Below are 71,391 nucleotides of genomic sequence, written 5' to 3' on the forward strand. Positions count from 1 at the left end.
AGCTGCCATGCATTGAGTTGACATTCCCATGGAACTATCAACTAAGATGCCCAAATCCCCAGGTATTTCCTGCTGGATCAGACCAGTGGTCCATCTAATCCCAGGATCTGTCTCACACAGCTGCCAACCAGTTACTCTGGAGGGACAACAGTAGGGCATAGAGGCCAAGGCCTATGAAATGGTGTCGGGACAAGTGTTATGTGAATGGCACCCATCCTTGGCCTTTCTTTTGCATTCTGAGTCAACTACATTTCCAAGGCAGCCTGACAAAATACCGCAAGGCTGCCAATCAATACTAAGGTTACCAAGGCAAGTATTATTACGGCCATCGCCTTCAACACAGAAGTTGAGGATCAGTGATTTGAGCTCTGTGTTTGGATCCAACCAGGTTCTGCGTTGGCGGAAAAGAGGGGTTCTCTTCGACCGTCCCCAAAGCACACACTGAGAATTCTAGCACCTGCATGGTCAAAAGCCATGTGGAATGGGGGTTGTAGCATGGAGGGAATTGAGAGAGATTAAGTGAAGGTAGCAGGATCCAACCCCTGCTGCCCACAGCAGTCTCTCCTACCGCTCAAACGTCAGGCACGTTCAAAAAGGAACGCGTAGTACCGTTAAGTCGTACGGGCTTGCTCCACTTGCTCCACAGCTTTTATGAAATAATTTGTGCCAGGGTGCAGCCTCAAACCTGTTTACAGCGCCAGAGCTCAAATGCAACATACACAACATAAGAACAGCAGAGAATTTCCTGGTAGAGGTGCTGAGTGCATTTTCCCTCACCGCAAAGCACCACAAAGATGAGTTCCCAGAGAGACTCAAGGCCGAGCATCTGATGGTTTTCAGGTGGGCAAAGACAGTGGAAATTTATTCCATCCTCTTGCGGGGGTTTGATTTCCATGACTCTTCACAGCTCCGTTCTAGGTTCTTTCCCGCCTGACAATCTTGAGGTCAGAAAGTTCCAAAGAGTCTATTTTCCCCTCAGTGTATGTCGTAATGTGATCCTGCCGAAAAATGCCCATCATGCCTGTTTCTTTTTGTCTTTTTTGCTGCCTTCATAGCATCAGCATCCCTCCATAACAAAACAAAATGGTGGGGAGAAATCGCCCCTTGGATTAGGAGGCGCCAGCTCAGCAGCTCATGTGTTAGCAGAGAGGCAGCATCAATCTGTGGGCATGATCAAGTATGTCCATGGGATCATATTATTAATAGTATTGGTATCAGGGACATAGGTATAGATTTTTTTTATGGGGGGGTTCAGGGGACAGGGCGAGCCCCACCCCACCCCTGGGGGTGTGGCCACACCTCCCCAAGCCCCGCCCCGACCTCAATGCTTATAAAAGCAGCTCTCTGAGGCCAGGGTTGGCAGACTCCCCTGCCCCACCCTCCCCCACCAGCTGGGCTCCTAGGGAAAGCTTACCTAGGGAAAATGGAGCCTGGTGCAAAATCTGAGTCCCCCCCCCCCCCATGGGTGGCCACTGTAATACTGGAATCCACCTCCAAGCATCATCACTTTCAATGGTGTTTAAATTAGGGAGCCCAGATTCTCCTTTTAAATCCACCTTAAAGGGAGAATCTGGGGTCCCCAGTTAAAACAACATTGAAAGTGATGCTGTTTTGGGGTGGATTCTTCCCCACCCTGAAACAGTATCACTTTCAATGTTTAAACTGGGGACTTCACATTCTCCCTTTAAATCCATGCCGAAGGGGGTGGATTTAAAAGGAGAATCTGGGGGAATGCCTGCTGTTAGGGGTGCAATTGTTAAGCTAGCAGCACCAAACTTTCAGGGTATCTTTAGGAGACTCTCCTGATGACACCACTCAGGTTTGGTGAAGTTTGGTTCAGGGGGTCCAAAGTTATGGACCCTCAAAGGTGTGGCCCCATTTTCTATTATCTCCCATTGGAACTGAACATCAATTTGAAATATAAGCTGCTTTGAAGAAGAAGAAGAGTTTGGATTTATATCCCCCCTTTCTCTCCTGCAGGAGACTCAAAGGGGCTTACAATCTCCTTGCCCTTCCCCCCTCACAACAAACACCCTGTGAGGTGGGTGGGGCGGAGAGAGCTCCAAAAAGCTGTGACTAGCCCAAGGTCACCCAGCTGGCGTGTGTGGGAGTGTGGGAGTGTACAGGCTAATCTGAATTCCCCAGATAAGCCTCCACAGGTCAGGTGGCAGAGCTGAGAATCAAACCCGGTTCCTCCAGATTAGATACATGAGCTCTTAACCTCCTACGCCACTGCTGCTCCTTTGGGAGTTAATCGTTGAAACGTGGGGTATAAATCAAATATGTAAATAAAACAAAATATACAGCTTTAATAGCTGTTTTATGGATAGTTTTATGTTACTGCTGTCTAATGGCTTGTGTTTTAAACTGTAATTTTAAAAAATTGTGCACTGCCTCAAGCAGGGCTTTGAAGAGGTGGCATCGGAATTTTCTAGATATATAAATTAATAAATCTAAATATGCAGGTCACCTTTATAAAAAGAGGGTGAGTGTCACTTTTTAAAAAGTTGTTCGAATTAAACATATAATTTGGGATAATTTGTTTCCTTTAAAGTAGATGACAGCTATGCTCAAATAACAAGGATTTCATACCATATGAAATACTTCACAAATTATGCCACTTGTCAGTGTTAGCCAAGACACTTTGCGGGACACTGAACGGGCATTGTAATGGGGAGGTTTTTAAGGACATCAGGCTCCATCCATCAAGAGGACACGGATCTCACCATACCTCCAGAGTCATCAGAAAATGGCAGCTTGGGGAGGGCTCTATGGCATTACACCCCACTTGAGGTCCCCTCCCCCGAAGTCCTGTCTTCCATAGCTCATTCCCCAGGTCTTCAAGAATTCCCCACCCCAGAGTTGGAACCGTACCCTGTTTTGGTTTTCTGAAACAGTCTGCTGTGTATCCAGCCCCACCCTCTCCAACAAGTACAGAATCTCCCTACTTGTCCTGGCTGTATCTAGGGCAGTGATGGCGAACCTTTTCGAGACCGAGTGCCCAAATTGCAACCCAAAATCCACTTATTTATCGCAAAGTGCCAACATGGCCATTTAACCTGAATGACCTTTTAGTTTAGAACAAACGGTTTGCTCCGAGGCGCGCGTTACTCAGGAGTAAGCTTGGTGAAGAAACCATGCAACGCTTCGAACGGGTGAATCACGACCCTAGGAGGTCATGGGGGGGGCGATTTCCCCCTAGACGTGGGGGGCCAATTTTGTGCTCCCCCACATGATGAACTCTCTGCACGCGTGCCCACAGAGAGAGCTCTGAGTGCCACCTCTGGCACGCATGCCATAGGTTCGCCACCACTGATCTAGGGAATAAAAAAAGTTGTTCGGAGCATACAAAGACTATTCACCTGCTGAATAATAGCGACAGTGGGATAACGGGAAAAAAAACGCTGCATTTTTATTAGAAGCGCTCAGGTCAAAGACATAATGGAAGCTTGATCACCTCTTCTGCACCAACCTTACGTGCCTTGTCCAGTTTTATGTCCTGTTTTAACACCTGCTCTGTCCTGTATTTTGTTTTATTTTTACTGATATGCCTAATAAAGGTCAGTTGAAGTGCAGAATCAAGTCTTGTTCCTGCCCTTTAGCAGTCAGACCTGTCCCAAGTTTCCCCCCTCAACGTGATGATCCGGGGCAAACAGTCTGAACGAGTGTCGCTGTCTGTGCGGTCCTACCACGCCAAAGCTGTTTCATTTAAAATATTTCCTCATGCCTTTCCACCCAGTGGTCCTCAAGGCAGCTCACAGCAGGCCTGCAACTGTGGCTAAATGAAAATCACACAAAATTCCAAGTCGGGGCAGATTACAAGTGCCAGCTGGAAGTCATTCATTCCACAGAAGAAAAATAAAAGTCTTTACCACAGCTTGGGATGCCCAGAAGGAAGCTAGCAACCTGGTTTGCCTAGCCAAGTGACGGAGAACCCATGATACACGTGTCAAAGGTGACACACCAAAATGCTTCGGTGACATCTTTTTTTATCTTTATCTTTATTAACCTTTAATAGGCACAGATAGATCAAGATTTACACAGACACAATCTGCAGTCTCAAATATAGTTCAATAGCAAGAAAATAGTCCACATAACTTGATGGTTGACTTCAAGGGATTCAGATCACTTCAGATTTTTTTTAAAAGAAATAGCCAGAGCAAATGACAGTAAATACCCCTACACAGCAATGTAAAAATACAATCTAATGTAAAATTGCAATATAAATAGATCTGTTTAGCAAGTTAAAAGCAAAATAATACAGCAATAGGTATCCTACCATGCCTAAATATTAGACAGTGTGTATCGGTTAAATTGGAGAAGATACCTATATTTTATAAGAAGGTCTACATTTGTTTTATGTATCATATTTGATATTTAAAGATTTGATTTTGTGCCAAATAATAATGAACCAATTTGGTTTAGTGTACTGGTATATTATATTTTTAAAAACACAGTTAAAAGTAATAAAATAGGAATAAGTTGACATGCCAGGGTTCACCAATAGGCAACAACTATTCTCCCTGCTTCAGTTTGAGTCATTTGTGTCATTCTTTGATTTTTTTAAAAAACACACAATCCATTAGCACCACCCATGGCTGGGCTGTATTTCTTAAAATAAATTAACCTGTATTGAGTTGTTTTTCTTCTGTTGGTGGAGGGGGAAGGGTGTCCCACCACCAAAGTCAAGTTAGGTGTTTTCCAAACAACAATACAACAACCTTTATTAGGCATATTAAAATAGGCTCCAGAGCGTTACAGACGTTTCTGAAGTACAAATTAAAAGTACATTCAAAGCACAGATAAACTGTATCTAGCATTGGACATTACTTAGAAAGTTCTGTCACTTGTAAAAGAAATTTTGCTACTTTTCCCAAGAGCACGGCCTCTGTATTATTCAACAAAAGCTCCACAACAGAGTTGTCAGAGTCTCCTTCAGGTTTGTCTAAGACCTGCCCAGGAGAGAAATTCCTAATACCCACATATCTCGGCCAGTCAAGTATAATGTGAGCAAGAGTCTCCACTTGGTTTTTACAGTGTGGACAGACCCGGTCCTGGAGAGGGATAGATAGGTAGCGACCCTTTGTAATGGCCAATGGGAAGGTATTGCATCTAGCCCTTGTAATAATCCATCTCTGTTGGGGTTCAGTTAATAGTTCAAGATATTTGGCTATGAGCCCTTCCTGGGTAGGGCGGTTTATCAAATTGAATGAATGAATGAATGAATGAATGAATGAATGAATGAATGAATGAATGAATGAATGAATGAATATGTGCCCCTATTCTGGTACATGTTTTCCAAATTTTTGTCATGCCAAGGCTCCCAAAGGTTCTCCATCACTGGCCTAGCCTCATCTTCCACTTTGGGAGGGCAGGGGGAAGAGCTGGAAATCCAGGGGAAAGGGGGGGGGGAGGGGTCTCTGCCCACGTCCAGGGGTCTTTCCCTGCAGACTGATTTCTGGGCAACTTTGGCCGTTAACACCAAGCAGTTTCCTACTGGAATCAGACCTCAGGATTTTGGGTGGGAGTGTGAATTGCCTTATCAGGGTCTGGGGCGGCCGTGGGGATCTTTTCAAGGTGGAATAACGTGCACCGGGGGAGTCCCGGGTTGTCGTCGAAGGTGCACTCCCGGGCCAAGACGCTCCCGCAGGGCCAGTCCCTTTCGCCACTCGGAGCTAGACCGGAGCCGCTCTGCGCCCCGCCGAATCCACTGTGGCGCGCAGGTGCGGTGGATCGCGCGCGCCTTCGACCGATCGCAAGCGAGGCGCCGCTTGCCCAGCGCGCCTCGACGGCTCCTTCCTGCGCGGCCGAGCCGGCTCGGGACCGTGGCGCCGGCAGCAGCAGAGTGCAGGGCCGTGCGTGCGCGAGAGGCCAGCGGCCCCCACCGGGCAATCCGGGCTGCTGCTGCGGCCGCCGCCCAATCCCCGCCCCGCCAGGGGGATCCCCGCCCGCCCCCGGCTGCTCTCCGTTGCGTCAAGGCCGGCCCGGGGCAGCCCCGACCAGCCCCACCCTGCCCGGGGAATCCCCGCCGCCCAACTTGGAATCCAGCGCTCTAAGTTAAATGCCTGGACTTGCTTGGGAGGGGGGGGGGTTCCAAACAAATCTTTGCAAACCCCCCCTCCCCCCATTGCAAGAGCCCCCCCCCCCCTGCAGCCCCAGCGTCGGAGGCGCGGCGCTATAAATAGTTTCCGCTCGAGCTATATTTGGCTCGTCCGGCCAGAAATAGGCGGCGCGCGCTCCTGTTTGGGATCCTTTTTTCCCCCCCTCGAATGGTCTCCCCGTCGGGCCCCGCCCCTCGCGCGCCTCCGTCACCCGCCGCAGCCGCCGCCGCCAAGGAAGAAAGGAGGGGAAAAAAGGGCCGGCGAAGAAGTTCCTCCGCGGGGTCTAAATTTAGCCGCCCGTCTTGCGTCAGCCGCGCGCCCGCCCTGCGTCAAGCCTCCCGGCCCCGCCCCTCCCGGCCCGCAGCCCGCCGGGGTCCCGCGCGCGGATTGGCCGCGGGGTCACGGGGGGCGGAGTCGGGCGGTGACGCGCCCGCGCCCATTGGTTCCGCCCGGGGGCTGCCCCGCGGCCGGGCCAGGGGCGGCGCTGCAAAGGGAGCGGCCCAGCCGGGCAGTCAGTGGCAACGCGGCGCTCGCGGACGCGGCTGGCCCCGGGATGGTCCGTGCCCAGGTCCACGCACGTGTGGACGCCGCACAAGGGTTGTTGTTCCGGGGCAAAGTCTGCCCTGCGGAAAAGTGGCACCGCGGAAGTGCAAGGGTACACTCACCCCTGGTGACCCCGGGGGCAGCCGGGCACTTGGGCCGCGGGTGGCCTTAGCAGGTCTTACCCGGTCCTGAGGAACTCTCCGCCACAACATGCAAGACCCCTTTCTTGGCCACGCGTGCAGCCCGGGGGAGGGAGGGGGGCGGAGGCGGGATCCCCAGTCCCGTTTCTGCCTCTTTCTCGCCAGTCTCCCGGTGCCGTCCTCTGCTCGGCTGCGCCCCCGTCGTCCTCCAGCCGGTTGCAAAAAACGTCTCCCCTCTTTCCGACAGCGCGAGCGAGCGGCTGCTCCAGCTGTCCGGCCGCCTCGTCCCGTGTTCCTCAGGTCCCTTCACCCATTGGCAGCAACAAGTCTCCAGGAGTTCTGCCGGCTCCGGCAACAAGTCCCCCGGAGTTCCGCTGGCTCGGAGTTGAGAGCGCCGGGCAGCTAGATGGCCCCGCCTCCACCACACAGGGGCCGGGTCCCTCGCCACGCGCAAAGCCCACCGCCGTGCAAGCATGGCGTGTCCTCTAGTGTGCCAGTCCCGGGCCACCGGCTCCGGGGGCTGCGAGTCTCCCCCTCCCACTGCCCCAACCTCATCGCCCCAACCCCGCGCGACGTCCCGCTTTGCAAGGCTGGCCCCGCCCCGCCTCCTTGGCTTCCTCGTGGCCGGGGTCCCTTCCTCGGCGCCCGCGGGGTTGCAAACGGGGGGGGGGGGGCCGGCGGCAGGTCATCCCCCCCCCCCCGGCTGAGGCGTGCAAAGCGGCGTGCGAGGGCAGCCCCGGCGTGCCTGGTGTGTGTGCCGGCGCGCGCTTGCACGGGGCGGGTGGGGGGGGGCGGGGGTGTCCCTCCCGGCGGGCGGGGCGGGGCGGGGGCGGGGGGTCAGCGGCGGCGGCGGCGGCGTCAGGCTCCCCGGTGGCGTCACGATTGACGTCTCGCATTCCAGGCGCCGCATGAAGAGGCCGCGCGGGCTCCTCTCGCATAAATGACGTGCGGCCGCCGGCGAGCCGGAGAGGCAGCCCCGCGCGCTCCGCCCTCCGACTCCAGGCACGGGCGCAGGCACCGGCCGCAGACCCGCACCCCGGACCCCGAGCCGCGGAGGCCCCGCACCGGCTGCTGCTGCTGCTCCCGCTGCCGCCGCCGCCTGAGCCCCCCATGCCTCGCGACGGCGCGCCTCCCAGCCGCCGCTGCACGCCGGAGCCGGCCGCTCTCTGCTGCTGCTGGGCTGCTGCGCCTCCCGGGGACCGCGCCCGCCGGCCGCCCTCGGGCGGGGAATGAAGCGCGGCAGCCGCGGTGCCTCAAGACGGAACCGACACCGCAGCCCGGTAGGTCCGGCGGGCGGGCGGAGTTGGGGGGCGCGCGGGGGGGGGGGGACGAGGCGGGCGGAGGAGCCTGCTGGGGGTCGGGGGGGGGGGCGCGGAGACAGGCGCGCCCGGCAGTTTGTGCGCCCCGCGAAAGTCCCACGCGCGGAAGCGGCGGAGGCGAGGAAGCGGCGGCGGCGGCGCCTTGTGCGCGCCCGGCAGAACTTCTTGCGCCCGCGCTGGATGCGCGCAGACGACCGCCGCTTCCCCTCCTATCGCCGAGCGGCAGCCTGGCTCAGCGGTTAGTGTCACGCCGGGATCCCCTCGTGGAGCGACCCGGGGACTGGTCTCGCGCGCTCGGCCCCGCCTACCCCGCGGGGTTGTTGTGGCGCTCCTCCGGAGAGGGGAGCTTCGAAGAAACCGCCCCGGCTGCCGGCGCTGGACCGGCCCGGGTGGGTCTCTCTCCCTCCTCGCGCGATCCGGATTCAGGGGCGAAGCGAGAGGGAGAGCATGGGCAAAGGGCCTCCGGCGTCGCTGCGCCCATCCGCAAGCGGAGCGGCGCCGGTGCCGGGGCTCTGCCGACCGAGCGCGCAGCAGGTGCCGGGGACGCCGCGGAGACTTTGGGGGGGGGGGGGCGGAAGGCTTGCAGGACGGAGCCGCGGGGCGTCCGGGGCTTGTTGAGTCGCCCGGGTGGCTTCGGAACCGCAGGACACTCCCCCCCCCCGTCCCTAAATCGCGTCCCGCCGTGCGGGGAAGGGGGAGGGGGCGGTCTGGAAGCGCGATTCGCGGCGCGGGCACCGGTTGCCGAGCCCTGGGGGCGCCTGCTTCTCCCCCCCCCCCCGGTTTCCCCCCACGACAAGAAGTGTGTGCGGGAAGGGGTGGCTGCAGTGCCGAAGCCGGGGGAGGGGGCGCTCAGAGGGAGCTCGGTCTTCCGGGAGGGGGGGTGCTGACCCCCTGCCTCTGCCCCGAGGGGGACGCCTGAGATGAGACCCGGGCGCCCCCGCGGGATCATCCGAGGCTTCCTCCGGGCCAGCGCTGGGGAAAAGCGGGCCCGCCGGGAGGAGGCGTAGAGGGGGGCTAGGGGGCAGGGGGGGGCTCAGATCTGGGGGCAGCAAAAACTTAGTGGGGGGGCAGGCGACGCTCCTGTTTTCCACCTGACCACTATTAGCTGGGGGGGGGGACATCAGATCTGGAATTCGCTTGGCTGGGGGTGGGGTGGGCTGGGGGGTCGGGGGTCGGGGACCCACAGGCAGGCCCCGGTGAAGAAAACGCGGCGTCAGCCCACCGGCGATGCGCCTCCGGGCCCCGTTTCCGCCAAGGCGGCGCGCGGCTCCGAGGGGGTGGGACGCCGAAGCCCAGCCGGTTGCCGGAGCCATGCGGACGGGGCCGGCCTTCCGGATCCCCGAGGAGCCCCCCCCCCCCCCCCGCCCTGACTTGCCTCTCTCTGCGCCAGGACCCAGGTCGGAAGAGCCCTTGCTGGTGGTGAGCCCCGGCGCCCCGCCCGACCCCGCCGAGGACCCCTCGCCGCCGCTCGCCCCGCCGCCCCCGGCCGCCGCCCCCACCATTCAGCGAGCAAGCCACCCTCCAGGTAACCGCGCGCGCCGAAGCCGGAGCCACTCCGAATCCAGCCAGCCCAGCCCACCCCGGCGCCCTTTCCTGGGGGTTCCGGCTTCAGCAGGGAAAGGGGTGGGCGGCAGCGGGGGACTCCCGAAGGTTTAGGTTCCCTTTTCCAGTCTAATGAGAAAGTCCTGCTCTTGGGTCACTTTCTGTGTCCAAATGTCAAACGTTGACATTTCAAAATTCCTGGGGAAATCCCTCCCCCTTTTCTGACCCACTGGGGGTGAGGGGCCAGTTGGAGGCCCAGGCGGCCCCTCTCCCCTCCTTATGGGGCTGGGAAACTTTTCCTCCCTGCAGAAGACAGTTTCTTCCTTAGGTTCCCAGTGTTATTCTGGCTACTACTAGTATTTCGAGGTTAAAAACTCCCCAAGGGAAGGTTTGGCGGAGAGTTGCCGCGAACCTGGTCTTGCATCTTCAGAAAAAGTACAAGATCCCCCATCAGAAAGCTGGCATTTTTTATTTATTTATTATATTTATATACGGCCCTCCCCAAAGGCTCATTTTCTCTCGGGTAGCTGGCCAGAGAGCGCTCCTCCTTGGAACTATCCCTGTTAAACAACAGTGCGGATATGAAACATATATTTTGACACAGCTCCAAATCCTAAAGGAGATTAAAATGTTACTTGTGAGAAACCAGCTTTGTACGTTGACTTATAGGGGTTTTTTTTCACGTTTAAAAAGTAGATGGAGGCATAGCATTCCCCCCCCCCCCCCCCAGGAGAAACATAGGAATTTGGCCTTCCAACTAACGTTTTGAACACCCGTGACACTCCCTCTGTGGGAATGCACCTCCCACCTTAATGAAAGGTGCAGCGCTTGGAAATTATTCCCGTTAGCTTATTAATACGAGGATAGGTAGCTTATTAATGCAAGGCTATCATCTTCTACGTCTGGGCAGTCTCATTGGAGCAGCCAACAGTGGAAGAGAAAATAGAAAAAGAGAATATATATATATAGCGGAAGAGAAAACTTTTTAAATCTTGTTTTATTGTTACTTATTCATTTGACAGTCAGCATCTTTACTGCTTTTGCAGCGCTGCCGCATCAGTTCATTAGGATTATCTCCTGGGGTTAAAGTTTGCTGCTCGGTTTTCTGTAATAAGAAGGAAAGGTAATCTGATCAGAAGCCGGGAATGTAGATCCAGCGGGCGTAGGAAGGTGCAGGCAGTTCAGTTCCTTCTTTGAGGAACTCCTTCGCAGACAACCAACTTTTTAGTTTCCTTTTTTGTAAGATCTGCCGGCGCCTGAATCTCCCCCGCCCATGCACAAATTCTTCTTTTACTTCTCCTTCGAGTTTCAATGACTTTTTTGTCGGTTTGAGCAGGTTTGAGCAGCAGATCTACTTGATGTAACTGCGGAGGGGGGGGGGGGCTGCCTCTTGTCAGCTCAAAAATCCAAGTCCCTCGCTCTCTCTCTCGAGGAGCCTCATTCAGAATCCCTCGAGCTGCCGGCTGTTCCGGATTGGCCCGGCGTTTAATGTAATTCCCCGTGTCCTTTGCAAAAAGCCGCCTACTCGGATGTGAGCGCCTCCCTGCCGAGAAAACCCTTCAGTGTCCTAAAGAGCATGCCGATCACATGGAGAACATCATGTGTCAAAATATGTGCGCACGTCTTTCCTGCCGCATGGGCGCATGGTGTTGCCCAAACTGGGACACAGATGTGTGAGAGCACGGGGGCGGGGGCAGGGGGATCTCCACATATTAAGATCTTGTACTTGGGTCACTTGCTTTGACCAGCATGGGATTGCTTTCTTGTGAAGAAGTCTGTCCTGTTTGGAAGCCGAGAGGGAGAGAAAGAGAGAAGACCATTTCTCAGGAGCAGCAGTGGCGTAGGAGGTTAAGAGCTCGTGTATCTAATCTGGAGGAACCGGGTTTGATTCCCAGCTCTGCCACCTGAACTGTGGAGGCTTATCTGGGGAATTCAGATTAGCCTATGCACTCCCACACACGCCAGCTGGGTGACCTTGGGCTAGTCACAGCTTCTCAGAGCTCTCTCAGCCCCACCTACCTCACAGGGTGTTTGTTGTGAGGGGGGAAGGGCAAGGAGATTGTCAGCCCCTTTGAGTCTCCTGCAGGAGAGAAAGGGGGGATATAAATCCAAACTCTTCTTCTTCTTCTTCTTGCTCTCTTTCTCCACCGCTTCCTTGAAATGAAGTTGGGTTATTGACTGACTGACTGACTGACTGACTGACTGACTGACTGACTGACTGACTGACTGACTGACTGACTGACTGACTGACTGACTGACTGACTGACTGACGCTGACGGACGGTCGGACGGACTGACTGACTGACTGACTGACTGAGCCACGCGGGAGCACGGCCCTTGCTAACAGACCCTTTTGCCCTTCCAGATATGCCCTGTGTGCAAGCCCAGTACAGCCCTCCGCCCCCTGGCACCAGTTATGCGGCTCAGACCTTTGCCTATGGCTCCGAGTATGGCCCCGAGATCATGAACCCTGACTACGCCAAGCTGACCATGGAGCTGAGCGGCGGGGAGATCAGCGCCACGGCTACCACCTCCCTGCCCAGCTTCAGCACTTTCATGGAGGGCTACTCCGGGAGCTACGAGCTCAAACCCTCCTGCCTATACCAAATGCCCTCGGCCTCCTCCTCGCCGTCGTCTTCAGCCACCCAGCGGCCCCTTGTCAAGATGGAAGACAGCCGGCTGCATGGCTACCACCCGTCTCTGCCTCCCCCTGCGGACGAAGGCCTGCCCAACCCGTCCATGTACTTCAAGCAGTCTCCGCCCTCCACTCCCACCACCCCGGGGTTCCCCCCACACCAGGCTCCCTGGGACGAGCCGCCACACCCGCTGCCGCCGCCGCAGACCTGCATGGCCCCCAGCCACCTGATGGACGCCGCCCCCATGAAAACTGCCCCCGGCCGCTTCCCCCTCTTCCATTTCAAGCACTCGCCCCCCCACACGCCCACAACCGGCGCCCACTTGTGCTACGACACCACTGCCTTGAACTTGCCGATGGCTCCAGAAAGGTCCGCCGCCAGCCAGGCTGCCATGGAGAGCCACCCCTACGGGCTGCCCTTGGTCAAGAGGGCGGCCGCTTTGGCCTTCTCGCCGCTGGGCCTCAGCGCGCCCCCCTCCAGCCTTCTGGGCGAGAGCAGCGGTGGGAGCAGCGGCCTTCCCTCTCCCCCCAGCCGGAGCTCCTCCTCGGGAGAGGGCACCTGTGCCGTGTGCGGAGACAACGCGGCCTGCCAGCACTACGGGGTGCGCACCTGCGAGGGCTGCAAGGGATTCTTCAAGGTAAGAACTTCTGACTTGCTCTCTGCCGCACCTGCCCCTCCGTTTTCCCACTGCCTCTCCCGGATTACAGTGCCCCGGTTTGGTTAAATGGCAGTGGTGGCGAACCTTTGGCACTCCAGTTGTTATGGACTACAATCCCCATCAGCCAATTGGCCATGCTGGCAGGGGCTGATGGGAATTGTAGTCCACAACATCTGGAGTGCCAAAGGTTCGCCACCACGGTCCTATGGAAACACACGTGCAGGGCTGGCGTCAGCATTCCCAGAGGTAGGACAGCTGCCAGGACCCAGGATTCAAATAAGGCCTGCTGCCATCACCGCCCCACACCTGTGTCCAGGCTCCTCACTTGTAAGTTCTCTGCCCTGATGCCCTGGGGAGCGTGGGCGATGCACGGTGCCCAGTGCAGCATGAGGAATGGCACGCAGGTAGGCGTGGGCAGTGGGAGAGCTTATAGGCAGCTGGGGATGGATGCGCAGGCAGGAGAGTTGTGTGGATGGGTTGGGAAGGCAGACGTAAGCAAGGGGGCTAGCTGTAGGCAGAGGCGGGGAGGGGTCCCCGGGTGCTGCCGGGCCTGGGCCAGTGGTGGGATTCAAATAATTTAACAACCGGTTCCGGTGGTGGGACTCAAATAATTTAACAACTACCCTGTTTCCCTGAATATAAGACATCCCCAGAAAATAAGACGTAGTAGAGGTTTTGCTGAAGTGTGAAATATAAGGCATCCCCCGAAAGTAAGACGTAGCAAAGTTTTTGTTTGGAAGCCTGCCCGACGAGCAGAACACAGAAAAATAAGACATCCCCTGAAAATAAGACATAGCGCATCTTGGGGAGCAAAAATTAATATAAGACACTGTCTTATTTTTGGGGAAACACGGTAATTGTATGCAAGCACCATTTTAACAACCGGTTCTGCCGAAGTGGTGCGAACCTGCTGAATCCCGCCACTGGCCAGGGCCCCTGAAATTTGGAACCGGCCCTGCAGCGTGTCATTGCCTGTCGTGCCCATCAACCTCACCAGACTCACATTTACCAAAGTCAGTTTATTGCATGAGAGTAAACAAACAGGTGTGCTCCGGAAGGCTTTGCTGGATCTAAAATTCCCACACGAAGCAGCAGTGGCGTAGGAGGTTAAGAGCTCGTGTATCTAGTCTGGAGGAACTGGGTTTGATTCCCAGCTCTGCCGCCTGAGCTGTGGAGGCTTATCTGGGGAATTCAGATTAGCCTGTACACTCCCACACACGCCAGCTGGGTGACCTTGGGCTAGTCACAGCTTCTCGGAGCTCTCTCAGCCCCACCCACCTCACAGGGTGTTTGTTGTGAGGGGGGAAGGGCAAGGAGATTGTAAGCCCCTTTGAGTCTCCTGCAGGAGAGAAAGGGGGGATATAAATCCAAACTCTTCTTCTTCAACCTGTATTCTCCCCACTACACACACCCGCTCCCCCTAACTGTTTTCCCGGAAGCAAAAGCATTCACAAGGCTCCACAGTTCCTCCAAGGTCAAACCCTCCATTGGAGCCAGGTGGTGTTTGGCAAGGGAGTGGAAACTCACTACAGGCCTCCGAAAAGCCAAGCTTTTCTCAAGCAGGTATTCTGTGGTGCTGCTATCTTCCAGCGAGACCCTAGGGATGAGGTCTTGACACTACCCAAGTCCCCTTGCTTTGAGGCCGAGTCCAGAGCCCTGTTTTGCGCCTACACGACACCACTCCCAAATTCCCCATCGTTACCCTGCGTATGTTGCCAGCATTGTACAACTTTTCAGTGCAGCTGAGGTAACCAAGCTAGAGTTGCCACGGTGTTCCAACGTGAGAGGCCATGTTCCGCCTTTCTAGATTTACAGACAATCTCTGTTTTATTCTGGGGAGTGTCTGCAGCTCAGTGGTCTCCACTCCTTGGCGTGCAGAAGTTCCTAGGTTCAGTCCCTACCATTTCCACTTAAAAAGATCAAATAGAGATGGTGAGATAGATGGAGAGATAGATAGCGGCTGCCAGTCTGAGGGTCTGCAACCTGCGGCTCTCCAGATGTTCATGGACTACACCCCCCCCCCCCCCACCCCCCCCCACCCCCCCCCCCCCCCACCCACCCACCCCCACACCCCCACACCCCCCCACCCACCCCGCCCCACCCCCCCCCCCCCGCCCCCCCCGACCCCCCACCACCCCCCACCCCCCCCCACCCCCCCCCCCCACCCCCCCCCCCCCCACCCCCCCCCCCCCCCACCCCCCCCCACCCCCCCCCCCCCCCAACCCCCCCCCCCCCCCCCCCCCACCCCCCCCCCCCCCCACCCCCCCCCCCCCCCACCCCCCCCCCCCCCCACCCCCCCCCCCCCCCACCCCCCCCCCCCCCCACCCCCCCCCCCCCCCACCCCCCCCCCCCCCCACCCCCCCCCCCCCCCACCCCCCCCCCCCCCCACCCCCCCCCCCCCCCACCCCCCCCCCCCCCCACCCCCCCCCCCCCCCACCCCCCCCCCCCCCCACCCCCCCCCCCCCCCACCCCCCCCCCCCCCCACCCCCCCCCCCCCCCACCCCCCCCCCCCCCCACCCCCCCCCCCCCCCACCCCCCCCCCCCCCCACCCCCCCCCCCCCCCACCCCCCCCCCCCCCCACCCCCCCCCCCCCCCACCCCCCCCCCCCCCCACCCCCCCCCCCCCCCACCCCCCCCCCCCCCCACCCCCCCCCCCCCCCACCCCCCCCCCCCCCCACCCCCCCCCCCCCCCACCCCCCCCCCCCCCCACCCCCCCCCCCCCCCACCCCCCCCCCCCCCCACCCCCCCCCCCCCCCACCCCCCCCCCCCCCCACCCCCCCCCCCCCCCACCCCCCCCCCCCCCCACCCCCCCCCCCCCCCACCCCCCCCCCCCCCCACCCCCCCCCCCCCCCACCCCCCCCCCCCCCCACCCCCCCCCCCCCCCACCCCCCCCCCCCCCCACCCCCCCCCCCCCCCACCCCCCCCCCCCCCCACCCCCCCCCCCCCCCACCCCCCCCCCCCCCCACCCCCCCCCCCCCCCACCCCCCCCCCCCCCCACCCCCCCCCCCCCCCACCCCCCCCCCCCCCCACCCCCCCCCCCCCCCACCCCCCCCCCCCCCCACCCCCCCCCCCCCCCACCCCCCCCCCCCCCCACCCCCCCCCCCCCCCACCCCCCCCCCCCCCCACCCCCCCCCCCCCCCACCCCCCCCCCCCCCCACCCCCCCCCCCCCCCACCCCCCCCCCCCCCCACCCCCCCCCCCCCCCACCCCCCCCCCCCCCCACCCCCCCCCCCCCCCACCCCCCCCCCCCCCCACCCCCCCCCCCCCCCACCCCCCCCCCCCCCCACCCCCCCCCCCCCCCACCCCCCCCCCCCCCCACCCCCCCCCCCCCCCACCCCCCCCCCCCCCCACCCCCCCCCCCCCCCACCCCCCCCCCCCCCCACCCCCCCCCCCCCCCACCCCCCCCCCCCCCCACCCCCCCCCCCCCCCACCCCCCCCCCCCCCCACCCCCCCCCCCCCCCACCCCCCCCCCCCCCCACCCCCCCCCCCCCCCACCCCCCCCCCCCCCCACCCCCCCCCCCCCCCACCCCCCCCCCCCCCCACCCCCCCCCCCCCCCACCCCCCCCCCCCCCCACCCCCCCCCCCCCCCACCCCCCCCCCCCCCCACCCCCCCCCCCCCCCACCCCCCCCCCCCCCCACCCCCCCCCCCCCCCACCCCCCCCCCCCCCCACCCCCCCCCCCCCCCACCCCCCCCCCCCCCCACCCCCCCCCCCCCCCACCCCCCCCCCCCCCCACCCCCCCCCCCCCCCACCCCCCCCCCCCCCCACCCCCCCCCCCCCCCACCCCCCCCCCCCCCCACCCCCCCCCCCCCCCACCCCCCCCCCCCCCCACCCCCCCCCCCCCCCACCCCCCCCCCCCCCCACCCCCCCCCCCCCCCACCCCCCCCCCCCCCCACCCCCCCCCCCCCCCACCCCCCCCCCCCCCCACCCCCCCCCCCCCCCACCCCCCCCCCCCCCCACCCCCCCCCCCCCCCACCCCCCCCCCCCCCCACCCCCCCCCCCCCCCACCCCCCCCCCCCCCCACCCCCCCCCCCCCCCACCCCCCCCCCCCCCCACCCCCCCCCCCCCCCACCCCCCCCCCCCCCCACCCCCCCCCCCCCCCACCCCCCCCCCCCCCCACCCCCCCCCCCCCCCACCCCCCCCCCCCCCCACCCCCCCCCCCCCCCACCCCCCCCCCCCCCCACCCCCCCCCCCCCCCACCCCCCCCCCCCCCCACCCCCCCCCCCCCCCACCCCCCCCCCCCCCCACCCCCCCCCCCCCCCACCCCCCCCCCCCCCCACCCCCCCCCCCCCCCACCCCCCCCCCCCCCCACCCCCCCCCCCCCCCACCCCCCCCCCCCCCCACCCCCCCCCCCCCCCACCCCCCCCCCCCCCCACCCCCCCCCCCCCCCACCCCCCCCCCCCCCCACCCCCCCCCCCCCCCACCCCCCCCCCCCCCCACCCCCCCCCCCCCCCACCCCCCCCCCCCCCCACCCCCCCCCCCCCCCACCCCCCCCCCCCCCCACCCCCCCCCCCCCCCACCCCCCCCCCCCCCCACCCCCCCCCCCCCCCACCCCCCCCCCCCCCCACCCCCCCCCCCCCCCACCCCCCCCCCCCCCCACCCCCCCCCCCCCCCACCCCCCCCCCCCCCCACCCCCCCCCCCCCCCACCCCCCCCCCCCCCCACCCCCCCCCCCCCCCACCCCCCCCCCCCCCCACCCCCCCCCCCCCCCACCCCCCCCCCCCCCCACCCCCCCCCCCCCCCACCCCCCCCCCCCCCCACCCCCCCCCCCCCCCACCCCCCCCCCCCCCCACCCCCCCCCCCCCCCACCCCCCCCCCCCCCCACCCCCCCCCCCCCCCACCCCCCCCCCCCCCCACCCCCCCCCCCCCCCACCCCCCCCCCCCCCCACCCCCCCCCCCCCCCACCCCCCCCCCCCCCCACCCCCCCCCCCCCCCACCCCCCCCCCCCCCCACCCCCCCCCCCCCCCACCCCCCCCCCCCCCCACCCCCCCCCCCCCCCACCCCCCCCCCCCCCCACCCCCCCCCCCCCCCACCCCCCCCCCCCCCCACCCCCCCCCCCCCCCACCCCCCCCCCCCCCCACCCCCCCCCCCCCCCACCCCCCCCCCCCCCCACCCCCCCCCCCCCCCACCCCCCCCCCCCCCCACCCCCCCCCCCCCCCACCCCCCCCCCCCCCCACCCCCCCCCCCCCCCACCCCCCCCCCCCCCCACCCCCCCCCCCCCCCACCCCCCCCCCCCCCCACCCCCCCCCCCCCCCACCCCCCCCCCCCCCCACCCCCCCCCCCCCCCACCCCCCCCCCCCCCCACCCCCCCCCCCCCCCACCCCCCCCCCCCCCCACCCCCCCCCCCCCCCACCCCCCCCCCCCCCCACCCCCCCCCCCCCCCACCCCCCCCCCCCCCCACCCCCCCCCCCCCCCACCCCCCCCCCCCCCCACCCCCCCCCCCCCCCACCCCCCCCCCCCCCCACCCCCCCCCCCCCCCACCCCCCCCCCCCCCCACCCCCCCCCCCCCCCACCCCCCCCCCCCCCCACCCCCCCCCCCCCCCACCCCCCCCCCCCCCCACCCCCCCCCCCCCCCACCCCCCCCCCCCCCCACCCCCCCCCCCCCCCACCCCCCCCCCCCCCCACCCCCCCCCCCCCCCACCCCCCCCCCCCCCCACCCCCCCCCCCCCCCACCCCCCCCCCCCCCCACCCCCCCCCCCCCCCACCCCCCCCCCCCCCCACCCCCCCCCCCCCCCACCCCCCCCCCCCCCCACCCCCCCCCCCCCCCACCCCCCCCCCCCCCCACCCCCCCCCCCCCCCACCCCCCCCCCCCCCCACCCCCCCCCCCCCCCACCCCCCCCCCCCCCCACCCCCCCCCCCCCCCACCCCCCCCCCCCCCCACCCCCCCCCCCCCCCACCCCCCCCCCCCCCCACCCCCCCCCCCCCCCACCCCCCCCCCCCCCCACCCCCCCCCCCCCCCACCCCCCCCCCCCCCCACCCCCCCCCCCCCCCACCCCCCCCCCCCCCCACCCCCCCCCCCCCCCACCCCCCCCCCCCCCCACCCCCCCCCCCCCCCACCCCCCCCCCCCCCCACCCCCCCCCCCCCCCACCCCCCCCCCCCCCCACCCCCCCCCCCCCCCACCCCCCCCCCCCCCCACCCCCCCCCCCCCCCACCCCCCCCCCCCCCCACCCCCCCCCCCCCCCACCCCCCCCCCCCCCCACCCCCCCCCCCCCCCACCCCCCCCCCCCCCCACCCCCCCCCCCCCCCACCCCCCCCCCCCCCCACCCCCCCCCCCCCCCACCCCCCCCCCCCCCCACCCCCCCCCCCCCCCACCCCCCCCCCCCCCCACCCCCCCCCCCCCCCACCCCCCCCCCCCCCCACCCCCCCCCCCCCCCACCCCCCCCCCCCCCCACCCCCCCCCCCCCCCACCCCCCCCCCCCCCCACCCCCCCCCCCCCCCACCCCCCCCCCCCCCCACCCCCCCCCCCCCCCACCCCCCCCCCCCCCCACCCCCCCCCCCCCCCACCCCCCCCCCCCCCCACCCCCCCCCCCCCCCACCCCCCCCCCCCCCCACCCCCCCCCCCCCCCACCCCCCCCCCCCCCCACCCCCCCCCCCCCCCACCCCCCCCCCCCCCCACCCCCCCCCCCCCCCACCCCCCCCCCCCCCCACCCCCCCCCCCCCCCACCCCCCCCCCCCCCCACCCCCCCCCCCCCCCACCCCCCCCCCCCCCCACCCCCCCCCCCCCCCACCCCCCCCCCCCCCCACCCCCCCCCCCCCCCACCCCCCCCCCCCCCCACCCCCCCCCCCCCCCACCCCCCCCCCCCCCCACCCCCCCCCCCCCCCACCCCCCCCCCCCCCCACCCCCCCCCCCCCCCACCCCCCCCCCCCCCCACCCCCCCCCCCCCCCACCCCCCCCCCCCCCCACCCCCCCCCCCCCCCACCCCCCCCCCCCCCCACCCCCCCCCCCCCCCACCCCCCCCCCCCCCCACCCCCCCCCCCCCCCACCCCCCCCCCCCCCCACCCCCCCCCACATGGCCAATTGGCCATGTTGGCAGGGGCTGATGGGAACTGTAGTCCATAACATCTGGAGTGCCAAAGGTTCGCCACCACAGCTTTAGGTCTTCCTCAAAATCACTTTGCGAGCCAGGTCTTGCTGACAGAAGTTGAGATGTTGCTAGAGATTCCAGTGAGGTCAACACTGAGACCACAAAGGCTGCCAAATGCACCATTTCCCCCTGAAACGGAGGAAGTCCCTCCTCCCTAATGAAAAGATATTTCCTTCCTTAGCAAACCACTCATATTTTACCTTTTCGTTGGGACTTTGTTTTGGTTTTCTTGTATGTTGATTTTACTTGAAATGCAAATGGAGTGTTTTGTAACCTGGAGCAGTGAAGGGTACAATACTGTTTATTAAAACTGTATGGGGAGGGTGGGGAAGAAAAGGGTGTTCCTTATCCTAATACTATTTCCCAAGTGAAAGTAAATTCAGTAGGACCTATTTCTAAGTAACTTTATGGCAGGCAAATGGACCAGATATCGTTTTGTGTTTATAAATTTACTATGACTTCTTTTCGCTTGTTTGTTGGTGGTTTCTGTCTTCATTCCCGTGGACGAATGTAAAAGTTCTTGGCAAATACTGTTTCTATTACAAGGTAATTCAGGATTTAGCATTTTAGATTTCCCTGGAGCATTAGGAGTTTTGTTGTCCCAGTGGAAGTGGCGTTCGTTGTTTTCAGCCTAATTCTGCCTCCACGTGTTGCCAGGAAAATTAACCCAGGTAAACGGTGGTATATACCTGGAAATGAGTAAGGATACCATGTGTACTTAGGTTTAATAGTAACATAAAAATCTGTGGATTTTATGGAAAGTGTTCCGAGGGAAAATCTTGTATATAGTTTCTGGAGTTATACAAAAAAAATCCAAAGCAGAAACTATAGTGTTTGCTATTGCTTGTTATTGGATTATTGTTCTTATTCCAAAATGGTGGATCTTAATGGTAAAAGTGTAGAGAGAAGCATTGAGGAAGTGAAATGGTTGGTGAAAATTATTTTAGATTTTAAGCTGCTGTGCCCAGTCCCATGTCTGCTTGCTGGTTAACTATTAGTACTTCAGATTTACCTTGGTTTATAAAATTCAGTAAGTACTGCTTTGGTAGTGTTGATATCTGAGCTATAGGTACATATATGTTGTAAATAATTGTGGGAGAAATTGTATAATTTTACTTAGATGAAGTATGGTGTGCTTTGTCTGATTCTGTAGCTGTACTAGATAAATATAGGTTTTCTCAGTCAGATCTGAGACTTTTCAGTGTGTTTTGCAAGCAGGTTTGCCATTTCCACACCAACCACAAATGGAACTAAGGCCTCCAAAGTCTCCTACAGACTTTAGTCTAACATAGTCCGAAAATACTAACCAGAACTCTGACCTAGAGCCTTATTAAAGAACAAAGTAACCCTTAGGGAGCCTATAGTCCTGCTCGGATTATTTCAGCTTGTTGATACACTGTGTTTTACAGCGAGTATTAATTTACCACCCCATAGTAACTGTATATTTAGAAGCCTGCTTTCAAAAAGCAGTCGCTGGGAGGAGACTCCTTAAAGGGCATCGGCCTAATTTGGGTCTCCCACCTGTTTTTTGTGGTGGTGCTGCAGTTCCTCTCCAGACGCAGGCCACGCGAGGGACATGTGAGTAGATCCCCAAAACGTTAAAATTCTCCATTCAGGCAAAACACAGATTGCTTTCAGGGAGGGTTACGTCTTGCTCGGTGATGTGGCGTGTCTAGGGAATGGGTCAAAAATCAAGCAAACAGCCAAGCACTCTTTACGCCCAAATGCGATTTTATGCAGGAGACACGCAGATTTCCACCCCCGGAAAAGGCAAGTAAAGAACAATCACTCTTTAGGCCCAAATAGAATGTTATGTAGGAGACACGCAGATTTCCACCCCCGTTTCTCCTTCCCAGTGTGGCAGGAGGGGACCTTCGCAGTGCAGAATCAGCCGGCAACGGTATTTAACCTCCCAGTTGCTGGCATATTATTCTCTTTTATGAATGCCTTCTCACCTAGCAGGGCTCCAAAATCTAGGTGGTGGCATATTCAGGGAAAAGTTGACAGGGGCAAGAGGGGTTAAGCATCGCCTTTTCTGCATAACTCTGTTCTATGCCTGTAATTCTCGCTGAAATGGTTAAAATGAGGACAACCATGTTGCACATTTGCAAAGATAACACCTGCTAACTCCGTTAGGCAAAACACCCTTCATTCCTTTAGTCCAGATGAAAATAGCCCTGGGACTAAAGAGAAGGTTTGTGCATAATTAAACAGTCTTATCAGACATGGTTAACAGGGCTGGTTGAGAACTAAGCCACCCTGTTTCCCCGAATATAAGACATCCCCTGAAAATAAGACCTAGTAGAGGTTTTGCTGAAGTGCAAAATATAAGGCATTCCCCTAAAGTAAGACGTACCCAAGTTTTAGTTTGGAAGCATGCCTGTCAAGCAGAACACCAGAGCATGCAGCTGTGGAGCGGAAAAATAAGACATCCCCTGAAAATAAGACATAGTGCATCTTTGGGAGCAAAAATTAATATAAGACACTGTCTTATTTTCGGGGAAACACGGTAGTCGCTGTTTTTATTTAAAAACAATTAGCACCTGTTTTAAAATCACAAAACGAACTCCCAAACAGAGTTCACGTGTGGTATTGTGTGTCAGAGCCAAAGTTTTCTTGACGGGATGGTTGCTGAGAGGCCCAACAAGAATTGGGGTCATGGCCCTAAAGGGGAGAGGATTTAACCCTGTGCTACTGCCCTGATTGGAAATGGCCTCTCTGGACTTCTTTAGGTCCCTGGATAGGAAAAGAAGATGGCTTGAGTACTTAGAGCAGTGATGGCGAACCTTTTTAAGACCGAGTGCCCAAATTGCAACCCAAACTCCACTTATTTATCGCAAAGTGCCAACGCAGCAATTTAACCTGAATGCTGAGGTTTTAAAGCTAAAAAACGGTTGGCTCCTCTTCTTCCTCCTGCTTCACCCACTCGAGGAGTAGGCTAGCTCACTCTAGCTCTCCAGTAAGTCCCATACAGACCGCTCTGTGCCTCTCTGGCATCATTGCCTCCTCTGTCCCGCCCCCCTCGGGCAGCAGCCACTCAGAGCACAGGCACCAGGCCCGCCAGCCAAGTCCTCCCTGCTCACCGCGGTGCACGTCATGCTCAGTGGCCCAGGCCAGCCTAGATTTGTGTGTGGGGTGTTTGTGTGATTTTCTGCCCCCCCCCCTGACATGAATGTAATCCCGTGCAATTTGCCCACAGAGAGGCTCTCCTCTCAGTTACCTCTGGCACCCGTGCCATAGGTTCGCCATCACTGACTTAGAGCTTTTCTCCTGGGCGGATATAAAACCTGCAGAGACTATTTTTAATCATATAATTGACAGTGGATGGAAGTAACCTCTGCCATAGTCCCAATCCAAATCAGGTCACTCCTTACCATATTGTGAGGGCCAAATTGCACGTGAGCAGTGCAATCCTATAAAGAGTTACTCCAGTCAACATTTATCAAAATGAATCATAGAATCATAGAGTTGGAAGAGACCACAAAGACCATCAAGTCCAACCCCTTGCAATGCAGGAACCCACAATCAAAGCACTCCCGACATATGCTGATCCAGCCTTTGTTTAAAAACCTCAAAAGAATGAGTTCCTGAGGAGTCCCTTTGTCGGAGTTCTCCTTGTGATGTTTCATTCTTAGCATGATGGGGCGAGCACAGTTCTTCCCCACCATTTCTATAAAAAGAACTGGATTCATTTTACAGTTTCCTTTCTTTTCCATTTGGTTTTTTTTTTTTTGGTTGCCTTCACAGATAACGAGCCAAATAAATTCTAACACGTAAGATGTTTTTAGCAGGGTTTTGTTTCCTTTGCTGGAGTTTTTTAGTGGTCCTGATCCAAGTACCATCAACAGGTTGTCATCCAGAAATCCCATCTTTCCTGTAAAAGTACCCAGGGAGCGAGAGAAGCTGCAGGTCAATCCAATCCAATCCAAAAACCTTTATTAGGCATAAACCAGAAGTACCATACATTCCAAATACAAAAACAGGATCATTGTTACATATCATGTAGAACATGGATTAAAAATGTAGCAACTGCTTCAGAAATTTCTACATGAGGGCTGTTCAATCGCTTAGACATTTTTTGTCTGAGAAAAACATAAATTCCAGAGGTAGTAAAGCTCCCAGATCGGTTCTAATATCATTATACCTCGAACAGTATAGCAGGATATGAGGGACTGAGCCCATAGCGTTGGGACAGTGCTGACGGCCCACCTACCTCTAGGGATGTTGAGGAAACGCATCTTGAAGTGATGGATAGAGGGTAATGAAAGCCAAAATTTGCTCTTGGCCATGACCACCTTGGACTTGAGATTGTCAACAAGCTGTTCTAAGTATACAGCAGGGCTAGATTTCGGGGGTGTGATCCCAAAGTCTAGAGGGGAACAGGAGCTTTGTGCAGCACTCAGGAGAGATTGGTATGAAACTGCAAGTTCTTAGAATGATGGATGCTTCCTTTCCATTCCTCCCTCTCCTCCATTTCCTGAGATGTGGCAATTGCTTCCCAGGTGGAGGAGGAGGGACAGCCGTGGGACCTGGGTTGGCCTGGAACAGAAGGCACCCGCCTCTTCACGCCGCAATAACCTCTCCTACCCCGGCGTAAAGATGAGGCTTCCGGGTGATCGCTCGTGGAAGTTTGTCTGTAATCGTGGTCTAATATCAAGAAGCAGTTTGCTAAGGCCCCAAGCAATAATTTTACACCATTGATGTTGCGTAGGGTTGTCAGTGCCTGGAGAAAAACAATGTCCTGTCCCTTTAATCGAAACTTAATGGGGATGATGGTGTTATTTACCTCCAGGCCACAAAGAGCTTCCTATTTCTACACATTAAGCCTCTCTTAAAGGGATGGGAAATGTTTCTTCAGGCACACTGACTGTTCAATATTGGTGGATTCCACGCAGGGCAAATACAACAGGTGTGGAGCACAACACAAACTGGTTTTTTGCAGGGCGGGGGGGAACTCGTCTCACAGGGGGCATCCATTGAAAATGCTGGGGGGAAGAATTAGGACTAATAAAAGGAAACACTTCTTCACGCAACGGTGTGATTGGATTAGGCCAACATGCTGCAGAGGGAGGTGGTGATGGCCAATCACCCGATAGCTTTAAAAGGGGCCGACAGGATTTATGGGAGGAGAAGCCGATTAATGGCAATACCTAATCTCGACCGTCCTTATTCTGAGGTTCAAAATGCCCAGCAGACCAGGTGCTCAGGAGGACCAGCATCAGAAGGTCATTGCTTTCACATCCTGCACGTGAGCTCCCAAAGGCACCTGGTGGGCCACTGCAAGTAGCAGAGTGCTGGACTAGATGGACTCTGGTCTGATCCAGCTGGCTTGTTCTTATGTTCTTATGAGTGCCAGCTATCCTTAAATTCCAGTGTTCCTGGTAAGTGATGGTATACTGTCCGGGTGATTCTCAAAGAGGAAAGGAAGCTAAATTGGGTATGCCACTGTGACACAAAGTTTCATTAACTGGTCATATTAATGGGTTAAAATAGTTTTTATCTGATAATAAGACCCCTATGAGAACGGGCGTCAGATTGTTCAAAGATCAATGGCAACTACTTACGTGTGTATATGCTTATTTCTTGCAAGTACTTACAAAAATGTGGAGACTCTGTTAGAAGTTGGATTCCTCCTTGACTCTCACACAAGGAGAGAAGTTCTTTGTCAGGATGATGCACCACCCAAAAGCAAAGCATGTTTCCCTTTCTCCTTCAAAACAGTTGCTTAATTTCATGTACGAATGGATGCAGATCTCATTGACTGATGAATGATTTCCAGTTTACATGACTGGTCTGCTTTGATCTGGGGCTAATTCCCATGAGCCAGGTGTCCACCCAGATATTCTGTGTAAACTTGAAAATGCTTCAAGGCAATGAAGTGATGCAGCTGCCATGGCCTGTGACTTGTAGCTTTCAGAGGAATTGTCATTCTTTCCAAGGCCCTTTCCCCACTTACCTTAAGCCCGCTGGGCATTCTCCTAAAGTAAAGGCTAACCAGCTGCACTCTACCCACAGGGGCTACGAGAATGCAGCCGCCTGGGCGTTGTTCTCTGGCTACCAGGCCTCAGCGCCAAGTGATAATTCCTGGCACCTTTCAAATGGTGCCTTTTGATGACTCCGCGCAGAGCGCGGGGTCGTGGGGAAGCCAGGGCGCGCACCAGGAATTGCGCGCGCTGGGAATTGCGCGCAGCAACCCTCCGACAAGGGTAAGTGGGGAAAGGGCCCAAGACTGACTTCCTCTTCATGAGTCTTATCAAGAATTCAGGGGCAGTCTCAGTATTTGGGGGCCTGGGCAAAAGCCCATGAGCCCTGAATCACTGCCCAGTGCCCCACCACTGGAGTCCAGCAAGAGGTGGCACTTCCCCATGTGAAGTGGGCAGGAACCACTATCACTGCTGGGAGCCAAGTTGTTGTCACAGATAACCGCCTGTGCTGGGCACGTAAGAGTGGTGGTAGCAGGAAGAGCCTTCTCTTCTTCCTACAGCGGTGGTGGCAGTCTAGCCCAGGGGTCTGCAACCTGCGGCTCTCCAGATGTTCATGGACTACAATTGGCCATGGTGGCTGGGGCTGATGGGAATTGTAGTCCGTGAACATCTGGAGAGCCGCAGGTTGCAGACCCCTGGTCTAGCCCCTCATCATGAGTTCTGGGTCAGTTGCCTATTGGCTCGAATTCACAGTGACTGATGGTAATGGAACCCGTCACCAAAAAAAAGTTATTTATTTTCTTGGGATCCAGGTTTGGTTATTCAATTGCCAGTAGTTAATTTCTCTCCCCTGTTAGAGATAGAAAAAGTGCAGAGAAGGGCAACGAGGATGATTGAGGGACTGGAGCACCTTCCTTGTGAGGAGAGGCTGCAGCATTTGGGACTCTTTAGTTTGGAGAGGAGACGGCTGAGGGGGGATATGATTGAAGTCTATAAAATTATGCATGGGGTAGAAAATGTTGACAGAGAGAAATTTTTCTCTCTTTCTCACAATACTAGAACCAGGGGGCATTCCATTGAAAATGTTGTAAAGAACATATTCAACAAAAAGGACCAATAAAAGGAAACAATCTCTTCGTTTCAACCGCGAACGCAGGAATTGGTGTTTGGAATATGCTGCCACAGGAGGTGGTGATCGACAATAACCTGGATGGCTTTAAAAAGGGCTTGGACAGATTTATGGAGGAGAAGTCGATCTATGGCTACCAATCTTGATCCTCCTTGATCTGAGATTGCAAATGCCTTAGCAGACCAGGTGCTCGGGAGCAACAGCCACAGAAGGCCCTTGCTTTCACCTCCTGCACGTGAGCTCCCAAAGGCACCTGGTGGGCCACTGCGAGTAGCAGAGAGCTGGACTAGATGGACTCTGGTCTGATCCAGTTGGCTTGTTCTTATGTTCTTCTTATGTTCTTATGATGGATCTCGCTAGATCTAGAGCTGAACCTTTACTTGACCCATGGAAATGCCCTCTTTTCAAAATTGTGTCCAGGGTCATTCACATGGTTAAGAGTGCGTATGCCTTATTCAAGAGTTCCCGCCTGAAATAGTGTGATGTCATTTAAACATGGCAGGTACGCTTTTCCTTGCAGAAAATTTTCACGCCTGAGTTGTTGTTTTCTCTTGCCTGGGGAGACTTATTAGTAATTTTTCCCCGGCGTGGAAAAGAACAGTTGGCGCGGGCAGATCTCGGGGGTAAAAAATGTGCCGGGGAAAATCAGTCTCCACAGCTGTAAATTGCATAAGCCTGTGGGGGAAAATAATCACGCAGTGAGACATCACGTGTAGTTCCCCCACCTGAAGGATGGTTAATTGTGGGAAAGAGGGGGCAAATATTACCACCACCAAGCCACCACCCAAAGTAGCTTGAGTAATGTCTGCCTCCCCTTTTGGGCATACCCCTGGCTTAGAAATCCCTGTTCCCTACGTGTAGCACGTCTAGAGTAAAACCGTCTTCCCTGAAGGAACTTGCAGGAACCCTTCTCATGAAGGAGGTTAAAGGCTGCATGACAGAAGTCGCTTTTGACTCACCTTAGAAGAAAAAGCCAAGTTTAGTAAAGATTAGGTTAGGGGGTCCAGTTTTAAGGTATCCAATAAAATTGGACCGCCTGACCCAATCGTTACCAAACTCGGGATTCTTCTAAGGAGGGTAACTATGTCATAAATTTGGTGCCTTTAAAAAAAAACATAGAGTATAATGGAGCGAAATTCCCCATCCCCCAAAAATACCCATACCGGTATGGGATTTGGGATTTTTTGGGAATCCCAAAATGTTTCCAGTCTAATGTACCAGGGGGCATACACTGAAAATGCTGGGGGGAAGAATTAGGACTAATAAAAGGAAACACTTCTTCACGCAACGTGTGATTGGTGTTTGGAATATGCTGCCACAGGAGGTGGGGATGGCCACTAACCTGGATGGCTTTAAAAGGGGCTTGGACAGATTTATGGAGGAGAAGTCGATTTATGGCTACCAATCTTGATCCTCTTTGATCTGAGGTTGCAAATGCCTTAACAGTCCAGGTGCTCGGGAGCAACAGCCGCTGAAGGCCGTTGCTTTCACATCCTGCATGTGAGCTCCCAAGGGCACCTGGTGGGCCACTGCGAGTAGCAGAGAGCTGGACTAGATGGACTCTGGTCTGATCCAGCTGGCTTGTTCTTATGTTCTTATGTACCTGAGTCCAAAAAAAAATACATTTTTTTTGTTATACCCCCTACTCTAGAAACGGCTTCTTACAACCTCAGTTATATTAGACTGCAGAGATTAGTCCTCCTGGAAAAAAATGGCCACTTTGAAAGGTGGCCTCTGTTGCATTGTACCCCTCCGAGGATTTTCCCTTCCCAGACTCCCAAACGTTTCCCAAACCAGAGTTGACAGCTCTAGACTGGGAGGTGGCCACTTACGTACTGCACTTGATGCAAAGTTAAAAATAAGGTCCAGAAATCCATTTCCCAGCAATAGCTCATAATCCAGTATCTGCCTGCAAGTTGTGAGGAAACAGGAAATAATCAAAATGGAGGGGGAGGGGGGACGGGTTTTTTAAACTGGCAAAGACCCCTGGCAACCAGCAGGAAGGTTAAGGGAGGGGGTTTGGACGGCATGACATTGTCCATATCGCTATGTTATTTCTGGGGGAAATCCCAAAATGACATGGTAGCTCTAGGAATCCCTGGAAACGATATGTAAAACCATAGCATTTCCAACAATTCCTAGAGCAACCCAACATTACTTCCAGGTTTTCCTTAGAAGTGACATAGTGGTGGGGATGATGTCACTGGGTTGTTTTGTTTTTTGCTCCTAATTAATTTTTTCTCCTGCCACCGCTCAGAGATGGAGCGGCAATTAGGTCTGGGATTTTTAATTTTGTTTATTTTATTTGACCTAATACCCCGCCCTCCCCAGCCATAGCCAGGCTTAAGGCAGTTAACCAGTGGAGGGATCCAAAAATTTTAGTAACAGGTTCCCATGGTGGTGGGATTCAAACAGTGGCGTAGCACCAATGGGGCTGGGCGGGGCATGACAGGGGCGTGGCCGGGCATGACGGGGCAGGGCATTCCTGGGTGGGGCTGTGGCAAGAACGCAGCCGCTGCGCTGGTCCTTGGGCAAGAAACGAATGCACGCAGGCGCAGGCTGCCACGCACGCCGGTGCACCTCCTGCTAGACTGCTTCAAGTTCTGCGCGTTACTGCTGAGAGGAGGGGCGTAACTAAGGCAAAAATCACGTAGCAAAATCACTAATTAGTAACCCCCTCTCGGCACACACAAAGAATTAGTAACCTACTCTCGGGAACCTGTAAGAACCTGCTGGATCCCACCTCTGCAGTTAACATACATAATTTATAAACACATTCAAACTAACAAATTACAGATTTTAGCACAGTAATTAAAACATTTTGTATAAAATTTTAAAAGAGGGAGATTGGCCTTTAAAAAGATGTGGGGGGGGGGGGGGAAACCAACACAGACAACATTGGTATGCAACAGGGTGGTCTGTAAACTGGGGGTGAAGAAATCCTCAAAGTTTGGTTTCTCCCTCCCTCAAAATGCCAATAGTCAAAGACATGCAATCCCTCCCCAGAAATTTTCCAAGCATCTGTAGATAAACCATATTACTTTCCATTTAAATTCCTACAAAAGTTTTATCCAAGCAGACCTTCCAAATGCATACTGGATTTTACTTTAGGCTCATTCCGCACATGCAGAATAATGCACTTTCAAACTGCTTTCAGTGCTCTTTGAAGCAGTGCGGAATAGCAAAATCTACTTGCAAACAGTTGTGAAAGTGGTTTGAAAATGCGCCCAGAGCCCTACGGGGATGGGGCGGTATAATAAATCGAAAAATAAATAAATAAAATAAATAAAAGGAACTAAGCCACGTTCCAGTGGGCTGCAGCGGTGGAGATCCACTGATGTCCAAAGAGGTTACATGACCCATTAGAAATATCCCAGGGTCCCCTGCAGTGGTGGGATTCAAATAATTTAACAACCGGTTCCGGTGGAGGGATTCAAATAATTTAACAACTGTTGTTTACAAGCGCCATTTTAACAACCGGTTCTGCCGAAGTGGTGCGAACCTGTTGAATCGCACCACTGGTCCCGTGGGTCAAGGGATCACGTCCTACCACGTGGGGCAGAGGTTACCAGGGCAAAGGGCGGGCTGGAATTCTCCCTCAGAAAAGTGGCGGGTCACCTGTCAAAGATGCTTACGTTAATTTTGAGGTGGGAAGGTATGCCTCTATCGTTAGTTTATAAAAATGCTTTTCTGGATCATGGTATTGGAAATGCAGTGTGACGATCTCAAACATTGTCACAACATGTTAAACATTATTATTTTTTAAAAAACAGCAGACAATTCACAATGACAGCCTGTATGAAATTTCCACCTCAAGTCAAAGGCAAATTTTTTTTTAAAGGTCGAAGAATCCTAAAACAGTGATGGCGAACCTATGGCACGGGTGCCAGAGGTGGCACTCGGAGCCCTCTCTGTGGGCACCCCACACAGAGTTTGTCATATGGGGGGCAGAAAATCACCCACACACACACACACATCTAGGCTGGCCTTGGCCACTGAGCACGACGTGCGCGCACCACGGTGAGCAGGGAGGTCTCGGCTGGCGGGCCTGGTGCCTGTGCTCCGGGTGGCTGCTGCCCGAGGGGGGGGGGGCACAGAGAAGGCAGAGATGCTAGAGAGGCACAGAGCGGTGCGCACGGGACTTGCTGGGGGCTAGAGCAGGCTGGCCCCTGCTCAAGCAGGTGGGACAGAGGAAGAAGAAGAAGAAGAAGAGTTTGGATTTATATCCCCCCTTTCTCTCCTGCAGGAGACTCAAAGGGGCTTACAATCTCCTTGCCCTTGCCCCCTCACAACAAACACCCTGTGAGGTAGGTGGGGCTGAGAGAGCTCCGAGAAGCTGTGACTAGCCCAAGGTCACCCAGCTGGCGTGTGTGGGAGTGTACAGGCTAATCTGAATTCCCCAGATAAGCCTCCACAGCTCAGGTGGCAGAGCAGAGAATCAAACCCGGTTCCTCCAGATTAGATATACGAGCTCTTAACCTCCTACGCCACGGCTGCTCCAAGGAGCCAACCTTTTTTTTCTAAACTAAAACCTCAGCATTCAGGTTAAATTGCCGGGTTGGCACTTTGCGATAAATAAGTGGGGTTGGGGGTTGCAATTTGGGCACTCGGTCTCGAAAAGGTTCACCATCACTGTCCTAACATATATCTCCCCCCCCCCCCCCCCTCTGTCTGGATTGGCTTTCCTCACAGTACTGTTCTACCGAGCAGGCTGCTGCAGGTACCGATGCCGAACACGTCCAACAGTTCTACAACCTTCTCACCGCCTCCCTCGACATATCCAGGAGCTGGGCGGAGAAAATCCCAGGATTTACAGACCTCCCAAAGGAAGATCAAACATTACTCATCGAATCAGCTTTTTTAGAGCTTTTTGTACTGAGACTGTCTGTCAGGTAAGTCCCGGAAACCATTCCGTTGGTGGAAAAGAACCGGACTTTTTAGTATTCCAAAACAAGGGGTTACAGAGACTGTTCACTGTGTCTTCACGGTGGAGACCTAATTAGGATCTAAAACAAATTAAGAGGGGAAAAATTATCTTGGATAATCGGTGGTGGCGGAAAGTGCCATCAAGTCACTGCCCACTTATGGCGACAGCGTAGGGTTTTCAAGGCAAGAGGCATGCAGAGGTGCGGTGTGGTGTGGTTTCCGGGCTGTATGGCCGTGTTCTAGCAGCATTCTCTCCTGACGTTTCACCTGCATCTGTGGCTGGCATCTTCAGAGGATCTGATGTAGGAAAGGAAAGCAAGTGGAGTATATATACTGTAAGGTCAATAGGTGAGGCCATCTGACTAGAAGTAGCTTGGCATGTGAGTAACAATGAAGTCTGTAGCATGTGAGTCACAATGAAGATAGCAAGGTCAATAGGTGAATGCATCTGAATAGAAGTAACCTGGCTCAGATGCATTCACCTATTGACCTTGCATCAGTTTTTCCTGATGTTTAGGTGGAATCTCTTTTCCTTCACCTTGCTCCTGGTCCTCGTCTCTGGAGCAGCAGAAAACAAGCTTGCTCCCTCACCAACATGACATCCCTTCAAATACCTAAACAAGGTTATCATGTCACCCAGTGACGTAGGTATAGATTTTTATGGGGTGGGTTTGGGGGCGGGGCTTGGGGTTGGGCCACACCCCCACCCACCCATGGGGGCATGGCCATGCCTCCCCAACCCCGCCCCCTCAGTGCTTATAACCCCGCCCCCTCAACCCCGCCCCCTCAGCGCCCCCTCAGTGCCCTGCGGCTCTCCATATGTTCAGGAACTACAATTCCCATCAGCCTCTGTCAGCATGGCCAATTGGTCATGCTGAGGTGAGAGGCTGATAGGAATATGGACTGACCCTGAGATTTATCGCGAGTTGAATACCCCTGCCCTAAACTGTGCCAACGCCTTAAAATCACAAGACACTCTCTTGATGGTTGACCCAAGACAAAGCTTAGATGCTTTCTACTATGTGTACTATGGTGTGCTAGAATGTGTACTATGTGCTAGAATGTGTCCTATGGTGTGCTAGAATTTAGATTGTGCTCACTGAACAGCGTTCCGTCAGGCAACTTGGATCCATACTCATGACATGCATCTTCTTTTAAAAAAAATTTCATTCAAGATCTGACATCGCTGAAGATAAGTTTGTTTTCTGCAATGGACTCGTGCTTCATAGACTTCAGTGCCTTCGTGGATTTGGGGAGTGGCTCGACTCCATTAAAGACTTTTCCTTAAATTTACAGAGCCTCAACCTTGATATCCCAGCCTTAGCATGCTTATCAGCTCTAAGTATGATCACAGGTAAGGACTCTCTGGTGGAAACATATCTCTGCAAGTGATTTTTTACCATAATGATATGTTTGAGTGAAAAATATCCAGCCAGACTTACTGAATTCCGGATGGAATATATGTCATTCTTAAATGCTTGCCATGGCCAGATTGGGGGTAAGAGCTGCCGTACTGAATTCTCCTAATTCAGAGAAGGCGATTCTGCATTCCTGCCCCTGTGTTTTCCATCAAACCCTTTCCTCTTTGATTTGACGCTGTTGTTACTTTAAAAAAAATAAGGGATCAAATTTTTCACCCTATAAGCGTCTACTTCATAGTATTACTGCCTGGCCCAAACTGATACTAACTTTGCCACCTTAACTCCTTAGGAGCAGCAGTGGCGTAGGAGGTTAAGAGCTCGTATATCTAATCTGGAGGAACCAGGTTTGATTCCCTGCTCTGCTGCCTGAGCTGTGGAGGCTTATCTGGGGAATCCACCCCAAAACAGCATCACTTTCAATGGTGTTTAAACTAGAGAGCCCAAATTCTCCTTTTAAATCCACCTTGAAGGGAGAATCTGGGGTCCCTAGTTAAACAACTTTGAAAGTGATGCTGTTTTGGGGTGGATTATCCCCCATCCTGAAACAGCATTACTTTCAATGTGGCATAGTGGTTAAGAGCAGGTGCATTCTAATCTGGAGGAACCGGGTTTGATTCCCTACTCTGCCACTTGAGCTGTGGAGGCTTATCTGGGGAATTCAGATTAGCCTGTACACTCCCACACACGCCAGCTGGGTGACCTTGGGCTAGTCACAGCTTCTCGGAGCTCTCTCAGCCCCACCCACCTCACAGGGTGTTTGTTGTGAGGGGGGAAGGGCAAGGAGATTGTAAGCCCCCTTGAGTCTCCTGCAGGAGAGAAAGGGGGGATATAAATCCAAACTCTTCTTCTTCTTTTAACTCCATCGGATTTAAGAAGTCTTGATGCTGTGCTGAATTCTGCCATGCAAGGTGTCTGTTGAGGGGAGAGGAAGGGAAGGAGTTTGTAAGCCGCTTTGAGACTCCCGACTCCTTAAAGGTAGAGGAAAACGGGTATGAAAACCAGCTCTTCTTCTCCCTACGGATATGTCTTCATTATCTCAATTTTATACCAGTTTAACGAAGCATCCCGAAAGAACCCTGGGGATTGTAGTTTGGTTAATAGGACTGAGGAATCTTTGTTAATCCTCCCTTCTTTTCATAGAACTACGGTTCCCAAGGTTGCCTGGGGAGCAGTAATGACTCGTTTAAATCTGCAACATAAATATTACTCTAGCGTCGCATGTCTCGTTATCACAAAAGTTATTTTTATTCACCACACAAGCAAAACTGGAGCCCTTTGTGTTTTGGCAAACCAGATTCCTTTCATAAGCATAAGCATAAGCATTTATTGTCATTGTGCATGCACAACGAAATTTACAGCAGCATTCCTCGATGCACACAATTCCAGACTCATACATCATCCTCACTTTCCCCTTCCTCCACCCATCCCTACACAATCCCAAACACATCAACACGAAGCCACGGAGTTCAGCATAGCCACAGCTCTAGAGTAGAAGCTGTCTCTAAGCTCTTTGTCCTAGTTTTGATAGACCTGTATCGTCTGCCGGATGGTAACAGTTCAAAAAGAGAGTGTGCTGGATGAGACGGGTCCCTCAGAGTATTTTGGGCTTTTTTTAGGCTTCGGGAATTATAGAGTTTTTCCAAGGAGGGGAGAGGGCAGCCGATAATCCTCTGTGCAGTAGTGATCACCCTTTGGAGCGCCTTCCTATCTGCCACTGTGCAACTGGAGAACCATACACAGATGCAGTAGGTTAAGACACTCTCTATAGCACAGCGGTAAAAGGACACCAGGAGTTTTCCATCCAGTTGTTGTTTCCTTAAAAGTCTCAGATAGTACAGTCTTTCCTTGCCACATGTGAAAATATATATTGGGGGGGCATGTATATTGGGGGTTTTTGTGACCCTCTTGCCCTGAAGGGGTTTGTAACATACCCGGGAGCTAAGCTTTTCCCCCTTTGATCACAATGTTGGTAGAAATAGAATGCGATAAAGGTTTTAGTTTAGGGATTTAAAGCTTTAAAGAAAGAGAATCTGAGCAGCATCACTTCTTTCTTCAGTACTTTGTTTAACAGATCAGTTCTTCCAGGCCCAAAATAGCCTGACTTTGAGATTACTTTTATCTCCGACCCCTTAGAGGTAAATAAGCTGCAAAAAAGCAGAAGATAATGAAAATAGCAAAGGTCGGTTGAGGTGCTTTTGGTTTCTTAGAAGAGTGTCTGTGAATTCCTAGTGGAATTCCAGGCCTAGCGCTGATGGAGCTAGCAGTGGATATTGATCTCCACTTGAATTCACTGAATAAATAATGGTTGCCATAGTTATTGAGCATTTACAACTGGCAGGGAAGCTGGGAAATCTCCAAAACACCTTCTGTGGCAATTCTGTCGTCAAATCATCCAATGGAAGAATGGCATGAAATAACTGCATAAATACAGTTTGCATGCTCTTCCGTTCCTTTCTGTTCACCTGGAGTTATATAATCATTTTAGTGTCACCCTGGAAAAAGCAATTCTTGAGCATCAGTGGCTCTGTAGGAACCCGAGTCAGCCTGCCTTGAATGTCTTCCGCCTGCTTGTGTAGCTCTCGTAGACACGGGGAGCTTCAGAGGTTGAGCTGAAAATGGTAAAATCTATTATAAAATAATTATATTCCTTATATCGTGTACACAAAGACATTTGTTAAAATCACGCCTGAAATACAGGCTGCACCTTTAAAATCAGTATACATTTTTGCACAAATCTAAAACACTGTTGAAGATACAATCATATAAGAAACCGATCATAAACATTTTGGCCTTTTTGGCTTTCATCAGTGGTCGTTCATACTAACAGATTGTTAAAGGGAACGCATCTGGAAATATCTTACAGGTATTTGTCATCTGCAAATGAAACATTCTACGAGGAGAGAGAAAACTAATTAATATAACCAATATTATTGTATAACTGGGGATTTTTGAACAAATCTCAATAAATATATAATATCCTATATATTTTATATCCTATGTGGCCTGATACTTCCTACTAACCCAAACCATGGGGCTTTCACCACTGAAATTGGCTCACACGGAACCTAGATGACAAAAATATATACATAAGATGAGCTATGGCTACCAATCTTGATCCTCCTTGACCTGATATTGCAAATGCCTTAGAAGACCAGGTGCTTGGGAGCAGCAGCGGCAGAAGGCCATTGCTTTCCCATCCTGCATTTGAGCTCCCAAAGGCACCTGGTGGGCCACTGCGAGTAGCAGAATGCTGGACTAGATGGACACTGGTCTGATCCGGCAAGCTTGTTCTTATGTTCTTATCGTTTCAATTTAAGATGCGAAGTTAAAAAAGAATTAAATAGCCAATTAAAACATACCTGGTATCTAAAGGCCAATGTTTCCTGATGTATGTAGCATCAACTAGTTATAAAACGTAATGGCACAAACATTCTAATTTGGTCAGCTATCAGAAGGATGTACGATTCCTCCAGGATATTCTTGCAAACACGCTAGTAAAACGTGCTAGACAATGCCACTGTTAGATGGATTTGTAATTGGTTGACTGACCAAACTGAAAGGGTGCTCACCAATGGCTCATCTTCATCCTGGAAAGAAGTGACTAGTGGGCTGCCATAGGATTCTGTCCTGGGTCAATGACTTGGATGATGGAATAGAGGGAATTCTAATCAAATTTGCAGATGACACCAAATTAGGAGGGGTGGCTAATACCCCAGAGGATGGGGTCAGAAATCAAAATGACCTGGACAGATTAGAGAACTGGGCCAAAACTAACAAAATGAATTTCAACTGATAAACGTCCAGAGGAGGGTGACCAAAATGGTAAAAGATTTGGATTCCGTGCCCTATAAGGAGAGACATTGGCCCCTTCCGCACACGCAAAATAATGCATTTTCAAACCACTTTCACAACTGTTTGCAAGTGGATTTTGCTATTCTGCACAGCTTCAAAGAGCACTGAAAGCAGTTTGAAAGTGCATTATTCTGCATGTGCGGAATGAGCCTGAGGGACATGGGGATATTTAATCTGGAGAAGAAAAAGTTAAGGGGTGACATGATTGCCATGTTTAAATATTTGAAGGGATGTCATGGTGAAGAGGGAGCAAGCTTGTTTTCTGCTGCTCCAGAGACTAGGACAAGGAGTAATGGGCTCAAGGTGCTGGAAAACAGATTCCATCTAAATATTCAGAAGATCTTCCTGATGGTAAGGTCTGTTTAATGGAATATGCTGCCTTGGAGGGTGGTAGATTCTCCTTCTTGGGAGGTTTTTAAACAAAGGCTGGATGGCCATCTGTCTGGAGTTTTTTTACTGTGTCTTCCTGCATGGCAGGGGGTTGGACTTGGTGGCCCTCGTGGTCTTCTCCAACTCTATGATTTTATGTTGTGTTAAGTTGTCTCCATTACAACAAAGAAACAAAGGATATAGTTTGGAAGATAATTAGAGTTTGAATGGACAGCTATTATGACTTTTCTCACAATACTAGAACCAGGGGGCATCCATTGAAAATGCTGGGGGGAAGAATTAGGACGAATAAAAGGAAACACTTCTTCACGCAACGGTGTGATTGGTGTTTGGAATAGGCTGCCACAGGAGGTGGTGATGGCCACTCACCTGGATAGCTTTAAAAGGGGCTTGGACAGATTTATGGAGGAGAAATCGATGTATGGCTACCAATCTTGATCCTCTTTGATCTGAGATTGCAAATGCCTTAACAGTCCAGTTGCTCGGGAGCAGCAACAGCCGCAGGAGGCCGTTGCTTTCACCTCCTGCATGTGAGCTCCCAAAGGCACCTGGTGGGCCACTGCGAGTAGCAGAGAGCTGGACTAGATGGACTCTGGTCTGATCAAGCTGGCTTGTTCTTATGTTCTTATGACTTGCCTTGTTGAGTAATAAAATAAAATACAATCCCTCCTCCCCCAAAAAAGACCAAAAAAGCTTATACCCTGAAAATTTTGTTGGTCTTTAGGGTGCTACTGGACTCAAATCTCACACCACTTATCAGGATTTTAGCGCTCTCCATGTTCACAAAGAAGGACTTGCTTGCAAACGTGTCCATGCAGTATGGCGACTCACTTTGTCTCTCTCCCCCTCCCGACCCCGCTCTGTCCCCTTGCAGAACGACACGGATTAAAAGAACCAAAGAAAGTGCATGAGCTATGCAACAAGATCATGAGTGGCTTGAAAGATCACTTAGCCTTCAGTTGCCAGAGCAAAGGGCCACCGTTCGAGTCCGCAGATGAGTCGACAGTTCTTGGGGTGCTCACTGACCTGCACTCACTCTGCACCATAGGACTACAGCGGATCTTTTACCTGAAGCTGGAGGATCTGGTGCCGCCCCCTTCAGTCATCGACAAGTTGTTCCTGGACACTTTGCCGTTCTGAAGTTTCCAGGGCTGTACAGGAAGGGACTGTCTCCCAGGGAAGGCAAAAAGATTAGGACTGATTGCTGAAAGTGCTGCTCCCATTGAACAAGGGGGGAAATGCCCCGAGGATTTCCTGCCCTAAATGGTGGACTTTTTTCTAATGCATTTCCTTGCAAACTGAGGCCTGAAATATGACATACAGTTCTGGAAATAGGGGATTTGGGGGAGGGGGGGGAGCCGAGTGCTGTTTTGGGTCTGGTTTTTTAAAAAAATGGGTAATATGGCACTTTTGAACGATGCTACCCCAGCAGGGAAAAAATAAAAATAAAATAAAGATGTTAATAGGACTGTTTAAAATCTATTGCATCCTCTGTGGTGAATAGAGACTTGTAGATGCTTTGTGTTTCGAAACCAGGAACGATGACAAATTGTTCATCAGGGTAGTCTGTGTTCTGCAGTTTATACCTTTTAGAGTACTTCCTGGACAAAGGGCCCATTTATGCTGGCACAAATTAAAATGGCCTCTCGCTCTCTTTTTTCCTCTTTTTTTTAAAAAAAGTAAATAATTCTAACAACGTTCGCTCACTGTTTTCGTACAAAAGCAAATTATAGCAAAACGACAATGGCTGTTAGCGCCCCCCGTGGTCAAGTGCAATTTTTTTAAAGTGCTGTCTTACTAAGTCTTGTTTATTAACTATAATTTATTTTAATATGAAAATGAAAACAAAAAAGAAATAAAAGTGAGGAGTGGGGGGAAAATAAAGTTTTTTTTACATGCACTAACTTCCAGGACAAAGTTTTCCCAAACTTTGGATCAATGTAGCATGACTTACTGACAGGCATCTGTGGAAAGCAAGGGGCAGGAACCATTTGCAACTTGGAGGGGTCACCACTGACCCTTCTTGGGCCGCTTAAGGAAAGAGCAGTGCATCCGTGACTGGAGTGGACAGGGTAAGCGTCAGGTTTTAGAATCTAGCAAGTCGGTTAGTAAACTGATACAAGACCCTGTGGAAAGGAACAGTCTTGTAAGAAAATAGTCTGAATGTAAATGTTAGGAAGGGGGTTTGTGGGCTGCATTTTAAACATTCCGTGTACGTTACACCCCTTTTTGTATGTTTATACTGTCGATGCCATATTAATATGAAACAATTTGTTGCATAGTGTCCTTATTTGTATAAATATTTGTATGCATGATATATTGTAAAGCTTTGCTTGTATTTATTGCAAACGACTGCCAGCTCCCGGGAGCCCCGTTACACCAAGCGACGAAATAGTGTGTTCACACTGACTCAGTTATATAATGGGCGTGTGGGTGTGGATCGTCTCTCTCTCTCACACGCACACATACGTGTGTGTTTTTATTAACCAGTTGTACATAAAAACCTGTCTTTTCACAAGCAAACTTTATCTTTATTGTTTCTTTGCAGTGACTTTTAAGGCAGTACAATCTAGCACTTTGATATTAAAGAAAAAATTTGCTCATGTTTTGCTAACTTAAGTAATATTTAAATATTTTCGTTCTTTACAAAAAAAAATTATATGCACTGTATTAAGTCAAAATTTCATTGGTCATTTTGCTAAGAAAAAAAAAGAACTTTTTGAATGTCAACCTGAAGTCCCTGTATCTTTTGTTAGCTTTAAACAATCTAAGGAGTTCTGTCTTTCCTTTAAAAAAAACTGTGCTGGTTATATGGATATTAAGTTATACAATCAAACAGATGCCAAATGAACTCCCTGATAAGCCAGATCTCAAGCTAATATCTGGTACTCAAACAGCTGTCTGGTATTTTATCGTTTGCTGTGTTAAGATGTGTGCTTTTTTAAAGAAAGGAAATCTTCTATCAAGATTGCTAATAGTGTCAATAGGGAAAGAGGCTTCTAATCATTATAGTTAATATTTTCAGTTTACTCGCAGATAATATTTGAGGAAAAAAGTATTGCTCTCTTTTGGAGTATTGACTTCATGTGCAAACATAATACCATAATTAAATATCAGAAGGAAGTGATATTTTTTTCCATCATGTTGCTCTCGTTGTGCCTGACCTGCTAGGCGAAAATATTTTGATTTTTTTTTTTAAATTCGAAGTTTCCTACTTAGGATTTACGCAAACTGAATAGGATTTAAAGAGGTATGCTACCCTGTTTCCCCGAATATAAGACACCCCCAAAAAATAAGACGTAGCAGAGGTTTTGCTGAAGTGCAAAATATAAGGCATCCCCCGAAAGTAAGACATAGCAAAGTTTTTGTTTGGAAGCATGCCCGACGAACAGAACACAGAAAAATAAGACATTCCCTGAAAATAAGACATAGCGCATCTTTGGGAGCAAAACTTAATATAAGACACTGACTTATTTTCGGGGAAACACGGTAAAGATTCCATCGTCAATCCATTTGCGTTAATGAGAACTTTTTAATTTGATTGGACTTCATGACATGCTCTTATTCTGTGGAGATGCCTTCTTTCTTTGGAGACAAAAGCCGGGACAACAGGAGGCGGGAAACAGTTTTTCTGGGAGAATGAGGTTCTCCTCCGGTTCCCAAGGTGGGGTCTTAAGCACAAATCATTCGTTCCATGGAAGAACTTTTTTGGCAAAAAAAAAAAAAGATCTCTCTGATAGCGTATGCTCTGTGATTGCAAGACTCCTGGAACCACAGTAGATCTCGTGTAATCATTATTCTTCAGTCTTCCATAGATATTCCTTAATAGAATATTTGGGCTCGTGACCCATGGAATTTTTTTTTTTCATGTTCATTTAAATTCACACCATTTATCCATGCAGTGTGATCACGGACGACTCTCAAGAGCAAAAAAGAAAGAAATGTAAATCAGATGACTACTGTTTTTGTCGAAGGCTTTCACGGCCGGAATCACTGGGGGATTGTGGGGTTTCCGGGCCGTATGGCCGTGTTCTGGTAGCATTTTCTCCTGATGTTTCACCTGCCTCTGTGGCTGGCATCGTCAGAGGATAAGATGCCAGCCACAGATGCAGGCAAAACGTCAGGAGAGAATGCTACTAGAACACGGCCATACAGCCCGGAAACCACACAGCACCCCATTACTGTGTTTCTTAGAGCTCTCACTGTGTGTGTATGCCTTGTTTCATAGGCTCAATTCAGGAATATTCCAGGTGTTAAAGGAGAGTGCCTTGCCTTGGCTTCAGACAGCAGAGTGCTCCCCTAACAACTGTGTGGTTTTTTTTCGCATGTGCAACTCTGTGTGTGCGTGAGCATGCGTGCTGACCTATGGAGTGGAAAGAAATGCTCTTGTACATATCCAATGTAAATTAAAACAATTAAATTGAATAACATTTTTCCCCCCTGGAGACCCAATGTGTGATGAATAAGTATGCTTCATTCCGTTCATGTCCGAATGTGATTTTTTAAAATCTCCTAGACCTAGGCAGAATTAAAAATGTATATGCTCCAGTATTTAAAAGAAAGAAAGAAAGAAACAGGGGCATGCTTAAGAAAACTAAAAAATTGATGGTAGGAATGTGGATGGCAGAGCTAGAAAAATAAAATCAGAGGTAATGTCAGTGCCTGCTTTCCTATACCCCGTAACCACTGAAAGTGGTCATTGCTGAATGCTACAAAATAACTCCATAATTTATTTATTCCATTTTTACCCAGACTTTCTCCACAATAGGGACCCATCACTCTTCTCTCCTCCATTTTAACCACACAACAACTCAGTGGGGCAGGCCAGACCAGGCCAGGGGTGGCCAATCTATGGAGCTCCAGATGTTCATGGACTACAATTCCCATCAGCCCCTGCCAGCATGGCAATAGGCCAGGCTTTCAGGGGATGATGGGAATTGTAGTCCATGAAGAGTGTAGTGAATTGTAGTCCAGAGAAGAGTGTCCAACTCTGATCTGGAAGGTTGATTTGAATCCTTGGCTCTTATGAGGTTTGGGACTGTACTTTCCATGAGTTCCCGGGCAGGGCGACGACCCGCCAGCACTGTGAGACTTTGAGTTGATAACTATTGATATGTATATGATTGTAAATTATGCAAACTGAGAAGTATTTACATGATATTTTTATGATATTAATTGAATTGTGTAATGTGGTCGCTGTGGTGGGATCCAAAAATTTTAGTAACAGGTTCCCATGGTGGTGGGATTCAAACAGTGGCATAGTGCCAATGGGGCTGGGCGGGGGCGTGGCCGGGCATTCCGGGGGCGGGGCATTAATTTCTCTGTTACTGTAAAAAACTCTTACTGTAAAAAAAAATTCCTAATTTCCAGCTGGTATCTTTCTGTCCATAATTTAAACTCATTATAGCAAGTCCGATCGTCTACTGCCAACAGAAACAACGACTTCTCCTCTAATTGGCTGCCTGTCAAATGCTTCCTTACTTTCAAATACTTAATTTTGTTTCTAGAAATCAAAAGAAGGATACTTTCCTTAAACAAGGAACTTTACCATATTTCTAAAACATGTTTTTAAAACAGCCAAACAGGGAGAATGATCCCGTTTTCTGCCTTCGCTAACCAGCCACATAGGAAACAACAGGACTTCATGATTTTTGGACCTAATGGAATTTCTAACGGAAAAGCAGACCCAATTAGTAACCCCCTCTTGGCACACACAAATAATTAGTAACCCACTCTTGGGAACTGGTGAGAACCTGCTGGATCCCACCTCTGTGCGGTCGGACATGCAACGCGCTGATTTGTTCTAGGTGAACATATACGTTGCACTGTTTGTTGTATTGTGACCTTGGACTAGTGGTCCCACCCCTGGTAATGGTGTGGGACTAGTCCACAGTCACCCAGCGAGCCTCTGTGGCAGACCAAGGATTCAGATGAGTCTTCCAGATCAGAGCTGGACACTCTTCTCTGGCTCCCCATATATACAATGGCTCTGTTGAGCCATCATGCAAAACTGCAGTTTGTTTGAACTTGAGTTAGATGGATTGTCTGAATGCAGGGTTCTCTACTAACTATGATTAGGATCTCTCAAGGCAAGATACAGCACTGGGCTCCGGTTTATGAACCATAGTTAGTCATTCCTGTGGCTTCATATGACATCTGAAAGCAGACTTCCTGCTTTAATCTAGGGGTGTTGCAAATCTCTAACGAAGGGAGCGCTGACGCTTGAAAGCTCAGACTCTCCAAAATCTTCTTGCTTTCTAGGGTCTCTGTTGGAACCTGCTGGATTTAAATCTAGGTCTTGTGCTGTAGCCCAATAGGGCTACCCTCTGAAATGGCAGATTTTATGGTGTTTGGCAGATGAACATACCACGATTACTTATGAGACTCTTGATCACCAGCTGAGTTGAACAGCTTCCAAATAGCAGCTATGCAGTAGCCATGATGGTGTTTTGTTTCCTTGTGGCACGGATACATTTCTTTGTCTTGTAGGCTGAAATGCATTTGCAGAGTAGGCAACATCTATTCTCATCCAGGGTTATAGATGGTCAGGTGGAAACTTTTCCCACAAGGCTGTGGGAAAATGCACATGCGCACCTTGATAACATAGGCCATTAATGCACCTGTGGCCCGCCCCAAAGAGCATACATTCCCTTCGGATCAGATTCTCAGTTGCACACACATTTCCACCACCACCCCTCCTGAACTCACTGCGCCGCAGATCAGCTAATCTCTGCTGTTTTTGAAACCTCTGAAACCACAAGTTTTCCTTTCCCTGCTCAGAGAAAGGGAAGGGAATCACTATGCATTTTGCTTTCTTTGGGTTTTCTCACTCTTACCTGCCTTTTCCCATCCTGCTCTTCTGGGATTGAAAAGGCTGTTTGTTTGGGATTTCTTTTCTTTTTTTTTAATTTTTCACACTGAAATTGACATAAGACTTGAATGATCTAACAAATTACCGCTAGACCACAGGTGGCAAAAAAAACAAAACCAAAAGGTGGCAGACAATTGCCCCAGACAAGTTTCATGGAGAAAACAAGCAGGCAAGCAAAATGGCAGATAGGCTTAGCTTGTCTCAGGACACTTTGCAGCAGGGTAATCTGACAGGGACGGAAAACCACGGGAAAACCCCACTGAAGCAAACAGCCGTGGGGTAAGTGATGCATGCATAAAAGACCATAGTTTTTTTCCCCTCAAAAATATTTGTAATCCCTGGTTGGCAGCGACAACAGTCCTATTGGGGATGAAGGGAACTTCTAGCTCACCAGACTGTTTGAGAATGTCATGCCTAAAACACAGCCAGTTGGGTTGAACTGGAGTGTCCGAATGCACAAAAATGTACTCTGACAAACAGACGCAAATGGCTGGTGATGAGCTGAACTGAGCAATGAGAAAATATCTCCCTGCTCACAGCTGGTTAATACAACTGGTGTCAGAAAGCATTCCTAATTTAACCCTGGTGCTGCCCACCCAACCCACGGAGAGAAGGACATGAAACCGGAATTTGTCAAAGCATATCAAGACTGGAACAATTGTGTGCTGAATTCTGGTTTCCCAAATTAGCCATAGTTAAAATACACTTATGCAGAATAATGCACTTTCAAACTGCTTTCAGTGCTCTTTGAAGCTGTGCGGAATAGCAAAATCCACTTGCAAACAGTTGTGGAAGTGGTTTGGAAACGCATTATTTTGCCTGTGCGGAAGGGGCCTTTGATTCAGGGTTATGTCTGAATTGAGCTAGAAGTACCTGTCGGTGGAGCTGCCACCTCCTGGTTGGGAAATTCCTGGAGGTTTGAGAGTGGAGCTTGGGGAAGGTGGGATTTGAAAGGGAAGCAAGTTCAGCAGAAATGTGAGCCCATCAAGTCCGCCTTCCAAAGCAGTCATTTTCTCCAGGGGAAATAATTCTATTGTCTAGAGATCAGCTATTTTCTGGGCCTGGAGGCTGGTCACCCTATTGCCTTTTTTATTTAATGGGATCCGTTCTTGCGAATTTTATCAGAACTTTATATTATCCTAGCCCCTAGGTCTGCAACCTGCGGCTCTCCAGATGTTCGTGGACTACAAATCCCATCAGCCCCTGCCAGCATAGCCAATAAGCCATGCTGGCAGGGGCTGATGGGAATTGTAGTCCACAAATATCTGGAGAGCCACAGGTTGCAGACCCCTGTACCTAGCCAATTATAGAAAGCAGGGGTGTCCAACCTATGACCTTCCAGATGTGGTTTAATGTCAAGCCCTGGATCTGCGACCAATATCAGACTCAGTGATTTCTATTCTGAGTTCATAAATAGTTTCATAATTTCAAAGTTCCATGTTTCTAATTTGCACCTTTCTTTACTATATTTTACGAAAAAGGTAGAAACATTAATACATATATCTTTCTGTTTAATTGCTATTAAAAAATTTTTAAAAAAATTAATTTCCAGGGGGCGCTAAGTAATATTTTTTCTGGAAAGGGGGCGGTAGGCCAAATAATTTTGGGAACCACTGATCTATAACAATAAACAGCATCTTATAACAAATCCCTATAAGAACATCAAAAATATTATTAATCACGTAATAATAAAACATAGACACATAATAATCACATAATAATACCACAATTAATATTGTTACTTATACTATGGTTGTGCGCCACCCTGAGCCCTTCGGGGGGAGGATATAAATTGAATAAACGTAACTGAATAAATTGCTATATGTTACCACCGCTGTAATGGAACATTCTTTCCTTGATCTTGCTTTTATGGTTTCACATGCTTGGGAGATAACTGGGCTTATCCCTGATTCTCTACTCCCTTCTTGCAAGCTGGGTGCTTTGTTAACTTTCCAGTAAAAACTGCTGATCAACAATCCAGAGCCAATTGATTGATTCGAGGCTCGAGATCTAACAGGCATCAAGGAGAATCGAGGAAGGCGGAGGGACAGGAGACAAAAGCAAAGGTTCAAAAGCAAGGCAAGATTGGTTAGAAGGGTGTAGTGCTAGAGTGTTGGACTAAGATCTGGGAGACCCACATTCAAATCTCTACTCAGTCGTGAAACACACTGGGTGATCTTGGGCCTTGGAGAGCTGTTGTGGGGGCAAAATAGAGCAGGGGAAAACCCTTCGGTTGCCAACCTCCAAGTGAGTCCTGGAGCGTTCCAAGAAGTACCACTAATCTCCAGGAAAGATAAGTATTCCTGGAGAAAATTGCTCCTCTTTGGTTGGCATCTGTGGCATTATAACCTGCTAGTGTCCCTTTGCTCCCCAAACTATGCACTGCCCAGGTTTCCACCTGCAAAATCTCCAGGAATTTCTCAGCCCAAAGCTGGCACCTCTAGAAGAACCCTGTATGCTGGCTTGAGATCTCTGGCAAATGATAGATAGATTGGATAGATTAGATAGATAGATTAGATAGATAGATAAGATAGATAGATAGATAGACAGACAGACAGACAGACAGACAGACAGACAGACAGACAGACAGACAGACAGACAGACAGACAGACAGACGATAGACCAATGGACCGATCGATGGACCGATCGATGGACCGATCGATCCAACCAACCAACCAACCAACCAACCAACCAACCAACCAACCAGGGGTCTGGCAGAGGCCTTCCCTCCCTCCCACCGTCCCACCATCCCCAAAAGACCTCTGCCAGGCCCCTGTGAGCCCAACAGACCAAAGACTGACCAAACACGCCCAAAGACCAAAGACTGACCAAACACGCCTCTGAATATCTTAACATGTAGATAAACCAATGGAAACATTCCCAGCCACTTATTCCTTTCTAGATCCTATCCAGATTTTGATTTTACCCCAAACAGTTGCTTTGTGGATGAAGGATTCCTTCTGCCAAAGAAACTCATTGCAATAAATATAGCTCTGTAAATTAAATATGAAATTCCACCCAAACCTAATTAGGATAATTAATACCAGCATTTGTGCAGATTCAAGTCAAATTTCTGTTCTACGCTGGCAAGCTGAATGGTAGGCATTCTTTGTTTAACGGGACATTTTTGAGCTGCATGGACAATGCAGTCAACCTCTTAAATATTAACATACACATCTAACTATACTGTGCAATGCCTTAGCATTGTGTGGATCAAATGAAGGAGCAGCCTGGTGGCACCACCGCCTGGCGCCCCTTAGCCCTGCCAGGACCACTGTTGTGCTGCCTAAGGTAAGTGGGGCGGGGAATGTGTGGCCCGGGTCACCCGTGATTTTTGCCTTAGTTACGCCCCTCCTCTCAGCAGTAGTGCGCAGAACTGGAAGCAGCCTAGCAGGAGGTGCACCGGCGTGCGTGGCAGCCTGCGCCTGCGTGCATTCGTTTCCTACCCAAGGACTGGCGCAGCGGCTGCGTCCTTGCCACAGCCCCACCCAGGAATGCCCCGCCCCCGGAATGCCCGGCCACGCCCCCGTCGTGCCTCGCCCAGCCCTATTGGCGCTACGCCACAGTTTGAATCTCACCACCATGGGAACCTGTTACTAAAATTTTTGGATCCCACCACTGGACAACAGAGTTCTCACAGGGAGCTTGCAGCTGACTTCTGACAGGGTGGGCCCATCTCAAATGTAATGTGTAGTTTGGCCTTTTGGTGTAGAATTTAAAATCCAGTCTTTTGGTTCAGTCAAAATTAGGTGAATGAAGGGCTCATCAGTGACTTAAAATCGCCCTGTATAACAGCAATATACCTGAGGAAAACAACGGAATCACATTTTCCCAGTTGTGGGAAAAAAATGTGACCTTGCCAACATCAGATACCATCTGAAAGGATGACACTTGAGCAGTGCCAAGCACATGGGTTACAAATTGTTCCTTTTGTTGTGCTTTAAAAAAGGGGATTGGGTAAAAATGTCTCCAGAACTTATCTCTGGACCTTGAGTTAGGAATTTCCTGGAGATTTGGGAGTGGAGCCTGTCAAAGATGGGGTTTGGAATGAAAAGATACCCCAGCAGGGCATAATGCCACAGAGTCAGAGGTGGGATCCAGCAGGTTCTCACCAGTTCCCGAGAGTGGGTGACTAATTATTTGTGTGTGCCGAGAGGGGGTTACTAATGGGGTCCGCTTTCCCATCTCCACGCCCTCGCCTCCCCGAGAGGCATCCTGCCTTTGAACGTGAAGGCTCCATGTAGCAATTGTGACTAATAATGTAACTCCCTGGGGAACTGGGTTAATCCCTTTCAGGTGCTGCAATTTCCTTGGAGTTCTCAGCCTTTAGGTGCACTTTCCTCTCACCGGGGACTCTATCAAAGCACCTGTGTGTTTCACCCTTGCTGTGTTCAGATTTGGGAGTTGGGGCATTTTCTATAATGCGATGATGATTTAGAAATGACCTGGTCCCAAAAAAATTGGGGGGGTCGTGCTGGGGTGGCTGCCCATGGAGGGGCATCCAAGTCAGGTTTTGCCCAGGGCTCAGATTTGCCTAAAGATGCGCCCTCTGCTTGCTTTGGCTAAGAAAGAAAAGGTTAAAATACTGTTATCAGATACCAATAAAAAATCTAGCATTATTCTGTTGCCAAGTTTGCCTACGGATATCAAGAATTAAAATCTAGGAGAGGCCCGACGAGAGCACTTCACTGGCTCTGCCAGCTCAATCCCTTATTACTAATTATTATTAGACTGACCTTCCACTCATTATCTTGAGCTGATGTTCTGAGTTCCTGAGGTCTATTATCTGTATTTTGTTAACTGTTTTAATCTGTATATTTGTAATATCTGTAAATTTTATGATTTTAATTCTTTTGGATCTTGCTGGTCAATGACCGTAAATAAATTATGTATGTATGGGAACCTGCTACTAAATTTTTTGGATCCCACCACTGGGCAGAGTCCATACTCCAAAGCAACCATATTCTCCGGGGGGGCGGGGGACGGAGCTCTGCTGGCTGGAGAGAAGTTGTTATTCCAGGAGATCCGCCCCCACCCCACGTGAAGATTTGCAATTCCAGCTCATGCATCTCTACCAGACATGCTGCATGAGGTGGGTATAGGGAGCCTTGCGCAATGATGTCACTTCTGGCACAATGGGCAAGAGCCAGCATGCCCCAGAGGGACAGTCTAGCACTTGCCCGCCAAACCCCATGGTTTCCATAGAGATTTGGGCGAAAGTGTTAGAGCATTCCGCCCCCTCCCCATGCAATCCCAGCACTTCCAACATCTCAGTGTTGATAGGCAGGGGTAAGAATCACTAGAAGGCTGGCCACAAGCAAGCACTGCCCACTAGCAAGCACCTGGGAACCCTATGCTCTATACCAGGTTGCTCTATCAGCAACCTGCAGCTCTCCAGGTGTTCATGGACTACAAACAGTGGTGGGATCCAAAAATTTTAGTAACAGGTTCCCATGGTGGTGGGATTCAAACTGTGGCGTAGCGCCAATGGGGCTGGGCGGGGCACGAGGGGGGCGTGGGCGGGCATTCCTGGGTGGGGCTGTGGCAGGGGCCCCAGCCACTGCGCCGGTCCTTGGGCGGGAAATGAATGCACGCAGGCGCAGGCTGCCACGCACGCTGGTGCACCTCCTGCTAGACTGCTTCAAGTTCTGCGCACTACTGCTGAGAGAAGGGGCGTAACTAAGGCAAAAATCACGTGGCAAAATCGCCAATTAGTCGCCCCCTCTCGGCACACACAAATAATTAGCAACCTACTCTCGGGAACCTGTGAGAACCTGCTGGATCCCACCTCTGACTACAAATCCCATCAGCCCCTGCCAGCATGGATTTGTAGTCCATGAACATCTGGAGAGCTGCAGGTTATACTGATCAGAAGCAAAGAACTGGTGCCTCTAAAGGCTTTTCACGCTTTTGTTCCATTTCCCTTTCACATGTCTTCATAGCTTATTCTGCTTGCTCACCGAATTAGTAACATTGGTGTTTGACTTAGGACTGGTCCCCTTGCAGCTTTTCCCCTGTTTGAGGCTGTGGAGGAAAGAGAGGGTAGAATGTGCGGTGCCCTGTCAAACTTCCATGGTAACAGCCTGCGAAGCCATAAATGCTGCGTTGCGAAGAATAGCACGGCTTAACGTTCGGTTGACCTTGATCCTAAGAATGTCCTCCGAGTACCTGATCCTAGAAACACGCTCGATCCCACTGCGTACAATTTGTGCGCCCTCCCCACGTCCCACCTTACTAGTTCAAGTGCCAGAGTGACACAGCCTCTTGTTTCCTGGAGACACCCAGTTTCCTCTCAGCCAGCTTCGTACGTGGACTTCCTCTTGTCTCCAGGCATTCTCTCCCGGCCCACTATACATGCGCCTCTTAAAACAGAACAGCGGGGCCAAAGGCTTTGTGCTGCAACCGCCGCACCTTTCGGGATTTTTGGCTTGGGCCCCAGACTGACAAAGTTCATAAAATTAAGCAGAGGCCGTGGCCGGGCCCACTGAAAATGCTCAAGGAGAGAACAAAGCCCGGTCATTAAACAAAATGCCAGCTGCTGCCAGCTCAGGACTCTGGAATTATTCACTCCTGCCGGTAGCAACTGGTGCACGACATGTTAACGTTACCTCGGCACAGTGAGGCACAAGAACCAGACAGAGCAATTCCAAAGAGGCCAATGCTATTAAACTTGCTCAAAAATGGAGTTGCCGAATTCCGGGTGCCGCTATTCCCGGCCTCCCGCTATCACAATTGATTTCCAGTCCAGACAGCCACACTCCGTTCCCCTGGAGGGAATGGCTGCTTTAGAGCGTAGGTGTCAAACCCACGGCCCTCCAGATGTTATGGACTACGGTTCCCATCATCCCCTGCCAGCATGATGCTGGCAGGGGATGATGGGAACTGTAGTCTATAACATCTGGAGGGCCGCAGGTTTGACACCTGTGCTTTAGAGGGTGTCAATGTCCCTCCCTTCCCCCAACCCTGCCTGCTCCAAGCTCCACCCCCCCATATCTGCGTGGGCAGTCCAGGCCCCGGGCTGTTTTCCCTCCCTTTGTCACTGCCCCCCACCCACCCAATCTGTTCCATCCATTTCCTTTGGTCAAAGTCAAACGGTCTTTCAAATGAGGCTGTGGTGGCATGCCAGAAAACGCCATCTACATATGATAATCTGGGGCCCTTCCGCACTGTAGGATTCGACCTCAGATCGACTTGGGTCTGACCCGGGTACTCCGCACAGCCGTAGCGTCGGACTCATGTCTGACTTGACTCACCCCCCCCTCGCCGTTAAATTTTCAAGCTTGACTGGGAAGTCGAGTCGACCGGCGAACTCGGGTTGCACTCAAGCCAAAGCCAGCGGAGTGAGGAATCTCCCTCGCCTCGACTCTGCCAGCCAGCCAATCACAGCGCAGTATGTCACAATCACAGCCAGCCAATCACAGCGCAGCCAATCACAGCGCAGTAAACGCCCATGCGCAGAACAGGAGACTCGTGGCGGCGGCGAGAAGCGCGCCTTGAAAAAAACCCCAGGAGCAGCAGAGTTGAGCTCAGGTAACTCAGCAACCAATCAGGGCCTTGCGAGCAGGGGGGGGAGGTGGGTCCCTGCCCTCTGAACTTCGGCTCCGGAGACCAGCAAAGTCAGCTGCACTGTCGCGGAGGAAAGCGAGGAGAATTCGAGCTCAGGTAACGGATTCTCATGCGGACACGAAGTCGAACCCTGGAGTAAGCAGCGTATTGTGATAGCGAGGAGAGGGCCCTGGAGAGTTTGTGTGGCATGGTATCAATCCAGTTTGACATGACTTGAGACTGTGACCCTTTGAACTCAAGAAAACAAAAGTGTTGGAACAAACTTGAGACCGATCTCTTTCAGGAGCAGCAGCTAATCTTTGCAGACCCTGACCTGGATGGTGAACGCCTCTCCCCATGCTGGCAGCCTTGAACCTGTTGCAGGGATTGAATCTGGATCTCCTCGGCGTTTTCCCCACGACCAATATATCCTGGGATAAGGAGCCGAAACATCCCGGTTTGGCCATTACTTCCGCATGGCTTCTGGGCCTAAATCGGGCCTGCCCTGCAAGATTTCCCTTATCCCGCGGCTTTCAAAAAACGATAAAATTGGTGGTTCTTTTGAAAAAGCCTGGGCTGCTCCCGCTCCCATGCAAACACCACAGGAGACGAACCGGTTTATTTTTCCTGCCTCACCGCCTGCTCTCCCCGCCCCACAGCTACAGCCAATCAGAAGGTCAGAAAAACGGGAATGTTCACACATGCACAGGAATCTAAGTAAACAACGTAAAAATGTATGTAAACGTATGTAAACAGCGTAAACGTTCACGTGGAAAATGAAAATAAACTGGGGGCTTGTGCATAATTCACTGGAGCTCTTCCTCCCGGCTTGAACACGTTGACGGGGTAGCCGTGTGTAGAGGTGAGCCAGCGAACCCGGCAGAGCTTCAGACAGAGCACAGGAATGCCTGCGCCATCTGTTGCCCTCTGGGCGAGCACACTCACTGGTCACAAGACCCCCGTGACTCACGGGTCACAAGATGTCCTGGACAAAGGGACAAAAAGTGCATACCCCCCAGGAATGGATTAGGCCCAGACAGGAACGTTTCCTCCCGCACGTACGCAGCCCCTATGAGTCATGCACTGTACAATATTCTCCCGCTCTCCCGCCTTCCTGTAAACCCTTAATAAAAGGTGCCAGGGACCCCAGCTCGGCAGTGTAGCCGCTGGCTTCTCTCCACCGGATGTCATCGCTGCGTCTCGCCTGTTCCTTGCGTCGACCGTAACGACTTCAGCCGTGCGAAAGGAGAAACCAAGATACAAACAACCCGGCATGTTGGATCCCGGTTTTCCCTCAGGATATTATGTCCATGGAGAAAAAGCCTTGATACATGAACTTCTACTCACAGTGGCTGTCATGTAGTAAAATGTCACAAAATTTCAGACACCATGCACTACACAAAACAGCCCCCAGAGACAGCCAATAAGCTGCTCCTGAAACATAGGAGAACTTCAGGAATGGTCTTCAATCAGTGGTTGAAAACTTATGCATGATGTTCCTTTGCCTAAAAGTAGCCAGGGAGGGGGGTGTTGAAGCTGGTCCTTTTCGATTTTCAGCCCAAGTTCCTGTGTCTTTTAGCCTTGGTCGCCACCCTTTGAAGAAACAAGATCCTCTCCTCTAATCTCTGAAGTACCACCTTCACTTTAAAAACTCCAACACACATGAACAAAGGCCCCTTCCGCACACACAAAATAATGCGTTTTCAAACCACTTTCACAACTGTTTGCAAGTGGATTTTGCTATTCCGCACAGCTACAAAGAGCACTGAAAGCAGTTTGAAAGTGCCTTATTCTGCATGTGCAGAATGAGCCAAAAGTAAGATGTCAGGTCCGGCTGGCCTCAAGAATTCACACGGGCTGCTTCTCTGCACATCCCAGCAACAGCTCAGCCAAAGTCACCAGCAAATACCTGGAAAATCAACCTATTCTTAGGACTGAGGATCCATTTCTGGACGTTTTGTGTCAAGAAGTGGAAGCTAAATATATCTGTTAATTTATTCGCAAATGAATAATTCAGCCGATTTGGCTAACACCCATGCTGAGATTGCTTACAGCCTCCTCTCTGTTTCTAACGCGGTCTGTCAGCTATAATGCATGGATGTAGCACCAGGGCATCTCTCTTCACAGCGCCCGGGTAAATACCAAGAGAGGGCTCCTCAGCAGTCGTAGTCCGAGGCAGCTTTCAATAATCATATCTAGCCTTCACAACAATGGTGTCTTTTCAATCCTCGTTCTTCTCCTGTAGGGCTGTAGTTTGCCATTGATAAGATCTTCCAGCATTCAGAGGAATCTCAACTTTTCCTTTCGATCGAACAAAAACTTACTTCGCAGAAGTCAAAACGATTTGTACAGGAAACTGATTGCTCTCGAACGTCATAATGCTAATTTCTGGGCCAGGCAACCCTGTCGGGTTTTCAAGGCAAGCGATTGAGCAGAGGTGGTTTGTCATTGCCCATCTCTGCAAAGTCTTCCTTGGTGGTTTCCCATCCAAGTACTGACCCAGCGTAGCTTCCGATATCTGGCAAGATCAAACAGGGGTCTGCAACGTGCGGCTCTCCAGATGTTCATGGACTACAATTCCCATCAGCCCCTGCCATGCTGATGTTGGCAGGGGGCTGGCCATGCTGGCAGGGGCTGATGGGATTTGTATTCCATGAACATCTGGAGAGCCGCAGGTTACAGATCCCACCATACCATTCTGTATGTGTCCCCCCTCAGAGGTAGGATCCAGCAGGTTCTCACAGGTTCCCGAGAGTAGGTTACTAATTATTTGTGTGTGCCGAGAGGCGGTTACTAATGGGTGATTTTGCCACGTGATTTTTGCCTTCGTTACGCCCCTCCTCTCAGCAGTAGCGCGCAGAACGTGAAGCAGTCTAGCAGGAAGTGCACCGGCGTGCGTGGCAGCCTGCGCCTGCGTGCATTCGTTTCCTGCCCAAGGACTGGCGCAGCGGCTGCGTCCTTGCCACAGCCCCGCCCAGGAATGCTCCGCCCCTGGAATGCCCGGCCACGCCTCCGTCATGCCCCGCCCAGCCCCATTGGTGCTACGCCACAGTTTGAATCCCACCACCATGGGAACCTGTTACTAAAATTTTTGGATCCCACCACTGTTCCCCCCTCCTTAGCCATCTCTTGGAGCCAGCGTGGTGTAACGGTGAAGACCAGTGGAATCTAATCTGGAGAACCAGGTTTGATTCCCCACTCCACCTCATGAGCGGCAGACTCTTATCTGGCGAACTAGATTTGTTTCCCTGCTCCTCCGCGTGAAGCCTTCCTGGGTGACTTTGGAACAGGCACAGTTCTCTCAAAACTCTCAGCCCTGCCTACCTTACAAGGTGCTTGCTGAGGGAAGAGGAAGGTAAGGAGTTTATAAGCCATTTCGAGACTCTTTATAGTTGAGGAAAAAAAATTCGGTGTAATCCTAACTCTTCTTCTCCTCTTTTCTAAACTGGGGGTGAATTGGGTGAGACTGAGGGGAAAGGCGGGTTGGATCCAACCTCTTGTATCCATAGAATTGCACAATAGGCACAGGGGGACTGGTTATGAATAAGAACTCTTTGGTGAATGCTTTACGACGTGTGCAATCCTGATCTGAAGACGTGCGTGCATTTCTGAGGACACAGAACATATTCATAAGGGGAAGGAGCGGTATTCATTTAGATGCAAATAATCCAGCTCAACAAAAGACTTGAACGGAAAGTGTCGGGGGTCACAGAGAGCTGTGTGCCTCAACACCTGGGGAACATGGTTGACTTGCCGTTGAGATTATCATCATCTTCAGAAAGTTGCTCACACAAACCTATCTATTTACAGTTCCAGATAAAACAAAGCTATTCTCAAGCAGGGCAGCCAATTCAAGTGCTCTTTATTCCTTATGTAAATATTTAAGCGTTGATGTTTTAGGTATCTCTATTTTATTTTATTAGAAAAGGCAAATGCAGTCTCAGTGTTTTCAATACATTTCTGCGGGGGAAAGCGCTTATTCACTTGGCGAAGTTACTCCAGATTTGATCTCGACTTCTACTGGGGCACAATTCTTTCCATTTTTGTTATTTGCACTTTGATAGATGTGGAAAATAAGTCGGAATGAGAATGTGAATGCTGAGGAACACCTTTCATAAAGCTTCAGAAAAAGTTTCACTCGTTTTTCGTTGTAGACGCTTCCGCATTTTAATTCAAAAATGCTTTTCGACCACTTGCCAGGGAAGAGCAGTAAATTATTCAGAAGCACACAAAAAAATTAATCTTTCCCAAGTTGTAAGAAGATTGTTAGGGAGGTTTCTCCCCTCCCCCTGGAATACTGAAGATAAATTGTAAATGGCCAAAGGAAAAATCATGATGGAAACTTTTGAAACTGGGATTCAAAATAAAATATAAAAAAATGACAAAAATTAGTCCTGGGGGGCATGTATTTCTTTGTCATACATGCAGGACAATTCTTTTGTTCATAAGTTTAAGTTCTATTTGTGCACAAGCTGTGCGTTATGTTTAGATAACCGCTGGATAATCCTTGAGAAGTGCTAGTGGTTTCTCTGTTTTTTAAGATGCAACTATTGGCAAGTATCTAAACTCATGATTCCTCTGATGGAATCACATTTACATTGTGGAGGACTGGGTAGCTATTTCCGCTCCAGAGCCCTCTCCCTCTGCCATCTATGCCAGGGGGGTCCAACTCTGGCGCCCCAGATGTTCATGGACTACCCAAGAGAATAAAAATAGAAGAGTCCAAATTGGAAACCAGTCACCGGAGTTACGGTATTCTACTGATGTCAATTGGCTTGAAAAGATACAACTTTTGGGGTGCTGTGTGGTTTTTTTTCCGGGCTGTACGGCCGTGTTCTAGCAGCATTCTCTCCTGACGTTTCGCCTGCATCTGTGGCTGGCATCTTCAGAGGATCTGATGGAAGGAATGGAAAGCAAGTGGAGTATATATACTGTGAGGTCAATAGGTGAGGCCATCTGAATAGAGTAGCCTGGCATGTGAGTCACAGAGAAGTCTGTAGCCTGGGAGTGTTCAGATGGCCTCACCTTTTGACCTCACAGTATATATACTCCACTTGCTTTCCATTCCTATCATCAGATCCTCTGAAGATGCCAGCCACAGATCCAGGCGAAACGTCAGGAGAGAATGCTGCTGGAACACGGCCATACAGCCCAGAAACCACACAGCACCCCAGTGATTCCGGCCGTGAAAGCCTTCGACAATAGATATAACTTTTCTTAAGTCAGCCCTGACAGCATGTCAGTACTCTGCACTTAGCAGTGCCTTCTCATGAAAAATGAATTAAAATATTTAATTAACTTTAAAAAAAACTCAGACATATTATGTATTCAAGAGACTCACACACAAAAAAAAACCATGAACATATTCTAAATAATAAGAAGTTGGGCAAAGTGTGTGTAGCCTCAGCAAATTTTGTAAAAAAAAATGAATAAATAATTCTATTTCCCATGGAACCGCTGGTGTTTGTTTATTTATTTTATTTATACTTTGGGCTTTTATACCGCCCTATCCCCGGAGGGCTCCGGGCGGTGCACAGCGTACGATAAAATACAGTCATAAAACCATCATAAATTAGTTAAAACCTATAAAAGCAGCGGAAGACTAACTGTAATACTGATCATTATAAGTGTGAGTGGCGCCCGGCTAACCTATTATTAAATCCTTTCCCAAAGGGAGGAACGGCGAGTCCCATCAGATAGTATAAGGCCCAGATGTAAGAGCCAAGAAAGGGGGGAGTGGGCACCATCAGCGGCCAGTCCCTCCAAAAAGGCCCGGCAGAAAAGCTCCGTCTTACAGGCCCTGCGGAATTCACCGAGGAATATGGTTTCCTTCTTCCTTCCACAGGGTGGTTAATTTATGCCATCCTGGCAATGCAGTGAGGGGCATGGCGAGTGTTAACACTCCAAAGATTCCAGGAAATGAGATTGTTGATTCACTGGCACTGAGATTACAAAAAGTCTGACAGCCGGCATAATTCAGAACATCATTAAAGCCAGCACCCAAGGCAAACAAGCCGTGCAAATATTGGTGTTGTCAAAGGTATGGATCATAGTTGTCATGGAGGCTGGTGTCCCTCCTTGGCACGTCTACTCATGTGTAAATGCTCCAGAGGAGGAGGTCAGGTGGCATTTTAAAATCACGTTGTTGGTTTTTTTCAAAACTGGCTGCGGGGTTGGATCCAAAAGTGCCATTCGGCCCAAAGCAGAATCTTCCGCTCAAGGAAATATTCCACTTGCAGAAATTTCAGTAAACGGAATATCCCCACAGGAATGGAACTGACACCTTTCCATCTAGCTGAGAGTCACTTCCTCAAGAATTTAACATGAAATAAAGGAATATCTAATCCAACAATTCGTAATTGGCTAAGGATTCGAATGAACCAATGATGAACCCTTACCCAATTACCATGCAGGATGCACAGGGAGTCCGGGACCAAAGCCCTGTGAGTCCTGCACCCCAATTGGCTGTTGCTGGGCCCTGTTGCTCTGCAGCCACAGCAAAGTTTTGCCCCGTGCCCACCCCTCATCTCCTAAAAGACCAGCTGGCCAAGCACCCAGCACAGCCTCTCTGCCCCCCCCAACAAGTAGCCCAGCAGCCCCTTTCACCTCCCCCATCCCTAACATCCCAATTCTACCCTCCCCCACCCTAACTACAGCTTCCCACCTTCCCCCAAGCCTCACCTTCTAACCTTTCCCCACCCCAACCCTCACCTCGCCACCCTTCGCCACCCCAAGCCACTCCGTTCCATCCTCCTCCGTCCCAACCCTCACCTCGCCACCCTCCCACCACCTACATATCTGAAGGAATTCCTCCTCCTATACAGACCTGCCCAGACGCTAAGGTCAGTGGGGGTGGTCTCCTGGCAACGCCATCACCTTCTGACATTTGGGGGGTGAGGACCAGGCAGAGAGCTTTCTCTGTGATGGCCCAAGCACTTTGGAACACTCTCCCCTCCCCCCACCCCAGATGTCCACCAAGTGCTGACTCCTCTGCAGGAGTTTAGGCACTTGGCTAAGACCATCCTGTGTTCCTGGGCATATTGCTGACCTTTTCTGGTCTGTGCCTCCCCTCCCCTCCTCATGTTCCCTGTTTTGTGCATGGGGGAGGGGAACCTGTACAAGCTCGCTCCCGGTTTTTAGATTTTTTAAAATATTTGCATTTTATACAGTGGTGGGATCCAAAAATTGTAGTAACAGGTTCCCATGGTCGTGAGATTCAAACAGTTGCATAGCTGCAATGGGGATGGGCGGGGCATTCCGGGGGCGTAGCCGGGCATTCCGGGGGCGGGGCATTAATAATTTCTCTGTTACTGTAAAAAACTCTTACTGTAAAAAAAAGTTCCTAATTTCCAGCTGGTATCTTTCTGTCCATAATTTAAACTCATTATAGCAAGTCCTATCGTCTACTGCCAACAGAAACAACTACTTCTCCTCTCATTGACTGCCTGTCAAATACTTAATACTTTCAAATACTTAATTTTGTTTCTAGAAATCAAAAGAAGGATATTTTCCTTAAACAAGGAACTTTACCATATTTCTAAAACATGTTTTTAAAACAGCCCAACAGGGAGAATTGTCCCGTTTTCTGCCTTCGCTAACCAGCCACATAGGAAACAACAGGACTTTATGATTTTTGGACCTAATGGAATTTCTAGCGGAAAAGAAGACCCAATTAGGAACCCCCTCTCGGCACACACAAATAATTAGTAACCCACTCTCGGGAACTGGTGAGAACCTGCTGGATCCCACCTCTGATTTTATATCAATTAATTTTTTAAAAAATTATAATTATATAATTGTATTTTTAATTGCCCTTTTGTTATTGTACCCCGCCCAGGGACTTTGGAGATGGGTGGGGAATGAATGAATGAATGAATGAATGAATGAATGAATGAATGAATGAATGAATGAATGAATGAATGAGCAAGCAAGTAGCTATTTGTTTATGTGTAAATGGGGTGATGGGCCCATCTTTTAGCAAATCCAGAGCATGAAGGAAAAGGGAGCTAAAAATGGTCTCCTTCCCTCCCTTCCCAGACCTGGTTGGGTCAGACTCAGTGGCGTAGTGCCCATGGGGCAGGGGGGCAATATGTCCCTGGTGGTGCAGCAGTGGAGGCGTGGCCAGGCCATCGAGGGGGCGTGGCAGGGGCGTTCCAGGGCGGGGGTGGATGATGCTGTGGCAGGGGCACAGGACACATGCGAGCCCCAGGCGCAGTTTCCCCTCGCTCCGCCTCTGGTCAGTCTAGCCCAATTTCACCACACCTCAGAAGCTAAGCATGGTCAGACCTGGTAAGTACTTGAATGGGAGACCACCAAGAAAAGCCTTGTTTGCTACAGGGAGGGTGGCAATGGCAGACCACCTGTGTTTATCTCTTGCCTTGAAGGCACTACGGTGGTTGCTGTTAAGTGGGCTGTGACTTGACAGCATTTTGTACACACACAAAAATGGAGGTCGTTGAAAAGAATGAGAGTTTGCCTTCACATGTTAGATATAGATTAATGGACATATGGGAAAATTTCATGTGGACTCCCCAACAATCCAGAGTCCATACGTCTTTGTCTCTGGATCTTCATTACAAACACACACCTGCCCTCAAGACTTCTTGTCACTCGGAATGATGGGGGATTATAGAAACAAAAATTAACAAATTAGGCTATTCTTTGGATTATCTGGCCATGCTACCATCTAAAGAGACTTTTCAACTTTTGAAGAGAAGGCTGTTTGACCAGGAACATCAGATCCTACTCGAAAAGGCTTCCAGGACTTGTTCTCCTTTAGCTACATCACCTACATTGGTAATAGGGGGGCTCAATACCTGCAGCAGATAACCGTGCCCAGGCTCCGTAGAGCAATGATGTTGGCCCGTTGCAATGCCCTTCCATCAGCCGTATCAACAGGGAGATTCACTAAAACCCCTTACCGCCAAAGGCTATGCATATGCAACGGGAATTGTGTTGACTCTATAGACCATATTTTACTTTATTGTCCACTTTACACAGTACCCAGAGTCAAATACTTGTCACCCCTACTACTCAAAAAAGAGTATGCATCTGACTTGTAAAAGATTACCTTTCTGTTGGACAGCCCCAGTAGGGATGCAAACGATGCAGTCACCAAATTTTTGGATTTGTACATAAAACAGCGCGTTAGGAGCAAATCCTGAACATCAGCCTTCTCTACCTGTACATTTATTTTAGTTTCCCTCTACTTGGTTAAGTAGATCTGTGTATATAATGTTGTTATGCCAATAAAGGTTCTTTGTTTGTTTTATAAAAAAAACACACACCCAAAAGTAACTGTGGATGTTCCACTTGCACAAAGCATAATAGCCCAATTGGTTGTTTCTCCACACACATCACAGCGGTGTGCTAAGACTATTTTCACCTTCTAATTCTCCAGGCCACCAAAGAGACATCTTCTGTGCTGAGTATTACTACGGACCAAAGTTAGATTGTATTTGTCCAATGAAATGTAACCTCAGAGACTTGGTTTTTAGAAGTGGTACCGAAACCATTCCAGAATGCTTTGGCGCAAGCGGTAGTTTCTTCGGAGACCTGAAGGTGGAACTCTTGTTCATTCTTTGGCGTTACCACAAATGTAGACATCCTTGTAGACTCAGGTGGCTTTCTCTTCTGAATCCTGATGATGGGAATTTGGCCTGATCCAAGAAATTACATGTGGGTGGGAATGATTCTGAGAACCAGGAAATAGATTTAGTCAGAGGTGGGATCCAGCAGGTTCTCACAGGTTCCCGAGATTGGGTTACTAATTATTTGTGTGTGCTGAGAGGGGGTTACTAATTGGTGGTTTTTCCACGTGATTTTTGCCTTAGTTATGCCCCTCCTCTCAGCAGTAGCGCGCAGAACTTGAAGCAGTCTAGCTGGAGGTGCACCGGCGTGCATGGCAGCCTGCGCCTGCGTGCATTCGTTTCCCGCCCGAGGACCGGCGCAGCGGCTGCGTCCTTGCCACAGCCCCGCCCAGGAATGCCCCGCCCCCAGAATGCCCGGCCACGATTCCCTTGTGCCCCGCCCAGCCCCATTGGCGCTACACCACAGTTTGAATCCCACCCCCATGGGAACCTGTTACTAAATTTTTTGGATCCCACCACTGGATTTAGTACAGGACTATCAGTCCTTATGAAGTTTTTTATTTAAATCTCAATTTTTCCGACTTTTAAATAAACATCCTTCCACAATTTTAGGCAAGTGAGATCCACCAGCCACCAGAGACCTTGAAACAGGAGCTTCCCAGAGAGCGGCTCCTTTCTTTCCTTCTGCCCTCGTTTGAAACAGCTGAAGAATAAATTGCTGAAATCTTCCGGCACATTTCTAACCGATTGAAGGCAGATGCATACAGGACATCAAAATAGCTCATTTGTGTAAAAAATCGCAAAGTCTCCTCATCCTGACTGCTTTCAAATTCATGTTTGTGGGCTTCTTTCTAATGTACAATGCATCCCCCCAAATTTAAACATGCTGTCACTATATACCTCTTCGGGCTCAGCCTGTGAGGAAAACAGGCTAAGAGCAGTGGCTAAGAGCAGGTGCACTCGGATCTGGAGGAACCGGGTTTGATTCCCAGCTCTGCTGCTCGAGTTGTGGAGGCTTATCTGGGGAATTCAGGTTAGCCTGTACACTCCCACACACGCCAGCTGGGTGACCTTGGGCTAGTCACAGCTTCTCGGAGCTCTCTCAGCCCCACCCACCTCACAGGGTGTTTGTTGTGAGGGGGGAAGGGCAAGGAGATTGTAAGCCCCTTTGAGTCTCCTGCAGGAGAGAAAGGGGGATATAAATCCAAACTCCTCCTCCTCCTCCTCCTCCTCCTCCTCCTCCTCCTCCTCCTCTTCTTCTTCTTCTTCTTCTTCTTCTTCTTCTTCTTCTTCTTCTTCTTCTTCTTCTTCTTCTTCTTCTTCTTCTTCTTCATGGGTTAGATAAGCAGGGATCTCATTTAAGGTAAGTGTGCCATGGAGGGAAACAAGTCTTACTGTGACATGCCTCTGAAGATGCCAGCCACAGATGTGGGCAAAGCCTTAGAAGCCGAAACTACCAGACCATGGCCACACAGCCCCCGAAAACCCACAACAGCTACCTGATTCTCCAGGCAAGTTGTGAAGAAAGCAGGAGTTGAAGGAAGCCCATGAATGCTATCCTTGGAAGAAGGGTGGGATAAGAACGATATAAATAAAGTTAATTTTTAAAAATTAAATCCTCCTCTTTAAAGGGGTCACAATGACCTGGAAAAGTGTAGGGCTTTTCAATCTTCTGTAAAGTTCATAGCCAGCCGTCGTAGTTCATAGGTGCATGATCCATGAAGTTGTCAAGTACTTCTTAGGTTGATGTGGTCTTCATGAAGTCGGAGCTAGTACCAACGCAGTGTTTCATACCATTCCTTTGTAACTTTTTGTGAATTGCAGAGCATACAAACTGATGGCGTTGGGCTCATTCCTAATTTCAGTAATAACTGTATCCAACCAACCTGGACAGGACATCAGGACTTTCTCACTTTCACTTCCCCGTCCTGCTGCACCCCACTGAGTCCCTGATTTTTAAAAATTTATTTAATTTATTTATAATTAATTTTATATACCACCCCTCCCCCGAAGGGCTCTTTTTTTTTGTGACAGTTAGTGAACCCTTGCCCTGATCCAATGGCCCAGGCTAGCCCGATCTATTAGAAGCTAAGCAGGGTTAGACCCAGAGGTGGGATCCAGCGGGTTCTCACAGGTTCCCGAGAGTAGGTTACTAATTATTTGTGTGCGCCGAGAGGGGGTTACTAATTGGTGATTTTGCCAAGTGATTTTTTACTTAGTGACGCCCCTCCTCTCAGCAGTAGCGCGCAGAACTTGAAGCAGTCTAGCAGGAGGTGCACCGGCGTGCATGGCAGCCTGCGCTCATGCGGTATCTTTCGCCTCCCACCTAAGGAACCGGCATGCGCAGCAGCTGCATCCTTGCCACAGCCCCGCCCAGGAATGCCCTGCCCCCAGAATGTCCAACCACGCCCCGTCGTGCCCCGCCCAGCCCCATTGGCACTACGCCACAGTTTGAATCCCTCTACCATGGGAACCTGTTACTAAAATTTTTGGATCCCACCACTGGTTAGACCTGGTTACTAATTGGATGGCAGATTACCAAAGATGTTCAGGCCCTTTCCACACAAATCACCGAAGACATTTGAAAAACGTTTTCAATCCCGCCTTTACCACAATGTATTTCCATACTCACCCAATTGAAACAATTCCTGACTACTATTATGTGACACACGCACACCCATACACACCTTTTTTGAGTCCTGTGTGGAATCAATGCTTCAATACCTCAAAGCTTCTTGAGGTGATTCTCTATCCTCATAACTCAAAGCATCAAAGATTAGCCCCCCTAGCTTTTTTTTAAAAAAACCCAGAAATGACTGAAATAAACAGGCGAGGGGGAACTGAGTGAGCTCAGAAGATGGCGACAGGAAAGAAGTTCACGGAAGCAAAGAAGCATGAGAAACGCAGTCAATAGATCAGGGGTCGGCAACCTTTAACACCCAAAGAGGCATTTGGACCCGTTTTCCATAGAAAAGAAAACACTTGGAGCCGCAAATACTTTTTGACATTTAAAATGAAGATAACACTGTATATATTGGGTTTTTTTTACCTTTATGCTTTGTATAAACAGTTATAGTGTGTTGCTTATGAAATCCATGAAGGGCTATTAAGCAGGCAGGAGAGTTTTGTCCCTCCTGGTGGTTGGTAACCCTAAAAAGGGGCACTCACAGTGGGATAACCCACAGCTTGGAGGATGGAGGAAATTACTTTCCAGTTTGTGGAACAGATATGCTAGCTGATACTATAACCATGTAAGTCCCGTGGATTTCATTGAGGGTAAAAAGAGATCAGTTGTGGGCCCAGGGCATTCGCTGATAATATTTTACATTCATCTCACCTCAATCTGCAGAGCCTTTACAATCAGAATAGCTTAGGGCAGTGGTGGCGAACCTATGGCACAGGGTGCCAGAGGTGGCACTCAGAGCCCTCTCGTGGCATCAAGCACAGGGCCATCAGGAATCACTCTCCCACATCTGGAGGGCTGGCCTGGGGGGCCGCTGGGCTCGATTATTAGCATTAAACCAAAGACCTAGTTTTGGGGAAGCAGTGTAGGTTACCCTGTTGAGAGCTGTTAAACCCCCTGATTTTCATGCGAAGAATTAAAGCACGATCCTTTACCTGGGAGTAAGCTCGGTTGCTGGCAATGGGGCTTGCTTCTGAGTAAACCCTCCTAAGATCATGATTCACCCGTTGGAAGAGCTGCACAGTTGCTTCAAAGCAAAGTCACTGACTACCACCAAGCTTACTCCCGAATAACGCACACCTTGGAGCCAAACGTTTTTCCTAAACTAAAACCTCAGTATTCAGGTAAAATTGCCATGTTGGCACTTTGTGATAAATAAGTGGGTTTGGGGTTGCAATTTGGGCACTCGGTCTCGAAAAGGTTCGCCATCACTGGCTTAGGGGGATGGTCCCATTTACTTGACTCCCCCTCCCCGCCCCACAATTTGTGGGCTGGGGGAACACCCCTTCCCTTCAGCTCACAAGTGGATCCGTCTGCAAAGCCTTCCGATCCATCTGCAAAGGATGCACTAATTCCGATTTGACACAAACATATGTTTTGACAGGGTTGAACCCTCCGCTGGAAATTATTTCCACGTTTGGTTGGCCTTTTGTTATACACCTTGCCCTCAGTACAATTATTTATTCCTGTTAAGGTTTTATGGAGCCACTGCCCCTTGTCTTAAATGGAAAATGCTGTTGAACCAAAAATATTCTGCCCAGTGCTTGATTACTACTATTTTTAAAAAAATCAATAGGTGTGTGAATTGATTACACCCAGTTGTTCGGATGAAAAGTGTTCCAATTCACATACGCAATTTTTTTCATTCATGTTACAGATTTTCTTTAAAGAGAATGGGGGTAAAATCAGGAATTGATTATTGAAAATGGTTTCTGTGCCTGAACACCTGATGGGTAGGTTTTCCATTAGCCGTATTGATGTCTGGGGGTGAAATAGCTTTTGTTGTTTGTTTTGTTTTAAATAATGTTTCAGGCCTGAACAGAAATCAGCATGTGTATGCATCCCCTGCAAATTTATCCCAAAGCAAATTGTCTTTCGATTAAAACTGCACATTCAGTTTGGATGCAAAATGTACAGTGCATAACTTTTCATAGCAAAAGGTTCTGTGTTTGAACTACAGGACCGAAGGGCAGTTGAAGAATTGGATGTTTACATTAGAGCACTTTTCCACAGTACACCCCAACAGTGACATTCCACTGAGTGTACATTTGGCAGAGAACTTGTCCTTTTGACAAAATCCAGCTGTACGAACGTCTTTCAAACACACTTGAGTTAGAAAAAGTAGTCACAGTTGATTGATTGACTTCATTTATACCCCAGTGAGGACCCAAAGTGACTGACATTGCTTTGTCCTCCATTTTATCTTCATGACGACCCTGTGGGGTAGGCTGAGAGATGGCAACTGACTCATGGTCACCCAGCAGAATTTCAAGGCAAAGTGGAGATCTGAAGCCAGATTCTAGTCCACCGCTCTAACCACTATATATACTGTCTCTCTTTAATAACCAAAGCTCTTCTTTGCGGTGGTTTGGTGGTTTTTCTCTCTCCGTTCCTGACAAGAAGTAGCATTTCCAGCCAATGGTAGTGAGGATTCAGCAGTGGCGTAGGAGGTTAAGAGCTCGTGTATCTAATCTGGAGGAACCGGGTTTGATTGCCAGCTCTGCTGCCTGAGCTGTGGAGGCTTATCTGGGGAATTCAGATTAGCCTGTGCACTCCCACACACGCCAGCTGGGTGACCTTGGGCTAGTCACAGCTTCTCGGAGCTCTCTCAGCCCCACCTACCTCACAGGGTGTTTGTTGTGAGGGGGGGAAGGGCAAGGAGATTGTCAGTCCCTTTGAGTCTCCTGCAGGAGAGAAAGGAGCAACCAAACCTTCTCTTCTCTTAACCCCACCTTTCTTTACTTCATTGTTATTGTTGAAGTGTTACTTCACCATGAGATGCTTCGCTTGTACTGCACCCTGTCAGTTGTGGGAATGTTCCTCTGCAGCGGAGTGTGTTCCTCTAGCGCTGGGCACTTTCCAATGCCTTGAAAGGCACTGGTCTTGTGTGAGCTGAAGCGCTGAGCACCACAGGGAAGGGCTATCTCCAGAGGTGGGATCCAGCAGGTTCTCACAGGTTCCCGAGAGTAGGTTCCTAATTATTTGTGTGTGCCGAGAGGGGGTTACTAATTGGTGATTTTTCAGTAATAACTGATTTTTGCCTTAGTGACGCCCCTCCTCTCAGCAGTAGCGCGCAGAACTTGAAGCAGTCTAGCAGGAGGTGCACCGGCGTGCGTGGCAGTCTGCGCCTGCGTGCATTTGTTTCCCGCCCAAGGACCGGTGCAGCAGCTGCGTCCTTGCCACAGCCCCGCCCAGGAATGCCCAGCCACGCCCCCGTTGTGCCCCGCCCAGCCCCATTGGCGCTACGCCACAGTTTGAATCCCACCACCATGGGAACCTGTTACTAAAAATTTTGGATCCCATCACTGGCTATCTCCATAAGGGGGGAAAGAAAGGATAACATGCGAGCAAATGCAATATTTAGGATGCAAATCTGTGATTCTGGAAGTCCACTTTAGGGAGCAGACACCAGCACTAATTGGGCGAGGTATTCTTATTCAGAAAGCCAGCATGACGTAGCGGCTAGGAGTAGCTACTCCTAGCTGGAGAACCAGATTCAGTTCTCCACATGAAGCCTGCTGGGTGACCTTGGGCCAATCACAGTCCTCTCAGCACTCTCTCAGCCCACGTGAAGGCAGACAATGGCAAACCACCTTTGAATAGCTCTTGCCTTGAAAACCCTACGGAGTTGCTGTAAGTCAGCTGTGATTTGACGGAGCACACCAACATTCTTATTCAGACGTCATGACAAACTGTGGAGTCCAGACACCTTCAATCACCATGTGTGTGTGAGGATAATAACTAGCCAGGTTCCTTCTTGCCACAAACCTCATGACACCTGAATGCAGCCATTGGTGCTGTCGTACACCAGGGTTGGTGGGGAGTGTTGTCAATTCACAGCTCACTTCTGGCAACTCCATAAGTTTTCCAAGGCAAGAGATGTTCAATGATGCTTTGCCATTGCCTGCCTCCAGAGGTGGGATCCAGCAGGTTCTCACAGGTTCCCGAGAGTAGGTTTCTAATTATCAGTGTGTGCCGAGAGGGAGTTACTAATTGGTGGTTTTGCCACGTGATTTTTGCCTTAGTTACGCCCCTCCTCTCAGCAGTAGCACGCAGAACTTGAAGCAGTCTAGCAGGAGGTGCACCGGTGTGCGTAACAGCCTGCGCCTGCGTGCATTCATTTCCCGCCCAAGGACTGGCGCAGCGGCTGTGTCCTTGCCACAGCCCCGCCCAGGAATGCCCCGCCCCCGGAATGCCTGGTCACACCCCCGTCGTCCCCCGCCCAGCCCCATTGGCGCTACGCCACAGTTTGAATCCCACCACCATGGGAACCTGTTACTAAAATTTTTGGATCCCACCACTGCCTTACTCTGTATAGCTACCCTAGACTTCCTGGCTGGTCTCCCATCTGAATACTAACCAGGGGACCACCCCGCTTAGCTCCTGAGATCTGACAAGATCAAGCTAGCCTGAGTTTAGCAGTAGCTATTTCACAAGCAACCACAGGACCGGTCTATCCGATTGTTGTCCTAAGCATATTAATGAATTCCAAGGAGCAAAGTGGTATTTCCATCTGACTAAACATGTTGGGGATTAAACGGCCTACATTTGTGTTTCTTTCCAACAGATTGTCACAACCAATGAAGAAAGTATTACACGCCTTCAAAAACACTATTGATAATTTCTGTGATGATATTGACAAAGTGCCTAATCCACAGAAGTTACGCTTAACTCCTTGGAAATCATTTGACCACGTTTGTTACGATCCACTGAAATTGCATCGATTTCAGTGGGATTTAAATGCAATTCGGTGGATTACATAAGAACATAAGAACTAGCCTGCTGGATCAGACCAGAGTCCATCTAGTCCAGCATTCTGCTACTCGCAGTGGCCCACCAGGTGCCTTTGGGAGCTCACATGCAGGATGTGAAAGCAATGGCCTTCTGCTGCTGCTGCTGCTCCTGAGCACCTGGTCTGCTAAGGCATTTGCAATCTGAGATCAAGGAGGATCAAGATTGGTAGCCATAAATTGACTTCTCCTCCATAAATCTGTCCAAGCCCTTTTTAAAGCTATCCAGGTTAGTGGCCATCACCACCTCCTGTGGCAGCATATTCCAAACAATTAATCACACGCTATGCGTGATGAAGTGTTTCCTTTTATTAGTCCTAATTCTTCCCCCAGCATTTTCAATGAAATGTCCCCTGGTTCTAGTATTGTGAGAAAGAGAGAAAATTTCTCTCTGTCAACATTTTCTACCCCATGCATAATTTTATAGACTTCAATCATATCCCCCCTCAGATCTCCTCTCCAAACTAAAAGAGTCCCAAATCTGTAGCCTCTCTCTCATAAGGAAGGTGCCCCAACTCTTCAATCATCCTCAAGTGTTCCTTTCTCTGCACTTTTTTCTATCTCTTGATATCCTTTCTGAGATGTGGCTACCAGAGACTGAACACAGTACTCCAAGGCGCGGCTCGCACCAACTGCTTGCTTTATATATGGGCATGACAACTCTTGTAGTTTCATTATCAACTCCTTTTCCCACTATCCCCAGCATAGGAGTTTGTCCCTTTTCTACAGCTGCTATGCATTGAGTTTATGCATTCCCATGGAACTTTCAACTAAAGGCACTAACCTCTCTTCCTGGTTCATGACTGATAAGTAATCAACTTGCCCAGTGTATTGAGATTCAAATGCAGTGAAAAGTGTCAGACTAGAACCTGGGGGACATAGAGACCCGGGTTTAAAGTAGTGCTAGGAAATTTGGGGCAGTCACAATCTCTCAGCCTAACCTACTTCACAAGTTTGTTGTGATGCCAGCGGTGGCCAAGCTATGGTGCTCCAGATGTTCATGGACTACAATCCCCATCAGCCCCAATTGGCCATGCCAGCAGGGGCTGATGGGAATTGTAGTCCATGAACCTCTGAAGTGCCAGAGTTGGACACCCCTGGCGTAGGCCATTTTGAATCACCACTGGGGAGATACAAGGGGCATTAATTAATTAATTAAATCTATGTATATATTAATACTGTTGCTGTGAATTTTTTATTCTGGCTTGAGAAACCTGGCTTGAGAACACACTTTGTCCTCAAACCCGCTCTTCTTGTGAGGGTTTCCCCCCACCCTTCCACATTTGAATTTGAAAGACTTATACATTAAAGACGAATGTTTCTCTGTATTGCTGTGTGTGCGCGCACCTGATAGGAGCAGCGTATAATAAGTAGCTGTGTCCACGGAAGCCGGGGAGAGCCTAGATCTTGGTTTTAATTAAATAGTTAGGAGTCTGGGACACTTGATAATAAATTAGGTGACATGTTGAATGTGTTTGCTGTAAGCTGTTTAAATGTTTACCGATGGGCTAGTATTCTGTTTGTTTGCAAAGAAATCAGATTAATTATTTTGCTACCAAATGTTCTCCGCGGCACACATTTTGCTCTCAAAATGAGATGCTGTAAAAATACATTAGGAATTCCTAAGTCAATATTGACCTAAGGCTTCTGCCACAGGTTTCAGACAAATATATGCGCAGCCACTCTACGTCTAATCCATGTGCACATAATTAGCCATTTTTATGAATTTTCAGTTTACATATAATAATTACTTTTATTGTACTTTTGACCATCGTTGAGAGTGCAAATAAAAAGACAGGTCGATGGAAACGCATTCCTCTTACTTCCCGTAAAATAAATGGGAGATTAGAAAGCTATTGTGATGAGGACCTATTTGATACGACATGTCAGTAAAAAATTCAGCTGCCCACCAGTGGAAACTGGTTGGGCGCAATGTCTGTTTCAGTAGATTAAGAGCTGGGTCACGGAACATAGACTGATCATCCTTGGCTAGGCCTGGCCCAAGTTCCGAACCTAATTTATGGAGATCTGGGGTAGTCTGGCAAGGGTGGGGATTGGGAAGAGCAGAGATGCCCGCAAAGTATTATGGCAGTGATGGCGAACCTTTTCGAGACCGAGTGCTCAAACTGTAACCCAAAACCTCACTTATTTATCACCAACATGGCACTTCAGCCAGAAAAATCAGCAATAGCAGAACACATGATAAACCAACCTGGACACAGAATATTATTTGAAAACACAGAAATTCTG

General features: G+C 51.3%; 1 protein-coding gene across 1 annotated transcript; it reads left to right on the top strand.

The window, feature by feature from the left end:
* The first annotated feature begins 7,619 nt into the window (after nt 1-7,619).
* Nucleotides 7,620-41,004, top strand: NR4A3 (nuclear receptor subfamily 4 group A member 3). Its single transcript, XM_048510423.1, has 7 exons — nt 7,620-8,064; nt 9,494-9,628; nt 12,010-12,917; nt 21,491-21,598; nt 31,766-31,965; nt 33,175-33,353; nt 38,537-41,004. The coding sequence occupies exons 1-7, from the start codon at nt 7,725-7,727 to the stop codon at nt 38,800-38,802; spliced, it is 2,136 nt and encodes a 711-aa protein (XP_048366380.1). The 5' UTR covers nt 7,620-7,724; the 3' UTR covers nt 38,803-41,004.
* Nucleotides 41,005-71,391: the final 30,387 nt, after the last annotated feature.

This window comes from Sphaerodactylus townsendi, linkage group LG11, assembly GCF_021028975.2.
Source record: "Sphaerodactylus townsendi isolate TG3544 linkage group LG11, MPM_Stown_v2.3, whole genome shotgun sequence".
In the NCBI taxonomy this organism is placed as follows: Eukaryota; Metazoa; Chordata; class Lepidosauria; order Squamata; family Sphaerodactylidae; genus Sphaerodactylus; species Sphaerodactylus townsendi.

What these genes read in the sequence shown, in the direction of transcription:
- NR4A3 (XM_048510423.1), top strand. Translation starts at nt 7,725, where the DNA reads ATGACGTGCGGCCGCCGGCGAGCCGGAGAGGCAGCCCCGCGCGCTCCG. An exon ending in GCTGCAAGGGATTCTTCAAG is followed by an intron (nt 12,918 to 21,490) that starts GTAAGAACTTCT and finishes TTCAAAAAGCAG; the next exon opens with TCGCTGGGAGGAGACTCCTT. An exon ending in AGCTCTAAGTATGATCACAG is followed by an intron (nt 33,354 to 38,536) that starts GTAAGGACTCTC and finishes GTCCCCTTGCAG; the next exon opens with AACGACACGGATTAAAAGAA.